The sequence below is a fragment of the Schistocerca americana genome, chromosome 6 (genome assembly GCF_021461395.2).
Source record: "Schistocerca americana isolate TAMUIC-IGC-003095 chromosome 6, iqSchAmer2.1, whole genome shotgun sequence".
Taxonomy (NCBI): Eukaryota; Metazoa; Arthropoda; class Insecta; order Orthoptera; family Acrididae; genus Schistocerca; species Schistocerca americana.
In genome coordinates this window covers 268,173,194-268,245,282 of record NC_060124.1, presented here as the reverse complement: position 1 = coordinate 268,245,282, position 72,089 = coordinate 268,173,194, and positions in this window count along the sequence as shown.

Below are 72,089 nucleotides of genomic sequence, written 5' to 3'. Positions count from 1 at the left end.
TGGTGGAATGTTCATCGCTGTTAGTAGTAGTTTATCCTGTAGTGAAATAGAAGTGGATAGTTCCTGTGAATTATTATGGGTGGAGGTTACACTAAACAACCGAACTAGGTTAATAATTGGCTCCTTTTACCGACCTCCCGACTCAGCAGCATTAGTGGCAGAACAACTGAGAGAAAATTTGGAATACATTTCACATAAATTTTCTCAGCATGTTATAGTCTTAGGTGGAGATTTCAATTTACCAGATATAGACTGGGACACTCAGATGTTTAGGACGGGTGGTAGGGACAGAGCATCGAGTGACATTATACTGAGTGCACTATCCGAAAATTACCTCGAGCAATTATACAGAGAACCGACTCGTGGAGATAACATATTGGACCTACTGATAACAAACAGACCCGAACTTTTCGAATCTGTATGTACGGAGCAGGGAATCAGTGATCATAAGGCCGTTGCAGCATCCCTGAATATGGAAGTTAATAGGAATATAAAAAAAGGGAGGAAGGTTTATCTGTTTAGCAAGAGTAATAGAAGGCAGATTTCAGACTACCTAACAGATCAAAACGAAAATTTCTGTTCCGACACTGACAATGTTGAGTGTTTATGGAAAAAGTTCAAGGCAATCGTAAAATGCGTTTTAGACAGGTACGTGCCGAGTAAAACTGTGAGGGACGGGAAAAACCCACCGTGGTACAACAACAAAGTTAGGAAACTACTGCGAAAGCAAAGAGAGCTCCACTCCAAGTTTAAACGCAGCCAAAACCTCTCAGACAAACAGAAGCTAAACGATGTCAAAGTTAGCGTAAGGAGGGCTATGCGTGAAGCGTTCATTGAATTCGAAAGTAAAATTCTATGTACCGACTTGACAGAAAATCCTAGGAAGTTCTGGTCTTACGTTAAATCAGTAAGTGGCTCGAAACAGCATATCCAGACACTACGGGACGATGATGGCATTGAAACAGAGGATGACTCGCGTAAAGCTGAAATACTAAACACCTTTTTCCAAAGCTGTTTCACAGAGGAAGACCGCACTGCAGTTCCTTCTCTAAATCCTCGCACAAACGAAAAAATGGCTGACATCGAAATAAGTGTCCAAGGAATAGAAAAGCAACTGGAATCACTCAATAGAGGAAAGTCCACTGGACCTGACGGGATACCAATTCGATTCTACACAGAGTACGCGAAAGAACTTGCCCCCCTTCTAACAGCCGTGTACCGCAAGTCTCTAGAGGAACGGAGGGTTCCAAATGATTGGAAAAGAGCACAGATAGTCCCAGTCTTCAAGAAGGGTCGTCGAGCAGATGCGCAAAACTATAGACCTATATCTCTTACGTCGATCTCTTGTAGAATTTTAGAACATGTTTTTTGCTCGCGTATCATGTCATTTCTGGAAACCCAGAATCTACTATGTAGGAATCAACATGGATTCCGGAAACAGCGATCGTGTGAGACCCAACTCGCTTTATTTGTTCATGAGACCCAGAAAATATTAGATACAGGCTCCCAGGTAGATGCTATTTTTCTTGACTTCCGGAAGGCGTTCGATACAGTTCCGCACTGTCGCCTGATAAACAAAGTAAGAGCCTACGGAATATCAGACCAGCTGTGTGGCTGGATTGAAGAGTTTTTAGCAAACAGAACACAGCATGTTGTTATCAATGGAGAGACGTCTACAGACGTTAAAGTAACCTCTGGCGTGCCACAGGGGAGTGTTATGGGACCATTGCTTTTCACAATATATATAAATGACTTAGTAGATAGTGTCGGAAGTTCCATGCGGCTTTTCGCGGATGATGCTGTAGTATACAGAGAAGTTGCTGCATTAGAAAATTGTAGCGAAATACAGGAAGATCTGCAGCGGATAGGCACTTGGTGCAGGGAGTGGCAACTGACCCTTAACATAGACAAATGTAATGTATTGCGAATACATAGAAAGAAGGATCCTTTATTGTATGATTATATGATAGCGGAACAAACACTGGTAGCAGTTACTTCTGTAAAATATCTGGGAGTATGCGTACGGAACGATTTGAAGTGGAATGATCATATAAAACTAATTGTTGGTAAGGCGGGTACCAGGTTGAGATTCATTGGGAGAGTGCTTAGAAAATGTAGTCCATCAACAAAGGAGGTGGCTTACAAAACACTCGTTCGACCTATACTTGAGTATTGCTCATCAGTGTGGGATCCGTACCAGGTCGGGTTGACGGAGGAGATAGAGAAGATCCAAAGAAGAGCGGCGCGTTTCGTCACTGGGTTATTTGGTAACCGTGATAGCGTTACGGAGATGTTTAATAAACTCAAGTGGCAGACTCTGCAAGAGAGGCGCTCTGCATCGCGGTGTAGCTTGCTCGCCAGGTTTCGAGAGGGTGCGTTTCTGGATGAGGTATCGAATATATTGCTTCCCCCTACTTATACTTCCCGAGGAGATCACGAATGTAAAATTAGAGAGATTAGAGCGCGCACGGAGGCTTTCAGACAGTCGTTCTTCCCGCGAACCATACGCGACTGGAACAGGAAAGGGAGGTAATGACAGTGGCACGTAAAGTGCCCTCCGCCACACACCGTTGGGTGGCTTGCGGAGTATCAATGTAGATGTAGATGTAGAAGATGTTTGAGGTACTCAAAAAAGTAGGAATAGACTATAAAGATAGAAAAACAAGAAGAGGTGCAGATACGGAAAGGTTTCCGACAAGGTTGCCCACTATCCCCTGTTATCTTTAACCTATACACTGAAGAGGCGCTGAAAAAAGTAAGGGAAAATTCACAGACAGGTGTAGTAATTCATGGCCAACGTATAGATATGACAAGATATGCCGATGATACAGCCGTCCTGGCTGAAAGTGAAGAAGATCTTGTAGTCCTACTGAATAGAATGGATAAAGTTATGGGGGAAGAATATAATATGAGAATTAACAAAGCAAAAACAAAAGCAATGGCATGAGACAAAAAAGATAAAGTGAAAGTCCAAGTTCATGTGGGCAATGACCTGCTTGAACAAGTTGATAAATTTGCTTATCTGCGCAGTAATATTACCAGGGATGGAAGGAGCAAGGCAGAAGTGAGAAGTAGAATTGCTCAAGCAAAGGCTGCTTTTAACAAGAAGAAAGACATCTTAACATCTAAGAGCATCAGCCTTGAAATCAGGACAATATTTTTGAAATCATATGTGTGGAGTGTGGCATGCTATGGGTGTGAAACACGGACTCTCGCGACAGAGGAAGACTAGAAGCTAAATTCTTTTGAAATGTGGTGCTATAGATGCATGCTCAAAATAAAATGTATCGCTAGGTCACAAACGAAGTGGTTCTGGAAAAAGCAGGTGAGAAGAGAAGCTGCTGGAGTTTCATTGTTAAAAGAAGTGTGCAATTTACAGGCCATCTGTTAAGACATAAAGGACTCCTGAACACAATCATAGAGGGATATGTCGAAGGAAGAAGACCAAGAGGAAGACCGCGACTGAGGTACATGGATCAAATGGTGAAAGATGTGGGATGTAACACCTATAAAGAAATGAAGAGAAAAGCTGAAAGACGCACAAAATGGATACAAGCTGCCATTGTAGCTGTTGATAACCAATACTTGGATTGACCACTACAGAAGAAGAGAAGACGTCTACTGGGTGATGACAGATAGCCTTTTCAGATGAATCCTTTTATGCTCCAACGGAAAAATCGCCGTTGGCCTGTACGTCGTGAAACACCTGAAAGCTAGCAACGAGGGAGAATTACGGTCTCGGGCATGTTGTAGTGGCATTTCGTAGGGTAATGTCTTCATTCTACAAGTCATAATGCATCAACACAGTTTAGCACCTATCCTTGTGCACCATATCCACCCCTATACGCAGTTTGTTTTCCCTCGGCAAGATGCCATCTACCAGCAGGACAACGCAACGTATCACACAGCTTGCCGTGTGAATGCATAGTTTGAAGAGCACTATGATGCGTTTACCATACTCACCTGGCCATCGAATTCCCCAGATTTAAACTCGTGGAGAATCTGTAGAGAGCCGGCCACGGTGTCCCATCGGTTCTAGGTGCTTCAGCCCGGAACCGCGCGACTGCTACGGTCACAGATTCGAATTCTGCCTCGGGCATGTACGTGTGTGAAGTCCTTAGGTTAGTTAGGTTTAAGTAGTTCTAAGTTCTAGGGGACTGATGACCTCCGATGTTGAGTCCCATAATGGTCAGAGCCATTTGAACCAATCTGTAGAGTCACCTCGATCGAGGTGTTTGCATCATCGAACCTCAGTCGAGAGACCTAACAGAGGAGGCCGCAGCACCAGAGTCGGCACGGCTCCACATCTGTGTCGGACACTTGCAGATCCTCACTGACTCTCATCCTACACGTCTCGCTCTGGTCTGTGCTGCATAAGGTGGTTAATGAGGGTTTTGACCGGTGGTCGTATTATTGTGACTGGACGATATAAAAACGTGAGGGCTGAAGGTATTCATATAGCATCTCCAGTGGACGCCTGATGCCTTTACCTCACATACCGGGTGTTTCTGGAGGTGATAGCATAGACCGAGTGAATCATTGTGTATAATAGGTGTTCAATTTTTACGGGTCATAGTGAGAGTGTTGTTGGAAAGTAAGTCGTATGGGGACCTCGACGGCCAAGAAACGTGACCATTTCTGCCGATCCATTTTCAGTAAAATGTTATGTCAAAGCGATGGTAATCTTCCTACTTAGGTAGACTTTTACAACCACCAGTACTGGAAGGTTACGTTGCAATGCTTGAGGTTCTGTTGCATAGCAGAATAGTAATTAAGTGGAGCAATAAAATTTTCTGAGAAGCAGCTGGGACGACAGTTAGTGGAACACTTCCACCCCGTAGCAACGGTGGCATATACAGTGTCAACACTCAGAGGAACTGAAGTACAGAAAATCAGGGAGCTTACTACCTCATAGTGAGCGAAGGAGAACGTGAGGAACCCCTAATTCAGCACTTAGACAATAGTTCGGATTAGACAAAACGCTCAGCTCTAATGGAGCTATGTGTAGTAATTTCATATAGGGATGACACAAGAATGACTTTCAGAATGCCAGCTTTGCACGAAGATGCTCAGAATGTAAATACTAGGCCAGTCAAATATGCTCACTGGTTGCCACCAGAAAGGGGTGGAGGGGAAGGGGGAGGGGGAATCACGTCAACGACTGATATGAAACTCTAGTCTTCCTTTCAATAACTCTACAATTTTTTAGATGCCTGGAGAATACAACGAAGTGTCTACAGCCACCACACTCCACTGGTACGAGTCCATAGCCTCAAGGCAGTACAGGCAACTTGAACTCTGTGAGCTGCTTCCCTGACGGTCACAACGGCGATCGACAGAAAATAAGGTTTGGGCTGATCTTCTGCGAATGAAGAACCGATCTGCCATCTGCGAGCTGTTCAACTTGGCGAGCACGGCACTTGGGACGCCATTCCTGGGCAGTACAACTACTGTCTTACTGGTTACTGTTGAGCCTTCCGCCTACGTGGCACTTAGACAACTGACAATAGGGGCATGCAGAATTCTGGGGCTGAGCATATGTAGAGCTTCACATATGCTGAGGCCCCGACAGACGTCCACAGCCATGCTGCACTGTAGCGACGCGCCAGATGCCGGACTCTCATAGTCCACGACAGGAACGTGGCGGTGACCTCAGCTGACGTCAGTGGTGTCTGCAGATTCCTCCCCAGAACCTGATATGCTACCCCGTACCTTGGTAAAATGTGGGCTCAGTACAGTCACTGCTAGGCAGCACTAGCAGGAATACAACTCCCGGAAATAAATGTCTCTTAACTGAAGGAGTAATCCATAGGAAGTGACGGGTAATATACAACATGTACAAGAGCCAAGAGGGTATAGTAAGAGTGGACGACCAAGAAGGAACTGCTCGGATTAAAAAGGGTGTGAGACAGGGGTGTAGTCTTTCGCCCCTACTGTTCAATCTGTTCATGGAAGAAGCAATGACGGAAGTAAAAGGAAGGTTCAGGAGTGGAATTGAAATTCAGTGTGATAGGATATGAATGACACCATTCTCTGGTGACATTACAATCCTGAGAGAAAGTGAAGAAAAAATACATGATCTGCTGAATGGAATTAGTTGTCAAATATGTACAGAATATGTACTTGGGGTAAATCGAAGAAAGGTGAAAGTAATGACAAATATGAGAAATATGAACAACGGGAAACGTAGCATCAGGATTGGTGGACAGGAAGTAGAATGAAATTAAGGAATTCTGCTACCTAGGATGCGAAACAACCAATAACGAAAGGACGAAGAAGGATATCAAAAGCAGACTAGCACTGGAAAAAAGGGCATTCCTGGCCAAGAGAAGTCTACCAGTATCAACACAGGCCGTAACTTGAGGGAGAAATTTCTGGGAATGTACGTTTTGAGCACAGCATTGTATGGTAGCGAAACATGGTCTGTGGGAATCGAAGCATTTGAGATGTGGGGCTGTAGACGAATATTGAAAATTAGGTGGACTGATAAGGTATGGAATAAGGAGATTCTTCGGAGAATCAGAGAGGAAAGGAATATGTGGGCCGGCCGGAGTGGCCGAGCGGTTCTAGGCGCTTCAGTCTGGAACCGCGCGACCGCTACGGTCGCAGGTTCGAATCCTGCCTCGGGCATGGATGTGTGTGATGTCCTTAGGTTAGTTAGGTTTAAGCAGTTCTAAGATCTAGGGGACTGATGACCTCAGTAGTTAAGTCCCATAGTGCTCAGAGCCATTTGAACCATTTTGGAATATGTGGAAAACACTGACAAGGAAGAGGGATAGGGCGACAGGACGTTAAGACATTAGGGAAACACTACTGGAGGGAGGTGTAGAATTCGTGGCGGCCCGCATAAAACCAGCCAGAAGACTAAATAAATAAATAAATAAATAAATAAAACAAAAAATAAGTATAAAATGTAATGAATGTCTCATTAACCAGTCGAAGTTCCACTTGACACCACCACCGCACATCCGTTTTTCTATCCAACACACTTAAGAGGAAACGTCTGCAGCTCGTTTTCAGGGAATCCCAGATAAAGGGACACTGTAAGACGGTGCACTAACAACAGGTCCAATCTACTGACTGTCCATCGTAATACGCCACCAACTTATACAGAAGCGTTCTTGTAAGCATGCCTCCGCAACGATATGATGGTTTTCATGAGATCACCAATGTGAGTTACGAGTATTAATGAAACTGTCAGGAATGAAATGGCTTCATTAGTAAATAGTTCTAACGGAATTGTTCTTACGGGGACCACACCGTGGTTCAGGTGGAAAAAAATCGATTTTCGGTTTTCATCATATTTCTATAGATTAAGTTATCATTTATGTACTTAGAAAAGGACTTTGCTGAAAAAATTTTTTCGAGCATTTAAAGAGTATTTTCCTACCACGTGTGTTTATGTGCCACGCGCACTTTTCTGGGACCCACTTTTCTGCATGTATTTTAGATTTTTGTATCCCTACAATGCACGTTAGGGATTTTTTTTATTCCCGAGTGTGTTGGCTATCCTTTGAATGCAACGGTCGGTATTCTTTTGTTTCTGCTGTTTGTAAACATCCCGCATTCAATTAGAAGGTGGAAAATTGTTGACCTGACAGGGTCGGTTAACTAAACTTGCAGATATACTATGGGCAGGCAATTAGGAGGAATAAAGAAAATCTGGTGGCAATGAAGAGAGATGTTTGGCCCATATTCTTCCATAAGTCCTCTACTGATGATAAGCCATGTCATGGATTGTGTCCATCAAGAGAAACTTCGTGGTGCAAATACAATAGGGCTCAGGCAACTGGAGAATCTTATTCTCACCAGCACTCTCTTACTGTTGCTATTATTACAGAAATTAAACCTATTTTCAGAGACTTGGCTTATCCTGACTTTCTAAGGAAATGTCTGCATGGGCAGACACAGAACCCAAATAAATCTTTCAAGAGCATAATTTGGAACCGCCTTCCTAAAACTGCATACAATGAAACTAGGAGTTTATGATGCTGTTCTCCATTCAGTTATGGTAATATTGGAAAGTGTTGGGTACTGAAAAAACCGTGAATTAATCCTGGTGAAAATCTGATTACTGGGCTGCAACATTGCGATAAAATGAGGATAGCTGATGCAGACAGGTCTGCACCTAATATGGCCAAGAAAGCAAGACAAACATCCAGGAAGGTGAAAAAGAAGCTGGAAGACCTGATAGAGGCCAAAGACGGGCCATCATATGCAGCAGGACAGTTTTAATTAACTGTAAGTAACAATTTTCAGTACATATGCCCCATTATATCAGAAACTGTCATAGATAAATGAATAGAATTTTCAGAGACTCTGCATAACATAAAAAGCCACCTCTGGAACTACATTCATTAATGTTCCCCTATTAGGAAGTTCCCAAAAAATATTTTCTGCAGAAAAAACTTAATATACTTTGTTAATACATTTATAAAAGTATTTCTTAAAAACTGTGAATTGGATACAGTATATTTTACTACAGTTGACTCTATTATCATCATATAACATACAGTAAAAATATTAAGGTCCTACATCAGATAGTTTTTTTCAGAAATTGGTCAAATACATGCCTAAATTAACATGCGTTGGATAGGCAGGGTGTGGTCCCCTTAAATGTAAACGTGAACTATGTTGACAGGTCCTGTTCGCCCATCAGTGCGAATCGACCCATTTCTCATTCCATGCCATTGCACTCAAGGAATGCGGACGGCGTTTGGGGCTGTGATGTCATCACATCAGTCTGCTGGCCGTCTTCAGTTTTCGTCACCTACAGCCTCTACTCCTTGCACTGACATCACGAGGATGAGTGCACCCTGTTCGACTCCATCCACAAGTATTACTCGGCTTTTTTACAGTTTGGTAATGACAAAACTCCACGATAAAAGATGACAGCCAAAAAAGTTGCAGGATAAAGATTTACTCAAATTCTTGACCAAGGTGTCGGTATATACAAATATACCTTCATCAGAAGTAAAAAATCCTGAACAGGAATACACTTTTATTAGCAAAACCTTAGAATCGGAAATGAGAAACACTAAAGCTTAAATAACAGTGAAATTACCAGAATAATACAGGCACAAAACCTTTTAGTTACTTACTAAAATAATATTATGCAATGGAGATTAATAAAACAATTGTGCAAAGGCGTCGTCAATAATTAAGACATCTTCTCCATTTGTACAACATGATTATAGGCACAGAGTCAATACGAACAGTTTAGCACCAGTACTTCGCCTATGAATTATCGAGATGAGAGTGTGAAAGCACTAGGGCAGATGGTTTCGCCGCAAGAGGGCACTTGTGCTATGTGCCAGACACTCCCGCATATTAAAATCCATGGATACCTACATAAGCGCAACAAAATTATTAAAAGTTGTGCTAATTCGAGCCTTCTGTCTTAATAAATAGAACATCAGACCATTTAATAACATTTATGTAAAATAAAAAACATGGAACCAATTTACCTGCCTCCTAGTGCCAAACAGATGAAGCTTGCGCTATGGAACACATCTAACGAGAGAGGGCACTAGTGTAATGCGCGAGAATCTCGCGTAACGTAGGCGGTGAAATACATACTAGCGAAAACAACCAAAATGCTACAGTAAAACGAAACAATCTGTCATTGTGAATAAAAACATACTAGTCAATTAACCACACATACACATCGAAAATCACAAACAGCAAACACGAAAAATACGTAAAATCCCAACAAGACAGGAAAAGAGCATTTCACCGGCATCAACAAGCAAGAAAACTAACTTCTAGTCAGCCAGACTATATTACATTAAGGCAAGGAGGGGTTTGTAACTATATAAGAAAATTTTGTTTCTAAGCTGCACCTGTTCATTAAGAACAAAACCATCTTTCAGAGACAGATGCTTGAAAATCTCTAATTCTTCGAGAAAGTCCAGTTTGTAACCCTTATTGACTTCATGAAACAATTCTACGTCGTCCAGTTTACGTGGCATATGCTGTAAGAGCCATAGATGTTTGGCAAACGTGGAATTATGTACGTTTTCCCCATTTTTACCTAGCATGTGTTCTTTTTACCTTACTCTCAATCTTTTACCATTAATCAAAGGTTTTGAATTCACTGTAAATAACAAGGATAGAAGCCATACATACGTAACGTACACCACAATCTTGTATGTGAAACACTGATGAGTTTAGAAATTCTGCGTATGCTTGATGAAGGACTACGTCCTAGTAACTGAATAATGTCTCCTACTTCATCCACGCTACGTCGCGCTGCTGGCGTCAGTACCCTTTCTTGTACTGTCGTCTTTGCCATCGATTTCGCTTTGGTCGGCGGCGAGTCAGTTGTCCATCGCGGATTCGGTTACTTAAGTCGCAACGTCGAGGGAGCAGAGGTCCCTCCTCCATTTCTCCCCACTTCTCCCCCGGGCTCCCCCTCCTCTGTCCTCCTCTCATCTCCTCAGCCATTGGCATCTTTGTTCTCCCCTCTCTCCCCCTCCTCACCCTTCTTCCCCTCTTGGCAGGTCCCCGGACTCGCACACGCTACGTGGACATTCGCGCGCCGGAGATCATCGCCATATCAGTGTCTCGTGTGTGCCGTCGTGTTTAGTGTTCAGTGTTCACCGTCGCACTCCATCGTTCACCTGTGCCATCGACATCTTCAGTGTTTGTGCGTCGTGTCAACAGTTTGTAGTGTGGATTATCGTCGAGTGTGAACGGCTCCGTGTTTGTCTTTATGTGTCTATTGTTTTATTGCCCACCGTTATGTAACTTATGTGTATTCTTTCTGTAGTTTCTTTGTCTATTCTGTGGCTGAAGAGCAGCGTAACATGCTGCTGACAGCCTGCCTCTTGTACGGGTTTAAAAATAACAATAAAGGGAAAAAAAGGGAGCAGAGGGCACTGTGTGGTTTGGCAGTTGCTGTTACACCACGGTCGGGAGGCCGGCCCTTACTTGGTGTATCTGCTCATTGCGCATTGTATTACTGGAGTGCTGTGGCTGGAGACGGCTTGGCTTTTCTCACCACGCGGCGCATGTTGAGAAGAAGAGCTTGCTGGAGCGTTGCCTGGCATTAACCGATCGCCTGGGCTAATGGTTAACTAGTGTTGTCTTCAGTGATGAGTCTGATATGTCAATGTTATGTCACACGTGCCATGAGAACGGGGCTTGGGGTTTCTATCTTAGTTTCGTAACACTTGAAGGACCTGCAGCCAGAAGGCCTATTTAAGGAAACCTGGTCAGCTCCTTATTTTTGAGTGATGTTACATCTAAAATTGTTGTAATCTTGGTCATTAAGCACTCCGTCTTCAGGCCACAAGTGGCCCATCGGGACCATCCGACCGCCGCGTCATCCTCAACTGAGGATGCGGATAGGAGGGGCATGTGGTCAGCACACCACTCTCCCGGTCTTTATGATGGTTTTCTTTGACCGGAGCCGCTGGTATTCGGTCGAGTAGCTCCTCAATTGGCATCACGATGCTGAGTCCACCCAGAAAAATGGCAACAGTGCGTGGCGGCCCGGATGGTCACCCATCCAAGTGCCGGGCATCCCGGACAGCGCTTAACTTCAGTGATCTGACTGGAATGGGTGTACCCACTGTGGTAAGGCCGTTGCCAATCTTGGTCATTAAGTACCAAAATTTGCAACTTAACAAAAGACGAAGTTGTCTCATAAAACTACAACACATTCGGCAAAAGTGTAGTTCTGATGGACTCTTGCCCATTTAAAGTAATACTCAGCTGTCGCCATTACCTTTCAAGGAACAATCTTATTTACGCATGTACTGCAGTGTTTAAGTGAATTCTTAAGTATTAAGTTTAATTTTTTTTTAATGTTATGTTTTATTATTCCGTGTAATGTGAATGTGCAATTGCATGTCTGCAGTTGTAGTTGATTTATGTTCCAGTTGTGCGGAGTGCAGTGTATTTCGTCCGGTACAGTAGGGCGTAGCACCGGGGCTTGACTACTTGGCCGTTGTCAATGGAACTGTGTTTCGTGAGACTGTGCTCCAGGTTCCTGGACTTCTGTTTTGATCTCGTCCTTAAGTTGAGTATTGCTGTTCTCTTGGTTACTGGTTCTGTCAGGTCGTTAAGCAATGTAGCTCGTACCTCTGTCGCCTTCACGGACGCTGCTTTCGCGCGACATATGAATTTAAACTTGTGAAACTGGGTCTCACTGTAATTAGTGCCCGATCAGATTGTGGAGGCACCGCCTTATTAATTCTGTTTTCCCTTATCAGCCGTTTGTATCTTGTATGCTGATTGTGAAGTTTAATTTTATAAGGGAGGGTTTCATGTGCGTATGTTCTCAGGGAATGATTAGATGCGGAGGAGTTGTTTTTTAATTGTTTCTTATTTAATAAGTGCTTACCTGTACTGGCATCAACTGGATTATTACTTAGTCATATGTTCGTGTACCCTGCGTCTTCATTGCCGAACGTTGAAGTCTTAGAAGTTGCCTGATTGTTATTTGTGTGCCTTATATTATGTCTTAATGCTATACATTTGTATGAATTTATATTGTAAAAGAGAAGTCATTGTACAAGATAGTCTTGCGGTTTCAGAGTTTTGCAACTATTGATTGTATTAACTATTTGTAGCAGTGAAATTTATCTGTTTTATTTTATTTAAATTGTCCAAGCTAATAAACATTGCTTCACAGAAGCTGTGTATGTTTGACTCTGCCGCTTCCTGTCGTATTATCGGACGCAAATAGCATGTTCCAATCCTCACTCTGTTCATTTGCATGTTTAGATGAAACAAGACAAATGTGTGCTGCAGTAGTCTCACCTAGTGCAGAAAAAAAGTAGTAAATAATGTTGAACGTGGTAATCTGTTGTTAGGGGATCGTCTACCTTATTTTCCACAACAAGCAGCAGTGTTCCCATTACAGAAGCCCTCGACATAATGCTGTATGGTATATTCATCATTGTAAATTCATGCAAAATGCCTAAACGATGCAGTCAACAGAACACGACAATGGATGACAAATTAAGTTATGTAAACTCAAGCACATTCCAGAACTTGATTCAAAAGAAACAAGACAATCGACAAACAAACCAACAACAAACAGAATAACATAATGGGAAATGAAAACCTCGTAAAATATCAACTTGTAGCTGACAAACCCGACAGTGGCTGTGTGTTCATTTTAGCAATTTTCTATTAGAAACTCAAAAGAATGAACTGTGTTCGTAGTGCATTACTGAAGTAATGTCATTTCCATGTGTTCGTAAAACACCTCTGACATTGTGAAACAGCTGTACAAACTAATATGCATGCTGTACAAATGTGTATATACAGTATCCAAATTAAAAAAAAGAATCGTGCCGGACAGTTTCTATCCACTAGACAGAGCTGTTTTGCGTACCTGTAACGCGAACATGTAAATGTCTATGTCAACGCCTTTTCATAGCTCTATAGACGGCTATAGTTTTCACCTACAACCGCTGATCTCATGCAGCTGAAAGTTGCCAAAAGTGCTAGTAGATGGTAGGTGTTTCCTTAAGGTCACTCGACTGTACGAGTGTCAGTAGTAGAGAATCGCTCTATTAGCACCAGACATGATGCGGCGATTTTCAAGTGTCTCGGTGTTTATGACATCATGCGTCTTGAACTATGTCTTGTACAGTGATATCTGTACAGGTAAATTGAGTGGGGTGTGTGGATACTGTCAGTGAGATATGTGGCGTGGAGAGTCAATAGCAAACAAGTCTGTCATGCATGATGTGATCGTTTTTCATCCATCTCAGTGTTTATGATGTTATATCTCCTGAGTTATGTTTTATACAAATGATATGCTGTTGTAGGTGCATTCAGCAGGTGCAGTTAGTAGAAAAGAAGTAATTAATTTAAATGACATGCACAATGCGGCAGTTTTTCATACATGTCAATGTTTATGAGATCATACCACCTGGACTACTCGTGGTATCATGATACAGTTTTGTACGTACATTTAGCGGCATATGTGGATACTGACTACAGAAATTTATTCCAAATGCGATTAGTAGCACGGAGGGAATACATTTAGACGCTATGCACCATGAGCCAGTTTTATACACATCTCACTGTTGTTGAATATCTCCTGAGCTATAATAAGTAGGTGGTTCTTACGTCCACAGCGACTGTTGATTGACTGTAAGGGACAAATGTACTAAGCTTGGTTGTAATAGCTTCAGTGGGTTAAAAGGAGATGTGCAACGTGGAACGAACACACACACACACACATATTTTAACACTTATGGATTCCTTCTGAAACATCTCGTATATATTCCATAACCCAGTATAAAATAAATTGCGTCGTGCAAGTGTTATCGATTTCCTGTACTGTCCTGTTCGCGTATAAAACAAGGAAAAAGAGGCTGCTCTCTCTCTCTCTCTCTCTCTCTCTCTCTCTCTCTCTCTGTATTTACGTCCTTACCTTACCCTCGTGATCCCACCACTGGATATGCAATGGTGGCAGCGTCACACAGTGTTGTTCAGAGACAGATGCTGGAAATCTCAGGAGTCGAACCTAAGTCCACTGCATGGCAATCAGCCACCCTGTCCTTTACCCAACAAGTTACTGTCGCAACCACCTAGTGGTGCTCCCCGACCATTTTTGATAAACTTTTTGTATGAGGGATTCTGACCTTTCAGCATTTTAGCAGCAAGTCTCTGAATTAGGTCCACGTCTGTCGTCGTGCCTACTTGATAAGGACTCCAAACACAATGTTCTAGAATTCAAATGTTTTCGATTTCATGACTCACTGTGTTTCCGCAGAATCCTTTCACATGAACTGTTTCTTTCACCTTCGCTAATAGTCTGGGTTAATGCATCTTAGTATCGACCCGGAATGTGTATAAAATGTGATTTGCTCAAGAGGTTAAGCAATAATGGAAATTTAATTTACTAACATTTACAGTGAGAATCGCCAGAGAAAAATTTTACAGCGTTTACGATCCAACCTGGTAATTCATTTGTGTACACAGAGTAAAAGAGAGCCCTGTTACTATATCTAAGGCCACACTCGACTCTACTCTTTTGTGTAGAAGACTCGCCATCCAATGTGATGTACTGGATATGATTTGTCAAATATTCATTGAGCCACTAACATATTTACGAAAGTACTTCGAATATCTTCTAAAGGTACTATCTGGAAAGCCTATCGGAAAACTACGAAGTCGGAATCCACAGTGACTGAAGAAAAAAGAAAAAAAGTGTTCGTGTTTGAGCTTAAATGCTGATACATTCCAAGTCTGCGGGTTGTGATGTAGTATTTAACCACCTGATCAATGTCCTCAGTACGTTTCAACTGTCAGTCGTGGTGGGAACACTGATATCTGTAGTTGTGAGTGCGTCATGTCGGAGCTCAGTGCTTTCGAACGTCGGCAGGTTGTTGGTGATAGTATGGTGGGCACTTTCGTAACCTAGTGTGCCGGAGTATTTGGTGTTTCCAGAGGCACTGTATCGAATAATTATACCTAAAACATGGAAAACAGAGAAACATCGTACGCTGTCACAACCCTGACGAAAAAGTGTGCTGAATGATCATGATAGACGGTCGCTGAGGAGGACTGGGACGAAAAATACCAGCACGAGAGCTGCGAGAGTCACTGCAGAACTGACTGTCGCATTCGCGAACCCTGGCAGCACCAGAACAACACGAAGGAAGCTCCACAAGGAGGGAACTGTAGGGCGAGCTGGAGCCCCAGAAACCACACATCTGTGATGCAGATGGCTGTGACAGGTAAACGGGGTACCGACGCTATAAAACCTGAACTATGAGCAATGGAAGTATCATTTGGTCGGATGAATCTCGCTTCACACAGCTTCCAGCTTCTGGCAAAGTTTACGACCGAAGAATGAAACGTGTCAGGGGTTCGGTGATGATTTCGACAAGTATATCGTGGTAGTGAATGGGCGCAATGCTTACACTTCAAGGTCGCATTACTGTCAAAGATCATGTAACCAATCTGGATGATCAGATCCACCCCATGTTACATTCTTTGTTCCCCAATGGTGAAGCTGTGTTTGAGGAGGACAGGGCCGTGTTCGAACAGCTCGCGCCGTCCATTACCAGTTTTGTGGGCACGATGACGAATTGTCACATGTCTCCCCTGGCCGCCGTAGCCTCCAGACCTCAACATTACTGAGCCTATGTGGACTACTTTGGAGAGAAGGGTGTCACCATTATCGTTACCTGAACATTCCGCTGTTTTACAGGAAGAATGGTGTAAGGTTCCCTTGAAACCCATACAGGACCTGCATTCATCAATTCCGAAGCAACCGGAAGCTGATTTGAACGTCAATGGTTTTCCTTCTCCATACTAGTCAGGGTAATGTGGTGTGTTTTTCGTTTTACCGCATTTTTGTCCACCTGCTGCTCCTCTTCTCCTCTATCTATGGTTTGAAAGATCAAACAGTGACGCACCTCTATGGGTGGAATTGTAAACAATTTGAGGACATGTACATATGGTTCTCGGGCGAGACGTTGGATGTCATAGTGAAAACGTCCGCCCCAGTAGCTGAGTGGTCAGCGTGACGGATTGCCGTCCTCTGGGCCCGGGTTCGATTCCCGGCTGGGTCGGAGATTTTCTCTGCTCAGGGACTGGGTGTTGTGTTCATCATCATTTCATCCCCATCCGGCGTGCAGGTCGCCCAATGTGGCGCCGAATGTAATAAGACCTGCGATATGGCGGCCGGATCTGCCCCGCGAGGGGCCTCCCGGCCAATGACGCCACACGCTCATTTCCATTTCCATAGTGAAAACGCCACACTATTTCATCAGCGCAACTGGCTGACATCTACAGGTGCAACGAACACACTCCTAAGGCAGTTTTTTTTTCTTTATTGTGATTTCATGTCAGTGGCACAATCCGCCGCTCTTCAGCCGAGTGACTAAAATAAGAATAAAATGTTACATACATAAAGTGATGAAAAAAGGGAACATGAAACGGAGTAATGGGAGAAAATGGAGGTAAAAATAGACTGACATGGAGACGTTCATGGGGGACAGTTAAAAAAGTCACCACAAAGTTAAAAAACACAGTTGGCGATTCTTAAAACACAGAAGTCACTGAATGGACATGTACTGAAAACACTACAGAGCAACACACTTAAAACCCACTTGGAGCACACACATCGAAGAATAAAACTGCCAGGTATGACCTGCCGAGGGAAAGGTCAGAGGGGATGGGAAAGCAGGGGAGAGCAAGGGGCAGCAGGGGACGCGGCGGGATGAAGAGAGTAGGGGTATCAGTGGGTACACTAAGAGGCAGGAGACACATCGGGCAGGAGATGAAGAGGGAAGACAAGGCAGGAGGGAGTGCAGAGACACTGAAAGGAGGCACAAGAGCGGGAGGGGGAGTAGGAGGGGGAAGCCGCTCAGGAGGAGGGAGGGGGAGGAGAGGGAGCCCTGAGGAGCAGGCAGGAAGATGGGGTTAGAGTTGGTAGGAAGGGTAGACGTCAGGGCGAAGCTCATCATCTGGGAGGGGTAGATGGTGGAAGCTGCGTTGGGAAAGGAGATGAAGGGTGTGGAGATGGAGAGATGGTGGGACACAACGGTAAAGGTGCGGCAACTGGGTGGGGGTGGGGAGGAAGGGAGACACCAGGGGGTGAGGGGGATCAAGGCGGCGGACCATATATAGTGTGCCGATGTGTTCAAGGAAAAGGAGAAGGTGGGGGAAGGGGATGAGGTCGTAGAGGATGCACATGGGGGACGGAAGGCGGATGCGGAAGGCGAGGCGGAGCGCATGGCGTTCGAGGATTTGGAGGGCTTTATAGAACCGGGAAGGGCCGGAAATCCAAGCTACGCTGGCATAACAGAAGATGGGGCGGATCAAGGATTTGTAGGTGTGAAGGATGGTGGAAGAATGCAGACCCCACGTCCGGCCGGACAGGAGTTTCAGGAGGCGGAGGCGGTTGTGAGCTTTGTGTTGGATGGTTCTAAGGCATAACTAGAGCCCCCTATTTATGCCTGTGTTAGGCAGGAAGCGCGCATGCGTGGAGGCGCCAAATTCGATGGCCAATAGCGACGATATCAACCGATAGCGGGAAGAACAGCAACGCCACCTACAGGATGAAAAACCAAAGACTTCGGCGCATGCGCGGAGGCTGCCACCGTTGCTCTGCGCTGCCATCGGCCGCCCCAGAGACCTCTGTCGGAAGCCGCAAGCAAAAATGCGCGTCCGCGTAAGGCGCGTGACTATCGTCCCGTTGTCAGCAGAATATTTATGTTGCTGGCGAATCGTTATCCGTCGTATGACCAATAGTACTCCTCTCTGCTCGATGCGACTTCAATATGGCTACTGCTGGATCCCAAGCTGCATTGAGCTGAAAGCCTGTGTGTCTGTTTACAAGATTCGTCGAGCTACGTATTTCCACTGCTTCCTTAATAACACTGTCCCAGTACGAACTCGTCGACGCGAGAATTTTGGTGTGTTGATAATTCGTAGAATGGCCTGTACTGAGACAATGCTCGGCCACTGCAGACTTCTCTGGTTGCTTCAGACGAGTGTAGCGTCGGTGTTCACTACATCTCTCTTCTACAGTGCGACAAGTTTGTCGGATGTACGACACACTGCAGCTACAAGGAATGTCGTAAACATTGGGTCTTGTTAAGCCAAGGCTGTCCTTAAATGAGCCCAAGAGAGCTCTGAGTTTTGCCAGCGGACGAAAGACACAGTTAACTTTATGCCTCTTCAGTAATCTTCCTATTTTTGAAGAGACACCACCGATGTATGGCAGGATGACCATTCCCCCTTGTTCTTCGCCTTCTTCCAGTTCTTCACATAGGGTAACCCGCTTCGGGTGTAAGGCACGGTGAATCTCCCGTTCGGGGTATCCATTTTGTTGGAAAGCGGAACGCAGATGGAGTAGCTCATTGGATAAGTTGTCTGAGTCTGATATGGCTAGTGCTTTGTGAACCAACGTCGTAAGTACGCCACTTCGTTGCGAAGGATGGTGACAGCTGGTGGCCTGTAAGTATAAGTCCGTGTGTGTTGGTTTACGGTACACTGCGTGACCTAATGTGCCATCTTCTTTTCTCCGTACCAACACGTCCAGGAATGGAAGTTCGCCGTTTTTCTCCATCTCCGTAGTGAATTTGATGTTGGGATGAAGCGAGTTAAGATGCTCAAGAAATACATTCAGCGATGCAGTGCCATGAGGCCCGATAACAAAGGTGTCGTCCACATATCGTAAAAAACACGTAGGTTTCAAATCCGACGACTGGAGTGCTCTGTCCTCGAAGTCTTCCATAAAAAGATTAGCCACAATGGGTGACAATCATATATACAACATGTCCGTCTGGAAAGCCTCAAGTAACACAATTTGAGGACATAATATGAAATGACGTAGCTTCAAATCCGAGAAGATTTAGTATAGGCATAGAGCCGCTTAGGGCTCCCACAATAGCAGATAGGGAAGCCAGTGTCGGAATGCCTCGACAGCTGGGTCTCCGGGTGCATTCACGTGGTAAACCGTCAATGGAGGAGCTTTTCGACTACTGGGTGGATGAGTGAGGAAGATATTATGATGGTGGATTGTCGAAGCGTGCGTGCTAATGTAACATGTACTACACTAAACTAAACTCCGTCCGAACAGGGCATGAAGGCCCAGCGGTACCGACCGGCCACCGTGTCATCCTCCGCCCACAGGCGTCACTTGATGCATGTATGGAGGGGCATGTGGTCAGCACACCGCTTTCCCGACCGTATGTCAGTTTACGAGACAGAAGCCGCTACTTCTCAATCAAGTAGCTCCTCAGTTTGCCTCACAAGGACAAGGACAAGGAAGGAGCCTCCCAGAAGATTGTACAAGTACAGTCGGGCGTCCCCTGGGCAACGGTAAATACCGGCAGATCCTTCCACACACTGAGCTACGTCTAAAACGACATGTATTCAGAATCTAAAACGAAGGAAAGGCCCTTTTCAGAGCCATGTTTGACAGTCATATCTCTCAACATCGAGGGCATATCATCTGGAAAAGAAGAACTTATATCCAACACATGTAAACTTCATTCCTGCGACGTCCTGTGCCTCCAGGAGACACATAGAGGGCCATCACAACGTTGTCCAAATATTCCTGGGATGACCTTGGTGAAGGAGTGCCCTCACGACCAATATGGAAGTGCTCTGTTTGTTCGGCCTAGAATCAAAGTATCCAACATTCAAGTTTACACCGTTAACAGCACGGAAATCATTTCTGTTACTATCGGAAGCATTACGGTGTCATCAATATATAAACCGCCAGGGGAAAGGTTTGCTTTCAGCCAACATGTCTGTCACCCACAGCTAATAATGGGAGACTTTAACTGTCACAATAGAGTGTGGGGCTATCAAGACACAAATGAGGATGGAGAACTACTGGAAAGCTGGGCAGAAGAACACGAGCTGAATCTCATCCATGATCAGAAACAGCCTGCGTCATTCAACAGTGCAAGATGGAAGAGAGGGCATAACCCAGACCTCATATTTGTTTCCAAAACCTTGTCCGGGTCATGCAACAAATTCGTTCTCAACCCTATCCCAAAGACCCAACACAGACCAATCATGCTAAAGCTTAGACCAGTAATACTGCCACAAAAAGTACCCTTCAAAAGACGTTTTAACTTCAAAAAGGCCAACTGGCAAAAATTTGCGGACATCTTAGACATGGAAATCGTAAATTTACCATCAAACACTGAAAACTACGGAAAGTTCGTCCAAGCTGTTAAAATATCAGCAAGACTCAGCATACCTAGAGGCTGCAAAACACTCTACATTCCTGGAGTTTCCAACGACATGAAACAAATCTATAACGAATACCTGGAGCAGTACAGCATGGACCCTTTCAGTGAAGAAACCATAAAACTTTGGGATCAGCTAATTGAAACTATAAGCAAAGACAGACAAGAGTCCTGGAAACATACGTTGGAGAGTCTTGACATGAAGCACAGTAGCAGAAGAGCTTGGAACCTAATAAAGAGATTGTCCAGCGACCCGGCAGCCCCCAAGGATCAGGTTTCCGTAACAGCTAACCAAATCGCACATCAGCTCCTTTTGAATGGTAAACCAACCAGGAACAGTACGAGTGCCATCTCATATAAGAGGCCACAAGTGACTGAAATACCACCTGAGCCATACTTCACTTCAATAGAATTGGAAGCTGCTATCAGTTCCTTGAAACCCAGGAAGGCCGCGGGTCCCGACGACGTCATTAATGAATTTATACAGAATCTAGGGCCCATAGCTAAGGAAAGGCTTTTAGAACTCTATAATCTCTGCTGGTCAAACAAGACGATACCTAAGCTATGGTTGAAGGACAAGGTAGTAGCTATCCCAAAGCCAGGTAAACCAAGAGATGATGCTAAGAACGATATCGCTGCTGTGCTGCCCTTTCAAGCTATATGAACGTCTTATCCTGAATAAAATAGCACCACAACTAGAAAAGCAAATCATTCCACAACAAGCAGGATTCAGACCAGGTAAATCTTGCACTGGCCAGGTCCTCTGCCTAACACAATACATAGAGGACGGTTTTGAGAAGGGAGAAAAAACAGGCGTGGTGTTTGTCGACTTATCAGCAGCTTACGACACGATAAACCACAAAATCCTCCTGGGAAAAATTTTCAAAATGATGGGAAACTACCACCTTACCGAAGTTGTGAGATCACTGATCTCCTACAGAAGATACTATGTGGAATTTCAAGAACAAAGAAGTCGCTGGAGGAACCAGAAGAACGGGCTCCCACAAGGTAGTGTTTTGTCCCCCCTACCTTTTAATCAGTATACAAATGACCAACCAGTTGGACCGACGACAAGAAGCTTTATCTATGCTGATGATGTAGCCATTGCATGCCAATCTAGATTAATCAAACAGATTGAGAGAAACCTAACATATGCCTTAGAAGAACTAACTGAATATTACAACGGGAACCAGCTTCGACCTAATCCAGCAAAGACGCAGACTTGTTTATTTCATCTAAACAACAGAGAATTACAATTGGAATGGAACTCAGTTAAACTTCAACACTGCCCAAACCCAGTTTATCTTGGAGTCACGTTAGATCGAACATTGTCTTACAAGAAACACGTAGAGAAAACTAGAGCGAAAGTCAACATACGGAACGGCATAATCCGTAAACTTACCAACTCGCACTGGGGAGCAAACCCTGAAATTCTACGTGCATCATCCCTGGCATTGTGCTTTGCTCCAGCTAAATATGCATGCCCCGTCTGGAGAAGATCGACACATGCTCAGAAGCTGGACGCAGCACTGAATACCTAATGTCGATTAATCACGGGATACCTGAAGCCTACAAACCGTGATCTCCTTTATATGTGTTCTGGAATAGTCCCCCACAGATCAGACGGCAAACGTTGGCGATGGCCGAACGAAGCAGGCAGTGCGAAGATAGAAGACATCCCCTGTACGCACATCAGCCAGCGGAGGCAAGACTTAAATCTAGGAAAGACTTCATAAAAGTTGAACGTCCACTAACCGAAAGTCAGTCTACAACTAGAGAATCAATGTGGAAACAGAAATTGGATAAAGGCAGTCTGAAAAGTTGGAACATTAAAGAAAAACTTCCTGCTGGATCACAATTGGAATGGAGGGTCTGGAAGAGCCTAAATAGACTTAGATGTCAAATGGGAAGATCACAGGATAACCTTATCAAGTAGGGATACGCCGAAGAAGAGCCCTGCCAATGTGGAGGAAAACAAACCATGACACACCTGCTGACCTGTCCATCTTTGCTGGCCCCATGCACTTTCCAAGACCTGTGGTTGGCCAACGACGCTGCAGTGAAGTGTGCCGAACACTGGAGAGAGATATGAGCCTTGCTTTAGACAATAATGACGACTTACAATATGTGAAGATCATGAATGTATATATGAATGAATAACTATCATTTACTTGTATTTGTAATCTAGTATATATAGCGTATTAATAAGTTACAGATGTAGCTCAGACACGATTAAATAAAATAAAGTTTGCCTCACAAGGGCTGGGTGCACCCTGCTTGCCAACAGCGCTCGGGAAACCGGATGGTAACCCATCCAAGTGCTATCCCAGCCCAACAGCGCTTAAATTCGGTGATCTGACGGGAACCGGTATTACAATATAACATGTTATTAGGAGTAAACTTATTGTAACTACTTTCTCAATGCACACGCATTTCACCTCAAAAATGGCTCTGAGCAGTATGGGACATAACATCTGAGGTCATCAGTCCCCTAGAACTTAGAACTACCGAAACCTAACAAACCTATGGACATCACACACATCCATGCCCGAGGCAGGATTCGAACCTGCGACCGTAGCAGTCTCACCGTTCCGGACTGAAGTGCCTAGAACCGCTCGCATTTCAGCTCCATACGCGCGAAATACCTATGTTTGGCTACTAAAAATCACCTCGTGCTCTCAGCAAAGGACTTCTTATTGCAATAAATTTGCAGTGGCTGCAACTAATATTCCAATACCATGGCAATGCTGAATGTATCTGCGGGATCAATTGTTTCCGTACCATGGTACGCATCTGAAAAGTGCTGACACTTGGCTCAGTTAATGGTGAATGGAAATTTAATGAATGAATTTTCAAGAAGCAGCAGATGATCCGTGTCTAAAGTGGAGATTTCGAAAATTTGGTTAATTATCATATAGGGTGATACAACTCAAACAGAGTATAAAGATTTCTATAACGTACATATTTTAATGGAAACGCATTTATAGATACTGTTACGTAAGTCTTTCAGGAAAGAAGACCTAAGCCGGGAAAAATCGACTGTATTTAAAGATAATGCCACTGGAAGCTCCACTGCGCAGTGTGAAACGACGCACGCTAAAGCAGACAAGGAGTTCGTGTTTGAACTCATTGTATATGGGCGTAAGATGAGATCGCGAAATGTGCTTGTCGCCTTGGCCATATGGGTGACACAACGTTAGCACGTTCGAAACCAACCGCGGGCTGTTAGGCAATTACTCCCACCCGCTACTCCTCGAGAGGAGGGAGGTTTAAAAACGGGCAACGTAACCGTGGGAGCTAACCATGGTGCGAAATCGCGAGTCCTAAAACTACAAGCCATTACCACAGTTAGTAATCCGCTTTAATACACTACTGGCCATTAAAATTGCTACACCACGAAGATGACGTGCTACAAACGCGAAATTTAAGCGACAGGAAGAAGATGCCGTGGTATGTAAATGATTAGCTTTTCAGCGTATTCACACAAGGTTGGCGCCGGAGGTGACACCTACAACGTGCTGACATGAGGAAAGTTTCCAACCGGTTTCTCATACACAAACAGCAGTTGACCGGCGTTGCCTGGTGAAACGTTGTTGTGATGCCTAGTGTAAGGAGGAGAAATGCGTACCATCACGTTTCCGACTTTGATAACGGTCGGATTGTAGCCTATCGCGATTGCGGTTTAGCGTATCGCGACATTGCTGCTCGCGTTGGTCGAGATCCAATGACTGTTAGCAAAATATGGAATCGGTGGGTACAGGAGGGTAATTCGGAACGCCGTGTTGGCCCTGTGTGCCTCGGTCGTATGCAGTCCTGATTGTGGCGCTCACCTGCACGGCGCCAAACACGCATACGACCATCATTGACACCAAGGCAGAAGCGACTCTCATAGCTGAAGACGACACGTCTCCATTCGTCCCTCCATTCACGCCTGTCGCGACACCACTGGAGGCGGGCTGCACGATGTTGGGGCGTGAGCGGAAGACGGCCTAACGGTGTGCGGGACCGTAGCCCAGCTTCATGGAGACGGTTGCGAATGGTCCTCGCCGATACTCCAGGAGCAACAGTGTCCCTAATTTGCTGGGAAGTGGCGGTGCGGTCCCCTACGGCACTGCGTAGGATCCTACGGTCTTGGCGTGCATCCGTGCGTCGCTGCGGTCCGGTCCCAGGTCGACGGGCACGTGCACCTTCCGCCGACCACTGGCGACAACATCGATGTACTGTGGAGACCTCACGCCCCACGTGTTGAGCAATTCGGCGGTACGTCCACCCGGCCTCCCGCATGCCCATTATACGCCCTCGCTCAAAGTCCGTCAACTGCACATACGGTTCACGTCCACGCTGTCGCGGCATGCTACCAGTGTTAAAGACTGCGATGGAGCTCCGTATGCCACGGCAAACTGGCTGACACTGACGGCGGCGGTGCACAAATGCTGCGCAGCTAGCGCCATTCGACGGCCAACACCGCGGTTCCTGGTGTGTCCGCTGTGCCGTGCGTGTGATCATTGCTGGTACAGCCCTCTCGCAGTGTCCGGAGCAAGTATGGTGGGTCTGACACACCGGTGTCAATGTGTTCTTTTTTTCCATTTCCAGGAGTGTAGTAGCCCGTCAACGAACGTTGTGGTTGTCAGGATTTGTTGGGGCGCCCATTCACAAAACCAGTTGTGGAAATCGGCGCCACAAAGTCCTTGATGCAGATGATGATACTTATGATATATGGTAATATGACGCTTCAGTATTGTGATTTTACTACCTATGAACATACCGGAATTCCGGTGTAATTTCCGGGCCCTTATGCGTGGGCTCAGGTGCATTGCCCTTAGTACAGTTATTTCACTAGCTTCTCCTGTAAACGTTTGCTTCGTTTCCTTTCGCCGGTCTGTACGCTGTCATCAGCCATAAATGCTTACACAACCTCGAGAAACAACGAACGAGAGCAAGCTTTCTCCGGAAACCACTCGGCACACAACAGAAGCCTCAGAATTTCTCTTACATTCTCCGTAAATCAGAATAATTTCAATTTTTTACTCTGTGGTTGCAACATTCTTCAACCACTTGCACTTCTGTTCTCCAAATGGTAGGTAGGTGTGCAGACAATAAACACTGCGAACCTATTGTAACGTTTAGAGCTGCTATATGTTCTACGTTTTCACCCATATGTGAGTTCTGGTGGCAGTGTACATACAGCCTGTTGATACGTCGTAGCTACATGGCCAAAGCGGCACGTCAGTACTCCCACGTCAGATATGTCGGAGGAATACAATCGGAGGAATACAACGTTGTGAATGGTGCCTCTAATTAGAAGATATGGACTACTGGCCTGTCCTACAATCGCAGTATGGAGGCACATTGGATACTCAAAGGTCTTTGAGTTGCATGTCATAAATTACAATTCTGTACCCATTTCTAGTTCTCCGATTATAGCGTCATCTGTCGCGAAACGAAGAAAATCCTTCAGACCAAACTATGTACATTTTGCCATGGAATGGTAATCTGCAATAAAAAGTGAATGTTCCTACTGAATATTTCAGTGTTGCACCCAGCCACCCACGCGTACGGTATGGTGGGGGTGAGTGGGGGGGGGGGGGGTCGAGTGTAGTATCATTGAATGTCTCCCTTCTTTAATCAACGTGTAGTTTTCTAGATATTTCAATGAGATCAGTTAAACTGAGCAGTATGACACCATATATGGTGTGACAGTTCGATTCCGGTGCGAGCAGCGGCCACTTTAATCTCGCCGGCCGGTGTGGCCGAGCGGTTCTAGGCTTTTCAGTCTGGAACCGCTCGACCTATACTGTCGTAGGTTGGAATCCTGCCTCGGGCATGGATGTGTGTGATGTCCTTAGGTTAGTTAGGTTTAGCAGTTCTAAGTTCTAGGGGACTGATGACCTCAGATGTTAAGTCCCATAGTGCTCAGAGCCATTTGAACCATTTTGAACTTTAATGTCCCGCCGAGTGGCACACTCCCGGATCGGTACCGCCGTTGCCGTTGACAGCGTGCGGGCAGAATCTTTCGGAGTGGAATGACAAAAACTTCTCATGGCTACAGACACGGCTGATGAAGAGTGGCTGCAGTCTTTTGTCCTGGTGATCCGCTGGTCTGGTCGGGGCACATGGTCGGTCAACCGGAGGTTACAAGCCACTGTTGGATCGAATGGGCATCGCGAATTTTATGAAGGGGCCCGCTGGAATTGCTGCATAGCTGCATTCACTGAATTGTGGACTTTGAGCGACGCTAAATAGCCAAATATAAAAATGGTGATGTTCGTTAGATTTCCGTTTACAGTCGTTAGCCTATGTGGATTCGCGTGGCCGTTGCAGCTTGTAAAAGCGCATTTACTGCTCACGCGATTGAGTGACTTGGTTGTAGTGAAGTACGTTACTGGTGCGCATCGTGATTATTGAATTGAGTCCACGTGGCTGTGAATGCGCTTGCTTGTCTTACCAAGAACCATATTTGCAACATTGAGTACTGTGTATCCTGTTATTCATTTGATTATTGTGGAAAAAGTTATCGTTTACATTTTGGAAGCAGAGCTGCGTATGAGTGATATTAACGTGTTAGCTATCAATTCAAAGTAGTAATCGGCTTCTCTGTTGTGTAAAGATTCCCTGTGGTCATTTTAATATTATTTGTTCCGAATTGTAGACCGGTTAGCTCAATACGTAAATTTAAATCTTCCTTGTTTATTGCTGGTGAGACCTGTGCTATTTTTACCTCCCTCCCGCCGGAGGTTCGAGCCCTCCCTCGGGCACGGGTGTGTGTGTTGTTGGTAGTATAAGTTAGTTTAAGTAGCGTTTATGTCTAGGGACCGGCGACCTCAGCAGTTTGGTCCCTTAGGAATTCACACACATTTGAACATTTCCGTCTGCATGTTAGTTAATGGGATTGGTTCCTTATGTAATGGCTGTGGGCGCTTTAAAATTGTTTATTCTAAATGCAAAAAGGTGAACCCAGTACATAACTTGAAAGTTTTTTGGTTGATTCCAAGTACGTTTGTCACTCTGTTTCATTAGCAGGTGTGTTAATATTAATAGGGGAATGAAAGTTTAAATTCGAATTTTCCCTGCTCATTGGTCTTAAAAGTTGTGTATATAAAAAAATTGTGTGATAACATCGTTTTATCGATTTCCTTGTAAGTCTAATGGGGGTTCACCTCTTCATTTTTCTGTTTAAATATTTGTGTGCAATAAAAGCTTGAAACTTTGCTCACTGGAATGTCATTACGCTTGCCTGTAAACCCTAGCATCACCCTTCCATTGCTACGTCACACCTTTTGTATGTGGTGTATGGAACTGCATTGAGTAGGGTTAAAGAAAAAAGAGTATTGCTCAATTTGGGTTGATATTTTTCTGGTGGAACTCACTTGGCTTTTCGGACACCAACCACTCTTGCTGCTGTGTTTCAGCACGACTGCGAGGGAGCTGAAACAAGAGCTCGACTACGAGTTGTGCATTAGCGGCGGTGAGGCTGTAGGGTGCGTGGCTGAGGGAGGCAGTCGATCGGCCCGTCACCCTACCGGACTTGGAGCAGGCCGTTTTGAGTGACACTGTCGCCAGGGTTCAGCGTGCGTCAGAGGAGCTTACCTGGATAGTATCCTTTTTTGAAAGTAGGAAATTCTTCAAACTCACAGGTTAGTAGACTTAGAGCACGTGTTGTGCACTACGCTAAGAGAGTTCAGGATGTGCGCTATCAACAGTTGCACGACGCAGTTAACGAAATAGTTGCGAGAACTCGGGCGCTAAGTAATCGTGATACTGATGCTGAGACAACTAGGGTAGCCTGTAGCAGCAGAGGAGGGGCTCGTGACGCTATTAGTAAGAAACCCCGTGCTCCCTTTCTCTGTTGTTTATTGAAGTACCCAACCCACTACAAGGAATGTTTCGACAAGGGGGAATATTGTCAGTAGTGTCTAGCGGCGACTGTACTATTTGTTAGAATTGCAGGCTCGTGGGGACATGTTTGGTTGAAGTCATGTGTAACTACAATAAAGGGCCAAAGAAACTGGTACACCCGTCTAATGTCGTGTAGCGCCCCCCGAGCACGCAGAATTGCCGCAACACAAAGTGGCCTGGACTCGACTAATGTCTCAAGCAGTGCTCGAGGGAATTGACACCACGAATTCTGCAGGGCTGTACATAAATCTGTAAGAGAACGAGGGGTTGGAGATCTCTTCTGAACAGCACGTTGCAAGGTATTCCAGATAAGCTCAATAAATTTCATGTCTGGGGAGTTTGGTTGCCAAGTTTTTAAACTCAAGAGAGTGTTCCTGGAGCGACTCTCTAGCAATTCTGGACTTGTGAGGGGTCGCATTGTCCTTCGAAATGCACAGTGGATATAAATGGATGCAGTTGATCAGACAGGATGTTTACGTAAGTGTCACCTGGCAGAGTCGTATCTAGACGCATCAGGTGTCCCATGTCAATCCAACTGGACACCTCCCACACCATTATAGGGCCTCCACCAGCTTGAACAGTCCCCTGCTGACATGCAGAGTCAGTCGATTCATGAGGTTGTCTCCATACTCGTACACGTCCAACCACTCGATTCAATTTGAAACGAGACTCGTCCGACCAGGCAACACGTTTCCAGTTATCAGCTCTCCAGTGTCGGTGTTGATGGGCCCAGGCAGGGCCCAAATCTTTGTGTCGTGCAGTCATCAAGGGTACACGTGTGGGCCTTCAGGCCCGAAAGCCCATATCGATACTGACACTTGTCGATGGCCCAGCACTGAAATCTGCAGCAGTCCGCAGCTCGTGGTCGTGCGGTAGCGATCTCGCTTCCTGTGCCCGGGTTCCCGGGTTCGATTCCCGGTGGGGTCAGGGATTTTCTCTGCATCGTGATGACTGGGTGTTGTGTGATGTCCTTAGGTTAGTTAGGTTTAAGTAGTTCTAAGTCCTAGGGGACTGATGACCATAGCTGTTAAGTCCCATAGTGCTCAGAGCCATTTGAACCAACCAAATCTGCAGCAATTTGCAAAATGGTCGCACTTCTGTCACGTTCAACGATTCTCTTCAGTCCTCGTTGGTCTCGTTCTTGCAGGATCTCTTTACGTCGCGGCGATGTTGGAGATTTGATGTTTTACCGGACTCCTGATATTCATGTTACACTCGTCAAACGGTCCTACGGGAAAATCCCCACTTTATCGCTACCCCGGAGATGCTGTGTCCAACCGCTTGTGCGCCGACTGTGACACCGCGTTCAGACTCACTTAAATCAACCTGCCATTGTAGCAGCATTAACCTATCTAACAACTGCGCCAGGCAATTGTTGTCTTAAATAGACGTCCCCGACAGCAGCGCCTTATTCTGCATGTTTACGTATCTCTGTATTTCAATATGCATGCCTATACCAGTTTCTTTGGCGCTTCAGTGTATAATAGATACTGTGTCCTATTGTTAAGGGCCGTTTTGAGCACACTTTGAAGACGCGATGTGCGCTATCCTGCCATACTCAGAGTTTAGAATAAAAATGTGTATAGATTATTTGTCTTCATGTGGCCGTCACCACTTCATTGACGAAAATTGCGTTGGGATGCAGGGACGTGACGAGTATTGGAAAGGCGTATGAAAAGCGTCAGGGTTGCCATTAGAAGCCTGTCTTTAGATTTTCAGTAACATGAAACAATCGATAACATCTTGGAAGAATGCGTCTTAGTGATACGTCTGGAGTCGCTCTTAGCAGAAAGCCGAGGACTTCCGGCAGCTGGACAGGTTAATTTCGGAGGTTGAGGCCGTGTACCGTGTTGACTTATGAGCGAGGAAAAATTACGGCGGCCGCCCGAGAGTGCGACGTCAGTGAGGAAATCAGGTTTTCCTGATTTGCGGTATTATAGGTTGAAGGGCACCTGGAGAGGAACTGTCCGCTACCTAGGAGCATCTGTGATATATGACGTAAGGGAACGGGGGCTTCGCCTCGACTTCCGAAGTTTTGTACAGAGGTCTTGGCCAACGCATGTTCAAGTGATCCGTTTGTGTATGCGATTTTAATGATTAACCAGTTTTTGAGCTTTTGGATTCGGGCAGTCTTTGGGTTTGATTAACGAGGGTTGGTAGTTCGCACACGCTGCCTTATGAAGTATCCCTAGCTTGCTGGCCCTGGAAATCTGTGTAGATTAGGAGATGCTGTTGTTGGGGGATGTTACGGTTGCGGTCCAGATTGAAAATTTCACATAGAGGATTAAGGTGAAGACGTCTCGGAACTTGCCAGTTTCTACTACTTTGCACAAAACTTTATCCGATATGTTGATCTGATTTCTGATTAGAGGAGAGGCAAGTTTTCTTTTGGCTTTGACAGGGTGCAATATTATAAGTTTTGTAAGCACCGGCTGGGAAGAGCTACCGAGAATCATTTTGGAGTGATTGCAGTGGAGGGAGTTAAGGACAATTAAGATTTTAGCAATCTACCCCTTACAGGCACGGGGATTTCATCAGTTGTGTAATGAGTGTGGCGATGTACTGACCGAAAGTGTAGTGAAAGGGAAGGAGTACAAGATTGAGGTTACTGACAACGTACCGGCACGACACCTGCCGTATTGTCTCTCTCTTCACCTCGTATTAACCAGCTCAAGCTGTGCATAGACTAAATATTGAGAGAGGGGGTTGTTAGGACGTCTACATCATCTTATACATCCCACGTATTTGTCGTGTCCAAGGGACATTACTGGATATGACCAGCAGTGGGTTATAGAGCTTTGAAGAAGAAAGTAGTTTTGCAGTCAGCACCGTTACATGATCTGCATACGTGTTTTGGCTGGTTTAAGAATCCCAACATTTTTACAACTCTCGACTGTAATCGGACTACTACCAGGTTCCGTTAACCGAAGAATCTAAACACGTGACAGCTTTCATTGTCGACTGGAATCTTTATGAGTACAACAGTGTGACGTCTGGGCTTTCCACAGGTATTGCAGTCCTGTCTAGTATTTTAGATAATATTTTTTCTGGGTTAAAGTTTAGCTGCTTTTATCATTATCTTATGTTTATTGTTGACAGTATTGGATCACTGTTTGTATACGCGACTATGTCGCAGTTGGTGGTACCATTATCTTGATGACCTAGTGATCCTTGGTGAGAATTTCGAAAAACATCTTCGACATATTAGAGACTTTTTAGTGTGACTCAGGAAGTCTTGTTCACTGCTAAATTGGCCAAAGTGAAGTTTGCCCGCTCTGAAATTTCCTAGTTACCAGCCAGGGGTTAAGGTAGATCAAAGCCGTACGGCGGCCATCCACTCGTTTCGTCCTCCAAAAAATGCGAAAGGGGTGGCATGTTAAATTGAGATGCTAAATCTCTTTAGGAAATTCGTACCTAACTTTGCCCAGTTAGCGGCTCCTATAAATGGACCTAGGAAGAAAGGGGAAAATTAGAGTGGGGTCCATCCGAACATGCTTTGGTGAGCGGTCTGGTGTTGGCAACGTCTGACTTCAACAAGGAGTGCAGACTGATGCCTCATAGCTGTCCTTTTGAAGGAAGAGGACGGTGGGTGCCGTGCTATTGTGTACACACCACACGCCCTCTCTCCGCTAGAAACGAATTATTGCGTGTATGAGATGGAGGCACTGGAAGTGTTATTTGCATTTGAAAAATTTAGAATCTATCGCGAACACTGTCCATTTGTGTTAGAAACGGATAACCGTGCCCTTTGCTAGGTGCTGGCAAGACTGAGGTATCGGGCGCATTGCTATACGGGCAGTGAGAATTTCGGCGTTCCAGTGCAAAGTAAGGCACATAAGAGACAGGGAGAATTTCGTTGCGGACAGTCTGAGCAGAATATTTGGAGATGACAAGATCGGTTCCCAGTTGAGGACGTACGTGAATCAGATGAATCGGATGGTTCAGATCATGTAATTTTATTTAACGACATTGCCAGACGATAGTATACTGAGCGGGAGTTGCCAGGATTGATGGAGAGAATTAGGAAATACGATTGAGCCATATGATCTGAAAGGGGACATTCTGTGTCGCACGGTAGGAGGGAGCGGACATAATATTGCCTTGCTCTAGGATATGGTATCTCTGGTTTTTTAGTACTTTCACGAATGTCAGGTGGGCCGTCATGGGTCTTCATCTGGGTGTTCTCCTTGGCGGAACCATTCTGTCCACTGCAAGGAAGTTTACGGTCTTTCAAGTAGTTACTGAGCTGTTTGTGTAAAATTGCTTAAAATATTTTGGAAAAGACTGTAACAACAGACAGTGGTCCATAGTTCTAGAGAGATGTGGTAGAACCTTTAAAATTATGAGCTGCTCAGGGAAACTCCATATGCTAGGCATTTATTCATAATAAACGCAAATGGTTTGCAAATAAAGTGTATCGTCCCTTCTACTGTGGTTCAAATGGCTCTAAGCACTATAGGACTTAACTTCTCAGGTCATCAGTCCCCTAGAACTTATAACTACTTAAGCCTAACTAACCTAAGGACATCACACATATCCATGCCCGAAGCAGGATTCGAACCTTCGATACTGTCTGCGCCAAATGAGGTCATTTGGAAACAATTAATGTATTTTTGGGTGTTTGCAAGAAAATGACGTAATTCGGGTGTTTCGCCACAAAGCAATAAATGCAATGGCTCAGGTGGCAATTTCACTTTCCCACTAAGGCAGCACAATCCGTGCGTTTCTCCGAAAAACTTCAATGCGCCACAATACTCGCAAACAACGTCCATCGGCACAATGCAAACGCAAGGATGCAAGCAGTAATCAAATGCTGCACTCGTATCTAAACGCTGCTAGATTCAAATCATCACGTGATAAATCTCTTCTTGTGCGTCGAAAATTATCTACATGTTGATCACTGTTGTTCGCTCGACGATTTCGCATTGCCAACCGAGCCGCTTCACGGGCTGCCTCACTTTTCTCTTGTGATTGAGAAGCACGAAGTCGAGCCATACTAACGCGGCGCTCTACATGGGCAATTTGTTGTTCTTCTTTAGTCCTTTCATTCGCAATGTTTTGTATCCTTCTTGCATTACTGCGTCGTCGAGAAATATTCGATCGTCTTGGTCGTGGCATTGTTAATGGTGATTAAAAGAAAATACAAATTATTTGTTTAAATTTTTAATTAATGATACATACTGATGCTTAAGCATAGCTGTCACTTGCGTTTTGTTATTCCATGTCAGATGCGTTTTTGGTATACCACGTTTTATAGTGACGTTTAGCTTACATTTGCGTTTTGTTGTTCCATGCCAGATGCGTTTTTTTATATCACGTTTTATAGCGGTCGAACGGAATAAAAAGTATCCTATCTCCGTCTACTGGTTCTAAGCTACCTCTCCACCAATTTCCAGCCAAATCGGTCCAGCCGTTCTTGAGTTATAAATAGTGTAACTAACACCACTTTCTTATATATATGTTCCATACCACTTCTTTATCTTGCTCTTAAAACACTGTATTCTGCTCTCATTAATAAGTCTCACTGCTTTGTATGAAATTGTCCACAAATTACTGCCTGGTTTCCATAGACATAGATACTCATTAATCTCATTTACGTTATAGTGAGCTATGAACAGGATAATTCTAACAGCTTCTTTTAATGTTGTAAATACAGCATTATTAGAGTGTAGTCGATAAAAACAAGAAAAAATTACTACCAAATCATTGCTTGTCCACTACTATAATCCGTCAAACGTCTAATGATCTTTAACAGCTTTGGAATGAAATTCTCAGACTGGAACGTTAGCACATGTTTCTAAATCCGTGCACGACATCTGCTGTTGCCGAATGTCCAGAGAGGAGAGCCTGAGAGCAGCACACCCGCGATGCCGTGTTCCACTCGCTGTGGAGGTGACCGCCATGAATTTGCTGGGAGAACCATTAGCTAATGGCGCGTGGTAATTCAGACTGTTCACAGCCGCCAGATGTGTGAAATATGTGTCGGCTATTGAGAGCCTTCGAATCATGACTCCCATTCCCATCTAGCAATACATGTCCCATGTCGTATCAGATGGATTGCACGTGTAGTTAACTCGACCATTCGTGATTTCAGGCAAAGTCTTAAATGTTCACTGCACTGCAGTAATTGATTGAGTAATGAGAAACATTTTAGATCCGCTGTGATGAGGTCGTTTTATTCATGCATCAAAACATCCGCTTCAGATTATACATTGTAGGTAAATTAAACCTAAAGCTTATAGGAATATTGTGAAATAGCCTGCTTTCTCTTGTTGGAGACAACTTTTAATGTTTGCTAATGTACACATGCGTACAAGTGAGAATTTTCTCAGATAAATTAAGTGTGACGCTCTCACTTGAAACGAATGAGAATACAATATTGACGATAATTTGTATTTTAGGTAATTTTCAAGTGTAATTAGAAAGGGGAATAAACTGGTTCAGAACAAAATAATAGTAATAATAATAACAACACTAACGCTGTGAGGGACGCACGTAGAAACCTTTCTGTGGTTGTGCGCTCCCTACAAACGCTACCAGCCTTAACAAAAATGGCTCCGAGCACTATGGGACTTAACATCTCAGGTCATCATTCCCCTAGAACTTAGAACTACTTAAACCTAACTAACCTAAGGACATCACACACATCCATGCCCGAGGCAGGATTCGAACCTGCGACCGTAGCGGTCGCGCGGTTCCAGACTGAAGCGCCTAGAACCAGCCTTAGCAACTCACAACTGTTGCAAAACTACCGTGTAATATCGAAGTGGGTATTTTAAAACACTGTTTTGCTATGAGACGTACAATTATCATTGCGCCGTTCATCTCTTATGTATTGTTCCTCCTCTACCTGTGAAAATGACGTTTCGTATTGACTCATGTAGACCGTATCGAAAGTTACAGAATCTGTTCCATGGGAATGCATACTTGCTCTGGTATCAGAGTCACTTGATTTTCAGCAACAGCCTGCCCTCGTCAACCACTTAGGCATCTGTTACACCCTCTTGTCTCCCACCTAGTAGCCCTCTACTTCTGTCCCTCACCTATGGTGTGCATGGGCTAATCAGAAAGGCTTTACCCCTACTTTTTATTAGCCGAAAAAAGGTACACGCAGTTAAGTACACACTGTTCTACTTACCTTATGCTATTTTTCCACCTATTTCCCCCCCCCCCCCCCCCCCCCCGTTCGGTTGAGACATTTGTCCCGTCACAGCAAATTTGAGATTTGAGATACCCCTGTGGCATAATTCGTCCGGATGACTGTGAAACCACTATCGGACTGCTGCCTTGGCTTCATCGTTGAACACGAATCACTGTCCTGCCAAGAGCATCTTCAGCGGAGCGAAAATGTGGAAATCGCTACGGGCATCGTCAGGACTACATGGTGTGTGGTCAAGACGTACCCGGTGAAACGACTGGAGCTGGTTGGCGGTTTGGGTACCACTTGTGGCCTCGCATTGTTATGAAGGATAACCATGCTGTTCACATCTAGAATCCTTCGCTACTCTTTCCTTATGGCAGCTTGCAGGCGTAACTGTGTGGAACAGTAATTGTCGGCATTCTCGGCTGCACCCAGTGGCATGAAATCCAGCAGGAGCGGTCCGCGGTGATTCCAGGAGGCCGTTAACGTCACTTGAGCAATAGATGGCGCTGAACTGAGTGCCTTTTTTATGTCACAGGTGAAACGGAATGTTTGCACATCATGCTCTGCTGGTGAAATGCTTTGTGTTTGGTCATCGCCAATAACAATGCGATCCAGGAAATTCTCACGCGCTTCGGCAAACCGTTGCGGATGATTCAGTGAAGCCTTTCATCAGTCATCCAACTTCTTAGGTATGCACCGATATGAAACCTTCCGGTACCCTAAGTACGCGAGAATGATGCTGTAAAAATTCTCTTACGAAATGCAAGAGGGAAATTTTGTCCTCAGTCAGAGATTAACGTGGTTACCCCGAACGCTGAAGGTCATGTAGGTTTTCACGGCCTTTTGCGAACTCACACCATCAACACCTCCACCTCCTCTTCCTTATCACTCTCCACCTCCTCCTCCTCCTCCTCCTCTTCTTCTTCTTCTTCTCGCACATTTCAAAGCGAGACTTTTTTCCCACGTGCGTCGGTTGCATTTCAGTGTGTATTCGACGAACGTTTGTGACTTGCTCTATAGAAAACGAATAAACTCCGTCACTCTCAAACTGTGGACGTGTGAAGCACAACCGTCGTCTTCAACAACTGACAACAGCTACCCGTAGATAAGACCGAACCAAGAAAGGCCAACCGGTGGGAATTGATATGTTGACTTTACATTTGTAATCGTAATTTGGCTAAGAGAATAGGAATGAAGACTTTCTGATTCAGCCTCTTAGTGTCACATATTTATCTTTCGGAACTTACATGTTGATGTTGTATGTAAATTGACCACTACGTCGAGATGTTTGCAGAAAGTTGTACCTTGTTTCAATTGTATCACTTGATTTCTGATCAGCAGCACCATGTAATGTTGTCGAAACGATAAGGAATGAATAAACCGATGCCGCGCGGGATTAGCCGAGCGGTCCAAGGCGCTGCAGTCGTGGACTGTGTGGCTAGTCCCGGCGGAGGTTCGAGTCCTCCCTCGGGTATGGGTGTGTGTGTTTGTCCTTAGGATAATTTAGGTTAAGTAGTGTGTAAGCTTAGGGACTGATGACCTTAGCAGTCCCATAAGATTTCACAGACATTTGAAAGTTTTTTGAATAAACCGGCAGAAAGCGTGACAGCTACCTCACTTGGAAAAGAGTTTTGAAACATGCCCTTAGAAAAATTTACGAATTACTGTGCTGGTAAGCCTCTTACGTTATTTGATTTTCAAACAGCTCGTTACTTATTCTCATCATCACTAAACAGACACACAATATTTTTAGCGCAATGTAATCTGAATTTCAATAATAAAAAAAATGGCTTTGAGCACTATGGGACTTAACATCTATGGTCATCAGTCCCCTAGAACTTAGAACTACTTAAACCTAACTAACCTAAGGACATCACACAACACCCAGTCATCACGAGGCAGAGAAAATCCCTGACCCCGCCTTTCAATAATCACTAGAAAAGAATGTCCCTGAGTAACAATAACCTATACCTTTCATGAATCACTTACCTCACAAAAATCTTCGTTACTCGAACTACTGCAATACACCGAGCGCCAATACTGCCAGCTAAATAAAAGATTCTAACTACTGAAGGCACCAACTACTGATAGGCATAGTTAGCAAATGAAAGATTTTGATACAGAACAAACAACGTATTTACCTTAATAACGTTCAAAAGTCGTAATATATATATCAGTTCATGACATCCAGTCCTACAAATTTAGTTTTTCTGACGTCCAGATCATCCGCTCACAAAACTCTGCCATCTCTCTTCCCACATCCACCACTGATGGCGGCTCACCTCCAACTGCGCAACGCTACGCGCTATTCGCATCCAAACGCCTAACACTACAATAGCAAATATTCCAACAATTCAAACCAGCCACAGACTGCTCACAGCACAGCCAGTCATTTTCATACAGAGCGCGACGTGGCGTTACCAAACCTAAACAGCCTACTTACAGCTTGAAAATGAAGTGGGAATCGAAATAAAAGCTGAAGAGTATGGCTTTAGGTGGCAACTTCCATCCTCTAAAGAAAGCAGAAACTCATTAGAGGGCAACGAGAAAATGGTACCAGTAAGTAAAACGCTTTTTTTTCTAATTCTTCGTTCACTGTGTGAAAAGGCGTCATTAGCTACAAAATTGCACGTTTTTATATAGTACAGTAAATGCCACGTAATAATGCTACAGCTCACACATAAAAAACGTAAAGCGTAAATGCAATGATATACGAAAAAACGCATTTGGAAACAGGTATTATTTCCCGAAGCAGTCATACAAGAAATAAATAAAAGAAGATCGTGATTATTCTGTTGTTTTATAATAAAGCAACACATTTTTTTTTTTTGCCTGTGTTTCCTGGTATTGTAAGTCCAATCTGGGTCTCGTCCTAAGACCGTGTATAGTTTTCTGATGAAGTCAGCAATGTTTTTCTGTAATGTGATAAACGGACTGGTAAGAATGCACAAGCCTTTAAATATTTCCATACAATGAGTTCGACCACTGTATTTAGTTATTGTCCTTATAGTTGTTTCCTGCAGTTTGCAATTGTATCCATGTTTTATGGATCTTATTATCCTCAAGAATATGCTATTTATTCAGCCCAAACTACTTCTCTTTGAAATAAGAATGGCACAGTGACGGAAGAAATATTGCTACAGGAAAAAGTACAACATCTTAGTGCGTTTATACCGCTGCAAGCAATTAATAGTCGTACCGAAGCTGGCCCCGCCGCGAACAGGCGCCGTTAATCTAAGACATCGCAGCTGCCGCCGGCTGCGCAATGTTGTACCTCAAAGCAGACGTATATCATTAGCTGAACTTTAATTACCGAGTGTCGGGTAGCGCGGGGAAATTGTGCGCTGCTGGTTGCAGAGACCGCAGGCGCTGCTGAATAATAACGCCGCCAGCGCCGCGCAGCGGCGTGGGAGGCAACCACCATCCCAGCTGCTGCCCGGGGAAGCCCCGTACCCTGGTCCACACCCACATACTATGCCGACGTAATTATCAGAATTGCGTTCCACACCGCTGAGCGCCCACGACGGTTCGGCTGCAAGGCGAGTGCCGCACCCAGCTCCTGACGTTTTTCTGTTGTAGCCGACACGATTATTCGCTGGAGAGAGAGATATGTACACTACGCAGATATTCTCGGGGAAAGTAAAGAAGAATCGAAAGAAATACTGATAACGGTCTAGTAATATCTTAGAAGAGAATTTGCGTTCAAGTTAAAGAAACCAATGTACTGTCGGGGGGAGACTAGAGGATGAGAACAACGATATAGTAAGCAATAGCTTTGGGAATATAGTATAGATCTAAGTAAATCGTATTAACTGGCAGGCGCATGTAAAACAGAGCTTCCGATAGAGTATAACACCCGAAGAACATGTCCTTCAATAAAATAGCTGCAGGTACGAGGGGCGTTCAATCAGTAATGCAACTCTTTTCTTGGTTAATTTCGTTTGATAAAAATGAGGAATTTATTGTGGGACATCATAGAATATTCCCTCTTCAGCCCCTACAGTTTCACGAATTTCCGGTAAGTGTCGGCGCTGTACGTAGCTTTCAAAATGGCGCCTGCAGCGGAGGTGCGTTGTCAGCAGAGAGCCGTCATTGCGCATTGAGTTTCTTTTGGCGGAAAACCAGAGCATGATAGATATTCACAGGTGCTTACAGAATCTCTGCAGAGGTCTGGCAGTGAACAAAAGCACGGCGAGTCTGCAACGTGGAGCTTACGTGCAACCCGGTGACAAGTGAAATAATAACAAGTACAGAGGACTTGCAAGATACAACTAGACTTGTGGAATAATCGGGTCTACTGCCGGATGTTTGTGTCGCTCTGGCACAAGATTTGGGCCACGTAACTTGTTGCCTTCTTCAGGTGCGATCTGAGGCTGCCGTATTGGAGAATTTTGTCCAATATTTATGCCCAGAGGGCGCTGGGTGCTCTCTCTGCCGTCCGCGACTGTCTGGCGCTGTCTGTAACATGTTGTCTCTTCCCCGGTGCTCCCTCGGACGTCCGCGCCCAACTTGGTCGCCGTCTATGGCAGCTGTCTGGGGCCCGTCTTGTGTCGGGCGTTCCGTTCGCGGTCCGCGCCCACCTGGTGCTGCTCCTGAGGTTTTGGCCCTTCCCTGGTGCTCCCACGAACGTCCGCGCCCGGCTCGTCCACCATCTGTGGTCGTGGCAGCTGTCTAGGGCCGGACTCGCGTTTGGCGAGTTTTAGGTAGCACCTGAAGAAGGCCAGGGATTACGTGGCCGAAATATTGTGGCAGAGCGACACAAACATCCAGCAGTAGACCCGATTATTGCACATGTCAAGATCTCGTCGGGAGAGCCTGAAGAATTGCATCAAGATACAAGTAATTTATTACTGAGCAACGGTTTAACCCAAAGGGCACAGTATTTACCAAAAACTTTCTACAAGTGTCTCTTATTCACAAGCCGGAAAAACACATTACATTGAATTAGGTGCAAACAAAAACTTCTTATAACTTCTATACTAACTGTAAGCACTTCAATAATAAAAGGTAAAATCAGTTTCATTTAACAAGGGCACTTGAATAATAAAGGTGAAATAAGTTTCTTTTAAATAGGCAAGCGCAATAGGACAATTCACATAATTTCCAATTTCCGCTACCCATCCAGTATTTCTCTTTAACATGTATATAAGTTCAACTCCAGCTGCACGTAAGGTATAATTCAGAACACTAGTCTCCTTCCTTTATGGTTTTGAAGGTAAATATATAAGCAGTATAGCAAACGGAACAGACGCCTTGACGTCCCAGTGCAGAGGAAACTTAACTTAATGCAAGATCCCCACTCACTGCAACCCGAAGAACTCCGTGGCCGCCGTATCGGTTGCCATTCTGCCTGCGGCCAAAATAACCTCCCGTTCCCTCTGGTACTGGTCGGCTAAGGCGTCGTGTTCCGGACATCGATTTAGACATGGACTAGGTGCCCGCTGCAGTGCTGCAACCGAAGAGCACAAACACACAGCCGCAGCCAAAAGAAACAATGTTAACAGCCCCAGAATATAGTAAGATAAAATTCCGCAAAGATAGATCACATCAAGAGAAAGACATATTAAAAATGGTTAAAGGAAATAACTGTAGACCTCAAATTTCAAAATATGTAAAATTGCCCCAGCACAAACAGACTAGTTTTAAAAGGGCAACGATAAGACAAAGCGTAATATTATTATACCAGTACGTCGCAGTTCCAATACAATATTGACACTCATAAGAAAAGGTAGAAGCTATGATAACACGGGTAGGCCCGAGTGCAAAACTAGAAAGCTTGAATGTCTACTTCCCCAATAAACAGCTGCGTGGTGCATAGTTCAACTCCACAAGCCAAAATGAATAACACATTGCTCAGCGTCCTGTGTAGAAGACCATGGCCAGTCAAGCCTCAAGAACTTGCAATAACAGGTCCGCTTCCGCACTCCGAGGCACATTGTTGTTGTTGTTGTGGTCTTCAGTCTTGAGACTGGTTTGATGCAGCTCTCCACGCTACCCTATCCTGTGCAAGCTTCTTCATCTCCCAGTACCTACTGCAACCTACATCCTTCTGAATCTGGTTAGTGTATTCATCTCTTGGTCTCCTTCTACGATTTTTACCCTCCACGCTGCCCTCCAATGCTAAATTTGTGATGCCTCAGAACATGTCCTAGGAACCGGTCCCTTCTTCTTGTCAAGTTGTACCACAAACTCCTCTTCTCCCCAATTCTATTCAATACCTCCTTATTAGTTATGTGACCTACCCATCTAAACTTCAGCATTCTTCTGTAGCACCACATTTCGAAAGCTTCTATTCTCTTCTTGTCCAAACTATTTATCGTCCATGTTTCACTTCCATACATGGCTACACTTCATACAAATACTTTCAGAAACGACTTGATGACACTTAAATATATACTCGATGTCAACAAATTTCTCTTCTTCAGAAACGCTTTCCTTGCCATTGCCAGTCTACATTTAAATACTCTCTACTTCGACCATCATCAGTTATTTTGCTCCCCAAATAGCAAAACTCCTTTACTACTTTAAGTGTCTCATTTCCTAATCTAATTCCCTCAGCATCACCAGACTTAATTCGACTACATTCCATTATCATCGTTTTGCTTTTGTCGATGTTCATCTTATATCCTCCTTTCGAGACACTGTCCATTCCGTTCAACTGCTCTTGCAAGTCCTTTGCTGTCTCTGACAGAATTACAATGTCATCGACGAACCTCGAAGTTTTTATTTCTTCTCCATGGATTTTAATACGACATACTCGGTCAAATCCAGCTAACTCCACGCAAACACACGTTTCACCCTATGAGCAGCGACACGTACCGTCCGTTCCGAAGCCAAAACCCAGTCTGCCCGCCAGCCTACCAGCACCACCACCGGCCAACGAGACAAAGGTAAGCAACGTCAGAGGGAAACAATCGATCCAGGTGAATCGAACGGAGAAAGCGACTGTCGCCAGCGCCTCCCCACGTATCAGAGTCCTTGGACGCAGCGTCAGCCCTCGTCACAATGTCGCGCAAGCTTGTCAGACTTCCCGCTTGGCCGGCGGGTCGCACACAGCTGTTGGAACGTACGAACCCTCTCGTTCGAGGTGATCGACAGATTGCAACTAAACACCACACTGCTCAAATGACCGTCTCTGTTGATAATTCTGGGATCTTCTTTCACCGGTCGCGAACTCGAAGATGTGTGCCCGCTAGGTTTCTCTCCGCTTAACATAAGACCATTAAGAGCAACGAAGTTCACTGGGTTGGCCGCCATAATTTTTGTCGATCGTCGTCATTACTGATGAAACATAGGTTCATCACTTCGAAGCGGAAACAAAATGGCAACCCATGGAATAGCGCCACACCACCTCTGCTCCGAAGAAAGTGTTAAAAGCCGAACCCTTAGCCGGTGAACTCATTACGATGGTCTTCAGGGACTCTGAAAGCGTAATTGTGGTTCATGTCCTTCACCATGGTGCAACGATCAGCTCTGAAGTGTATGTGTTACTCTCAGGAAACTGAGGAAACGATTTCAACGTGATTGTGGTGTGCATACTGTAAGACGTTCGGTACACACACCATCAGATTATTTGACTTGTCGCTCTAACGAAGTAGACGAGTGTCAGCAATGTGTCTCGTGGTCTTATCGTGGCGAGTTTATCTTCTGCCGTTAGGGCAGGCGATAGAAATGGCACTTGCACACTTAGAGTAGCAGATTGACGAAGACCAACTTTAAACAGAACTTGATTAATTTTCACACACATTTATTAAAATAAAAAAAAATCATAGACATCACGTAACTTGATTCTGGATGCTGTTTACAAATGACGATATGAAGTTCCTCTGGTCTTGGTACGTTAATCTTATTCTCACATATCTGATAGTTGACAAAGTGTCTATTCATTTATCTTCATGGCTATGTACAGGAATATGGTAATATTATTAGGCGTAGACTGAAACTTGACTATAGACTGGTACAAACAAATGCAGACTGAAGCAGACGGATGTAGACTGGCTATTCGGAGGTCTGTACATTCGTTATAATACCTCGAGCGTTCAGGTATCACTGCGCGAGGAGAAAAGGTTCTACGTTAGCAGCAACCTCATTGGCTGCGTTACATATTAATACGGGGAACGGCGGAAGCAGAATTTGGTCCGTCTCAGGCAGCGCCATCTCGTAGTGCGGAGACGGATGAGCGCTGCGCCTGCGCTGTTGTGCTTAGCGGGGCGCGCTCTAGTGGGAAAGTTGTGTACGCGCAGACTACGCGGAACTGTGTACACAACATCCCTCCCTTCCGGGGGAAGAAAAAAAGCTTCTGAAGTTTGCTTGAAAAGCCTATTTTTGCTGCTTCCTTGCTTTCCGGCGTGCGTATGTCTGTGGGTGCACACATGTTGCTCCCCGTGGCATTCGCCCGCGGTCCGCTAGGAAAACCCACTCAAAACCTACGGAACAGGGAAACAGAGAAGCAAAAATTTTGTTACATAATTGCATGTCAACATCGGTACATTGGTCATAGCTTAAATCTATTTCTTCTTCGACGTCCATCTTCTTTGGGGATGTCGGCTGTGGACGGCTGGTGTAGTTGGCTGCCCATGAAGGTGCTGCGTCGGCGTGGGCGTCGGCGGCTGCTTTGGCTGCTGCTGCTGCGGCGGCGGCGGCGTCGGCTGCCGGTGACTGCGTCTGGAATCCTGCGAGCTGCTCGGGGTTGACATCTGCTTCTGAGTCTGCAAAATGAAAAAGCCTAGGAGTTCTGCCTATATGTGACTGATGTCTTTGCTGCCGTAATTCATTAGTATGGCGAATAACTATGCCGCTTTGCGTTCTTATTCTATACATGACATTTCCAATGAATTCTACAATGGTTCCTTGTGTTGAAGTACGCTTTCTTCGACTGTAGACAGTTACGAGGACTTTGTCGGTTAGGTTGGATCGTCGTCCTTTCGACGTTCGTTGATCATTTTCTGGATGCATTGTGGGTTTTAGGATAAACATCAAAGTCCTGTGTTGTCGCCCATGCAGTTTTACTGCTGGTGACTGTGCCTCGAGCGGAGTAGCTCGGTATTGTGACACAAAAATTAATAAGGAAGTCTCTTTGTTTTACTGTTGCACCAACTTTGTCATGTGTGCCTTGAACGTTCGTACGAATCGTTCGGCGAGTCCATTAGCCTCAGGGTGAAATGGTGCCGTCCTGTAATGTGCAATTCCGTTCATCTGACAGAATGACTGGAATTCTTGCGAGGTAAATTGTGTGCCGTTATCGGTCACTATGGTTTGAGGCAATCCTTCAATTGAAAAGATCTTTGACAACGCTTGAATTGTTGTCGCTGAAGAAGTTGTACGCATTTGTAGTACAAAAGGGAATTTTGAAAATGTATCAATGACAATTAACCAAGAAGTTCCAAGAAAGGGACCTGCATAGTCAATATGCAACCTTGACCAAGGTTCTGTTGCCTGTGGCCACGGAAAATATTGTCTTGGCGGAGCTGATTGATGCGTCTGACATAATTTACATTTAGAAAGCATTGTTTCAATATCTTTATCAATGTTCTTCCAGTAGCAATGTTCTCTGGCCATGCGTTTCGTGCGTACTATGCCCAAATGACATTGGTGTAACATTTTTAACACTTTATTCCTAGGAGCTTTGGGTATAACTACTCTTGTTTTTCCCGTTTCACTGTGAACTAATATGACGCCTTTGTGCACTGTGAGAGCATGTCTCATGTTCCAATAAGATTTCACTTCTGGCTGAGCTAACATGTTCTTATCGGTTGGTCATTCCGTAAGACTATACTGCTTTATCTTTTATAACACTGGATCTGTGGGCACTAACTGAGCTATAAAGGTGGCATTGACGGGGAAATTTTCCACGACGTCCTCACTGATTACGTCTATCTGAAAACATAAGTCCTCTGATTTGTCAAAATGTTCATCTTAACCCGCCGGTAGACGTGAAAGTACATCGACGTTGGCATGATTTGCCGTCGATCTATATAAGATCTCGTAATTGTAATTAGACAGTAGCAATGCCCAAAGTCGTAAACGCTGTGCTGTCTTAGGGGATACACTATTATGTGGTCCGAATATTGTCACCAATGGCTTATGGTCTGTGAGCAGAATAAATTTTCGTCCGTATATTTCTTCTTCCGTGTGTTTTTGTTTTTAGGAAGCTTTAACTGTCGAGTGCTAGTAATAGTTTTCCATAGATTTCGTGTTTGTTTTGAATACAGTCAGTCCCTTTGGTCAGCCACAGTGCCAGTAGTGCTAGTGTTTGTTTTCAATACAGTCCAGAGACAGGTAGTGCTATTTTCATTGTTTTCTACAAGAAGTGGCTAGCAATCACAGTTTAGTCAACAATCAGTCGCTTTTAGAGAATTAGCAGTCTAGTTAAAAGTTGATTAACTCTCTACAGTAAATCGATTCCTTAGGATGGATAGGATGTGTGACTGCTGTGTACGTACGCAGGAGGAGCTGGCCACTGTTCGCGAACAGCTGTGCGTGTTGATGGCCGCGGTCAGCCGTCTTCAGGCTGCTGCCTCGGAGTGTAGCGGCAGTGGGGAGTCTGGTGCGTCGCATGGTACATCCCAGGTGTTACATGCTTCACCCACTGTCCGTGCTGTCGAGTCATCTTCGCGGGTACCGGGCGCGGTTGGGCCACCCTCTCCCCAAGGGGAGTGGCGGGTTCAGCGGCGTTCGCGGCGCACGAGGCGGAAGGTAAATGTGGAGGCTGGCCGTGTGGCATCGCCCGCTCTGCCTGTGAGTGGACATGTGGCTGCTCCTTCAGCAAGGTCCGAGCAGGCACACGGGGGGGAGGGGTTTGTTAGTTATTGGGAGCTCCAACGTTAGGCAGGTGATGGAGCCTCTTAGGGAGATAGCGGAAAGGTCGGGGAAGAAGGCCAGTGTTCACTCTGTCTGCTTGCCGGGGGGTCTCATCCGAGATTTGGAGGAGGCCCTGCCGGCGGCGATAGAGAGCACTGGGTGCACCCGACTGCAAATTGTTGCTCATGTCGGCACCAACGACTCTTGCCGTCTGGGTTCAGAGGTCATCCTCAGTTCGTACAGGTGGTTGGCAGAACTGGTGAAGGCGGAAAGCCTCGCTCGCGGGGTGGAATCAGAGCTAACTATTTGTAGTATCGTTCCCAGAACCGATCGCGGTCCTCTGGTTTGGATCCGAGTAGATTTCCCCACCATGTAATAGTTCTGGGTGGAGATTTTAATTTGCCGGATATAGACTGGGAGGCTCAAACGTTCATAACGGGTGGCAAGGACAAAGAATCCAGTGAAATTTTTTTAAGTGCTTTATCTGAAAACTGCCTTGAGCAGTTAAACAGAGAACCGACTCGTGGCGATAACATATTAGACCTTATGGTGACAAGCAGACCCGAACTATTTGAAATAGTTAACGCAGAACACGGAATCAGCGATCATAAAGCGGTTACGGCATCGATGATTTCAGCCGTAAATACAAATATTAAAAAAGGTAGGAAGATTTTTCTGTTTAGCAAAAGTGACAAAAAGCAGATTACAGAGTACCTGACGGCTCAACACAAAAATTTTGTTTCACGTACAGATAGTGTTGAGGATCAGTGGACAAAGTTCAAAACCATCGTACAATATGCGTTAGATGAGTATGTGCCAAGCAAGATTGTAAGAGATGGAAAAGAGCCACCGTGGTACAACAGCCGAGTTAGAAAACAGCTGCGGAAGCAAAGGGAACTTCACAGCAAACATAAACTTAGCCAAAGCCTTGCAGACAAACAAAACTTACGGGAAGCGAAATGTAGTGTGAGGAGGGCTATGCGAGAGGCGTTCAATGAATTCGAAAGTAAAGTTCTATGTACTGACTTGGCAGAAAATCCTAAGAAATTTTGGTCTTATGTCAAAGCAGTAGGTGGATTAAAACAAAATGTCCAGACACTCTGTGACCAAAATGGTACTGAAACAGAGGATGACAGACTACGGGCCGAAATACTAAATGTCTTTTTCCAAAGCTGTTTCACAGAGGAAGACTGCACTGTAGTTCCTTCTCTAGCTTGTCGTACAAATGACAAAATGGTAGATATAGAAATAGACGGCAGAGGGATAGAGAAACAAATAAAATCGCTCAAAAGAGGAAAAGCCGCTGGACCTGATGGGATACCAGTTCGATTTTACACAGAGTACGCGAAGGAACTTGCCCCCCTTCTTGCAGCGGTGTACCGTAGGTCTATAGAAGAGTGTAGCATTCCAAAGGATTGGAAAAGGGCACAGGTCATCCCCGTTTTCAAGAAGGGACGTCGAACAGATGTGCAGAACTATAGACCTATATCGATCAGTTGTAGAATTTTGGAACACGTATTATGTTCGAGTATAATGACTTTTCTGGAGACTAGAAATCTACTCTGTTGGAATCAGCATTGGTTTCGAAAAAGACGGTAGTGTGAAACCCAGCTCGCGCTATTCGTCCACGAGACTCAGAGGGCCATAGACACGGGTTCACAGGTAAATGTGCTCCCTGCCGCCGTTGGATAAGCAGCTGCAGCAGCAAGTCGTATACTCCTAGCTCACTCATTTGTTGCATAGTTTAATTCTTATTTTCTTTGCGTGTTTTTGGTACTTGCATTGTTTAATTCATAAATTTCGGGCGTATTATAGTATTTGAGAGTTGTAGCATCGCGTTTTAGTACGCGAATAGTGTAAATTCGCGTAGTCGTTTGTCTTCTGTTTTTGTTTTGAACGGCCAGTGTCGGTTGGTCACAGTCAGTGTGCTCCCTGCCGCCGTTGGATAAGCAGCTGCAGCAGCAAGTCGTATACTCCTAGCTCACTCTTTTCTAACATAGTTTAATTCTTCATTTCTTTGTGTGTTTTTGGTACTTGCATTGTTTAATTCGTAAATTTCGGGCGTATTATAGTATTTGAGAGTTGTAGCATCGCGTTTTAGTACCTGAATAGTGTAAATTCGCGTAGTCTCCTTCCGCCGACGAGCAGTGTCAGCAGTGCGCAAGTAGCAGGATTACTGCATTTACTAGGCAATCTTGTATTTTAATAACCATTTAAATTTTGTCGATTTGTTTGCGCTCTCTGTAGATTAGTTCAGACGTTCTTTTGCAAAAAAGTTTTTAGCATGGATAGGGACTGCAACTGCTGTGTTCGGATGCAGGCTGAGTTGGCATCCCTTCGCTCCCAGCTTCAGGCAGTGTTGGCTTCGGTCACACAGCTTGAGGCTGTTGCCAATGGGCATCACTGTGAGGGTCCGGATGGGGGTTTGTCGGGGACGGCCAGCTCGTCATACGCATCCCCCGATCGGACTACGACTGTGGTTGCCCGGGATACTGCCCGCATTGAGGCTGATCCCTCACCTGTGGTAGAGTGGGAGGTCGTCTCAAGGTGTGGCAGGGGGCGAAAGACATTCCGGAGGGCAGAACGGAAGGCCTCTCCAGTTTGTCTGACGAAACGATTTCAGGCTCTGTCTCAGGCTGATACTGATCTTCGGCCTGACATGGCGGCTTGTCCTGTTCCAGAGGTTGCCCCTCAGTCTGCAAGATCCGGGCGGTCGCAGAGGGTGGGCTTACTGGTAGTTGGGAGCTCCAACGTCAGGCGCGTAATGGGGCCCCTTAGGGAAATGGCAGTAAGAGAGGGGAAGAAAACAATGTGCACTCCGTGTGCATACCGGTGTGAGTCATTCCAGATGTGGAAAGGGTCCTTCCGGATGCCATGAAGGGTACAGGGTGCAACCATCTGCAGGTGGTCGCTCATGTCGGCACCAATGATGTGTGTCGCTATGGATCGGAGGAAATCCTCTCTGGCTTCCGGCGGCTATCTGATTTGGTGAAGACTGCCAGTCTCGCTAGCGGGATGAAAGCAGAGCTCACCATCTGCAGCATCGTCGACAGGACCTTTGGTACAGAGCCGAGTGGATTATCCGAATCAGAGGCTGACACGTTTCTGCGACCGTGTGGGCTGCAGATTCCTCGACTTGCGCCGTAGGGTGGTGGGGTTTCGGGTTCCGCTGGATAGGTCAGGAGTCCACTACACGCAACAAGCGGCTACACGGGTAGCAGGGGTTGTGTGGGGTGGGCTGGGCGGTTTTTTAGGTTAGATGGCCTTGGGCAGGTACAGAAAGGGCAACAGCCTCAACGGGTGCGGGGCAAAGTCAGGACATGCGGGGACCAAGCAGCAATCGGACTTGTAATTGTCAACTGTCGAAGCTGCGTTGGTAAAGTACCAGAACTTCAAGCGCTGATAGAAAGCACCGAAGCTGAAATTGTTATAGGTACAGAAAGCTGGCTTAAGCCAGAGATAAATTCTGCCGAAATTTTTACAAAGGTACAGACGGTGTTTAGAAAGGATAGATTGCATGCAACCGGTGGTGGAGTGTTCGTCGCTGTTAGTAGTCGTTTATCCTGTAGTGAAGTAGAAGTGGATAGTTCCTGTGAATTATTATGGGTTGAGGCTACACTCAACAACCGAGCTAGGTTAATAATTGGCTCCTTTTACCGACCTCCCGACTCAGCAGCATTAGTGGCAGAACAACTGAGAGAAAATTTGGAATACATTTCACATAAATTTTCTCAGCATGTTATAGTCTTAGGTGGAGATTTCAATTTACCAGATATAGACTGGGACACTCAGATGTTTAGGACGGGTGGTAGGGACAGAGCTTTGAGTGACAATATACTGAGTGCACATCCGAAAATTACCTCGAGCAATTAAACAGAGAACCGACTCGTGGAGATAACATCTTGGACCTACTGAAAACAAACAGACCCGAACTTTTCGACTCTGTATGTACAGAACAGGGAATCAGTGATCATAAGGCCGTTGCAGCATCCCTGAATATGGAAGTTAATAGGAATATAAAAAAAGGGAGGAAGGTTTATCTGTTTAGCAAGAGTAATAGGAGGCAGATTTCAGACTACCTAACAGATGAAAACGAAAATTTCTGTTCCGACACTGACAATGTTGAGTGTTTATGGAAAAAGTTCAAGGCAATCGTCAAATGCCTTTTAGACAGGTACGTGCCGAGTAAAACTGTGAGGGACGGGAAAAACACACCGTGGTACAACAACAAAGTTAGGAAACTACTGCGAAAGCAAAGAGAGCTTCACTCCAAGTTTAAACGCAGCCAAAACCTCTCAGACAAACAGAAGCTAAACGATGTGAAAGTTAGCGTAAGGAGGGCTATGCGTGAAGCGTTCAGTGAATTCGAAAGTAAAATTCTATGTACCGACTTGACAGAAAATCCTAGGAAGTTCTGGTCTTACGTTAAATCAGTAAGTGGCTCGAAACAGCATATCCAGACACTCCGGGATGATGATGGCATTGAAACAGAGGATGACACGCGTAAAGCTGAAATACTAAACACCTTTTTCCAAAGCTGTTTCACAGAGGAAGACCGCACTGCAATTCCTTCTCTAAATCCTCGCACAAACGAACAAATGGCTGACATCGAAATAAGTGTCCAAGGAATAGAAAAGCAACTGGAATCACTCAATAGAGGAAAGTCCACTGGACCTGACGGGATACCAGTTCGATTCTACACAGAGTACGCGAAAGAACTTGCCCCCCTTCTAACAGCCGTGTACAGCAAATCTCTAGAGGAATGGAGGGTTCCAAATGATCGGAAAAGAGCACAGGTAGTCCCAGTCTTCAAAATGGATCGTCGAGCAGTTGCGCAAAACTATCGACCTATATCTCTGACGTCGATCTGTTGTAGAATTTTAGAACATGTTTTTTGCTCGAGTATCATGTCGTTTTTGGAAACCCAGAATCTACTATGTAGGAATCAACATGGATTCCGGAAACAGCGATCGTGTGAGATCCAACTCGCTTTATTTGTTCATGAGACCCAGAAAATATTAGATACAGGCTCGCTGGTAGAAGCTATTTTTCTTGACTTCCGGAAGGCGTTCGATACAGTTCCGCACTGTCGCCTGATAAACAAAGTAAGAGCCTACGGAATATCAGACCAGCTGTGTGGCTGGATTGAAGAGTTTTTAGCAAACAGAACACAGCATGTTGTTATCAATGGAGAGACGTCTACAGACGTTAAAGTAACCTCTGGCGTGCCACAGGGGAGTGTTATGGGACCATTACTTTTCACAATATAGATAAATGACCTAGTAGATAGTGTCGGAAGTTCCATGCGGCTTTTCGCGGATGATGCTGTAGTATACAGAGAAGTTGCAGCATTAGAAAATTGTAGCGAAATGCAGGAAGATCCGCAGCGGATAGGCACTTGGTGCAGGGAGTGGCAACTGTCCCTTAACATAGACAAATGTAATGTATTGCGAATACATGGAAAGAAGGATCCTTTATTGTATGATTATATGATAGCGGAACAAACACTGGTAGCAGTTACTGCTGTAAAATATCTGGGAGTATGCGTGCGGAACGATTTGAAGTGGAATGATCATATAAAATTAATTGTTGGTAAGGCGGGTACCAGGTTCAGATTCATTGGGAGAGTGCTTAGAAAATGTAGTCCATCAACAAAGGAGGTGGCTTACAAAACTCTCGTTCGACCTATACTTGAGTATTGCTCATCAGTGTGGGATCCGTACCAGATCGGTTTGACGGAGGAGATAGAGAAGATCCAAAGAAGAGCGGCGCGTTTCGTCACAGGGTTATTTGGTAACCGTGATAGCGTTACGGAGATGTTTAATAAACTCAAGTGGCAGACTCTGCAAGAGAGGCGCTATGCATCGCGGTGTAGATTGCACGCCAGGTTTCGGGAGGGTGCGTTTCCGGATGAGGTATCGAATATATTGCTTCCCCTACTTATACCTCCCGAGGAGATCACAAATGTAAAATTAGAGAGATTAGAGCGCGCACGGAGGCTTTCAGACAGTCGTTATTCCCGCGAACCATACGCGACTGGAACAGGAAAGGGAGGTAATGACAGTGGCACGTAAAATGCCCTCCGCCACACACCTTTGGGTGGCTTGCGGAGTATAAATGTAGATGTAGATGTAGATGTGGATGCAGATGCCATGTTTCTTGACTTACGCAAAGCGTTCGATACATTTCCCCACAGTCGTTTAATGAACAATGTAAGAGCATATGGACTATCAGTCCAATTGTGTGATTGGTTTGAAGAGTTCCTAGATAACAGAACGCAGCATGTCATTCTCAATGGAGAGAAGTCTTCCAAAGTGAGAGTGATTTCACGTGTGCCGCTGGGGAGTGTCATAGGACCGTTGCTATTCACAGTATACATAAATGACCTTGTGGATGACATCGGAAGTTCACTGAGGCTTTTTGCCGATGATGCTGTGGTGTGTCGAGAGGTTGTAACAATGGAAAATTGTACTGAAATACAGGAGGATCTGCAGTGAATTGACGCATGGTGCAGGGAATAGCAATTGAATCTCTACGTAGACAAGTGTAATGTGCGGCGAATACATAGAAAGATAGATCCCTTATCATTTAGCTACAAAATAGCAGGTCAGCAACTGGAAGCAGTTAATTCGATAAATTATCTGAGAGTACGCATTAGGAGTGATTTAAAATGGAATGTTCATATAAAGTTGATCGTCGGTAAAGCAGATGCCAGACTGAGATTCATTGGAAGAATCCTAAGGAAATGCAATCAGAAAACAAAGGAAGTAGGTTGCAGTACGCTTGTTCGCCCACTGCTTGAATACCGCTCAGCAGTGTGGGATCCCTACCAGATAGGGGTGATAGAAGAGAGAGAGAAGATCCAACGGAGTGCAGCGCGTTTCGTTACAGGATCATTTAGTAATCGCGAAAGCGTTACGGAGATGATAGATAAACTCCAGTGGAAGACTCTGCAGGAGAGACGCTCAGTAGCTCGGTGCGGGCTTTTGTTAAAGTTTCGAGAACATACCTTCACCGAAGAGTCAAGCAGTATATTGCTTTCTCCTACGTATATCTCGCGAAGAGACATGAGGATAAAATCAGAGAGATTAGAGCCCACACAGAAGCATACCGACAATCCTTCTTTCCACGAACAATACGAGACTGGAATAGAAGGGAAAACCGATAGAGGTACTCAGGGTACCCTCCGCCACACACCGTCAGGTGACTTGCGGAGTATGGATGTAGATGTAGATATGTAGTCATGAAACTTCTGCACGACAAAGATAATTGTTAGTGCCTCTTTTTCTGCTTGGCTATAGTTTCGTTGACTTGAGTTTAAAGTTTTCGACGTGTATGCAATCGGTCGTTCAATTCCTTGATGTGTATGGGACATGACTGCACCGATCCCGTAATCTGACGAGTCCGCCGCAATAGTGATCAACTTTTGCTGGTCATATGTCGTAAGACATTTTGCGTCTACTAAACTTTGTTTCTGTTTGTCGAATGCGCGCTGGCATTCTTTGGACCTATTCCAGGCGACTCCTTTGCGAAGCAATCTGTGCAACTGATCGGAAATTTCAGCTGCTTTCGGTATGAATTGCCGGTAATAATTAATTTGGCCTAATAAAGCTCTTAGTTGCCTTAAGTCTTTCGGAGCTGGCAATTTCTGTATTGCTTCTATGTGCTGTGGTGTCGGACTGATTCCTTTATTTGACAGTAGATGTCCTAAATACTGAATTTTCTTGACAAAAAATATACATTTGTCCTTGTTGCACCTGAGATTGGCCTTTCTGAGAACCTTGAACAGTTCTTCCTGGTTAATTAGTAAATTTTGTGGAGTTTTTCCCGAGACGATTATGTCATCGAGATAGTTAACTGCGTTGGGACAGTTTCTAATTAATTGTTCCAAGAAACGTTGAAACAGGTTTGGTGCACTAGCGATACCAAATGGTAAGCGCTTGTATCTGTAAAATCCAAATGGAGTATTTATGACCATAAACTTTTGTGTATCTTTGTCTAAAGTGACCTGCAGATATTCTTCCTTTAAATCCAGTTCGGCGAAATAAACACCCCCTGCTAATTTATACATCAGTTCTTCCGGTTTCGGAATCGGGTATGTATCTATAATGCACTGTGATTTGATAGTATTCTTGAAATCTCCACAGATACGTAATGATCCATTTGGCTTTTCTATTACAAAGATTGGTGTTGCCCAGGCGCTACATGTGACTGGTTCGATAATACCATTGCCTTCTAAACGATCAAGTTCTTGTTTTACGCGTTCTTTCATTGCGTAAGGGACAGTTCTAGCTTTGTAAAACTTCGGCACTGCAATCGGTGTCAGCGTAATATGTGCCTGGTAATCAGTTACACTGCCAGCCGCGGAGGAAAAAATATCTTCGTACTTCTGAAACGCCGGCCGGTGTGGCCGAGCGGTTCTAGGCGCTACAGTCTGGAACCGCGCGACCGCTGCGGTCGCAGGTTCGAATCTTGCCTTGGGCATGGATGTGTGTGATGTCCTTAGGTTAGTTAGGTTTAAGTAGTTCTAAGTTCTAGGGGACTGATGACCTCAGAAGTTGAGTCCTACAGTGCTCAGAGCCATTTGAACCGTTTTGAACTTCTGCAACATTGTTTGTAATTTTCCTTTCGGAACTTCATGTGTGACATGTTTCGCTTCATGGATTGTGAAGCCTAATTCTTTAAAGAGAGCGAGACCCAGCAAGTTTGATGCCTTATGGGTGTTAACTACTGCTAAAGTAGCTGTCTTGGTAAACTGTTTGCAAGTTACTTCCGTCGTCAGTGCACCTTTGACTGGAATTTGTTCATTACTGTATCTGTACAGTGAGCTGTCAAAATGCTGCAATTTAGGAGAACTTAGCCGTTTATGCGTGTGCAGATTTGTGATAGAGATCGACGATCCTGTTTCAGTCTGGAATTTGACAGGTCTTTTGTTCACTAGTAATGTGACATACAAAGATTTGTTCCTATTTTGTACAATAGCATTAACTTTATGTTTAACTTTTGAAACCTGAATATAGTATTACCTATTCATATCGTCAGACGCACTATGGGTATACTTCTTAAATTAAGCACTTTCTTATTGCTAAACCTATTTCTAGACTGTACACTTTTCTTATTACACACTTCTGATTTGTGCCCTTTTCGTTTTCAAAAGTCACAATGTGCGTTACGATAGTAACAATTGTCTCTGTGACGATTGATTTCACATTTAAGACATGATATCTGTTGTGACTTGGCAAGACAGCCAAGTCACTATGAGAGGAAGCCGAAAGGCACGCACTTAAGCTCACGCAGGCTGGCGCGAGGTCTGGAACAGTTAAGGGAATTAATAGTAGCAAATAAAGTACGTAGTTGATGTAATACTTAACTTTAATCCACAATTGGAGAACATCGCTCTTGTTTAGATATTATTACAATCTCAATATAACTGGTAATGGCGCCTTGCTAGGTCGTAGCAAATGACGTAGCTGAAGGCTATGCTAACTATCGTCGCGGCAAATGAGAGCGTATTTGTCAGTGATCCATTCCTAGCAAAGTCGGCTGTACAACTGGGGCGAGTGCTAGGAAGTCTCTCTAGACCTGCCGTGTGGTGGCGCTCGGTCTGCAATCACTGACAGTGGCGACACGCGGGTCCGACGTATACTAGTGAACCGCGGCCGATTTAAAGGCTACCACCTAGCAAGTGTGGTGTCTGGCGGTGACACCACAATTTCAACTTTAGTCGTTTAGTTTGGGTGTGTGATCCGTTCTTACATCGCGTGAGCCTAGCCTTGCTGTCCTGTTTACGGTCTTGAGTACGCGGGCCGCGTTGCCCCGTTGCGCGTGCCTGTGTCGCGAACACGTCACAGCCGTCGTCGTGTGCCACACTCACAGAAGCTTGGCTTTGTTCGTGTGCTCGAATGATTGGTAAACAATCTTGCAAGAACGCATTGAGTAAACTAAGGAGCTCTTTCCTTAATTTCTCGTCTGGTGAATGCATTATGAGCATATCAAGTATTAAAGAATCTGCATAGGACTTTTTACACTTTTCGTTTTCACAAATAAATTTGCAGTTCCTAGTTAATCCTTGCAACTGTGTAATGCATTCCGTGTATGTCTGCTGTGCCTTTTTCTTGCATAAGTACAATTTATGCCTTGCAGCAGCGACATGCGTTTGCTTGTCGAAGTATTTTTCGAGCAAGTCTTTAATAGCTGGGAATGACAAATTTGTCAGTTCACAAGTCGGACTCAATTTTAAGAGAAGGTTGTAGATAGCTGCGCCGAAATTTGCCAAAAAATGAGATCTTTATTCTACATCACCTGATGTCTGGTGTGTGAGGAAGTGCTGTTCCAGGCGTGCTGCATAGTCCGGCAACGCTTCTTCCTTGCTGTTGTAAACTGCGAATGGTGGTGGCGGAAGTTTAATTTGTAGCGTAGACGCTACGGCAGGCTGCGACTCCAAACGTTCCACTCTTGTAAGCAACGCTTGTAGCGTCTGTTGTATTTGTGCCACGAGATTTACGATCTGCGCCGTGATGTCCATGCTTATCTCAAAATTCCAAGTGCGAAGAGATTACTGGAATAATGATATTTTAGCTGCAAGAGAGCGGGTTAACAGCAAGTACGTATCTTCCCGAAGTCCACTGTAATTTATTTTATTTCAGGCCACAGGTGGTCATCCGTAATTGTGCTGAAATCATCTGTTTCCTTAGTACCTCGTCGCCAATGTGGTGTGTGTACTGTAAGACCTTCGGTACACACACCATCAGATTATTTGACATGTCGCTCTAACGAAGTAGGCGAGTGTGAGGAATATGTCTCGTGGTCGTATCGTGGCGTGTTTATCTTCTGCCGTTAGGTCAGACGATAGAAATGCCACTTGCACGCTTAGAGTAGCAGATTGACGAAGACCAACTTTGAACAGAACTTGATTAATTTTCACACACATTTATTAAAATAATAAAAATCATAGACATTACGTAACTTGATTCTGAATGCTGTTTACAAATGACGATATGAAGTTCCTCTGGTCTTGGTACGTTAATCTTATTCTCACATATCTGATACTTGACAAAGTGTCTATTCATTTATCTTCATGGCTATGTACAGGAATATGGTAATCTTATTAGGCGTAGACTGAAACTTGACTATAGACTGGTACAGACAAATGCAGACTGATGCAGACTGATGTAGACTGGCTAATCGGAGGTCTGTACATTCGTTATAATACCTCGCGCGTTCAGGTATCACTGCGCGAGGAGAAAAGGTTCTACGTTAGCAGCAACCTCATTGGCTGCCTTACGTATTAATACGCGGATCGGCGGAAGCAGAATTTGGTCCGTCTCATGCAGCGCCATTTCGTAGTGCGGAGACGGACGAGCGCTGCGCCTGCGCTGTTGTGCTTAGCGGGGCGCGCTCTAGTGGGAAAGTTGTGTACGCGCTGACTACGCGGAACTATGTACACAACAGTGTTCGTCAACATAAAAACGCAAACGAACTTGTCCTTGTCCATGACAATGCAAGTTCTCATTGACGTCTGCAGGCCCGACAGGAGCACACAAAATCTCATTGTGTTGCTCTTCCTCGTCAACACTATACACCGGATCTCTCAACTTCCGACTTCCAGCTGTTGGGCCCGAGGAAGGATGCAGTCCGGGGGAAGCAGTACGTGGATGATGGGGAAGTTACTGACGGAGAAGGACGTTGGCTCCAACATGGACCGGTAGAATGACACCGAAAGGGCATACAGACCTTCCCAGCAAGGTAGCGTAACGTTATCGAACTGAAGGAAGAACTGAAGGGTTTTGTACCCAGAACAGTTGGGAATAACATTATGTTTCGGAATCCTGAATAAAACCAACACTCTTTAAGAAAGAAATGTGTTGCACTGCTCATTGAACGCTCCTTGTAGAAATACCGAAACTGAACAGGTGACGTGTTCCCTGGAGCTGTTGATATGGAACGCGACGTTGCATACCAACGAATCGTGTAAATTGAGCCATACTGAGAAGACAAAAATCGATGGATCTGTATAGAACCTGATTAAAAAATGGAAATAAAGGTTTACCAAAAGATCGAAGTAATTACAAATTAATCAGTCACTTGTTATGATAGCCTTGAGATGTTAACCAGCTGCAAGGAGAAACAGGATGGAGCAGCCGTAAAAGCAGCAGAGCAAATTTTGGAAGTTAGTACATTATCGTGAAGAATATTGTCGATGAGAAGGGATGCGAAGGTGCAAGGATAAGTAAGATGTAACCAAACCAAGCGAATTTCGCCTTAGCTGAAGAAGATATGAAGAAAAACGAATAAAACGTGTGTAGATTAAGATGACATTAAAATGAGATTGGACTTCGGATTTGCCTAGAGTTCAAGGCAAGTGACTGTCCAACATATCATGGAGGGCCGTTCCATCCACCACTAAACGGATCTAATGAAGTGCAATATTAAGCGATGAATGATCTTGTAGTCCAATCTATTTCTGTTCGACACTTACTCATGCCATTTGTTTTACATTACATTCAAACTATATTGTATTCAATTAGTATTCCTAAGTGAGCTGAACGTACTGTGTGCATGTAGATACCAGATATCTGAACATTTACCACAGAAGCATCACCAAGATCCTCTATGCTTTTAGAAGCAGTTATTTTATGCCGGCCGGGGTGGCTGAGCTGTTCTAGGCGCTACAGTCTGGAACCGCGCGATCGCTAAGGTCGGAGGTTCGAATCCTGCCTCGGGCATGGGTGTGTGTGATGTCCTTAGGTTAGTTAGCTTACTTAGGTTTAAGTAGTCCATGAACCATGGACCTTGCCGTTGGTGGGGAGGCTTGCGAGCCTCAACGATACGGATAGCCATACCGTGGGTGCAACAACAACGGAGGGATATCTGTTGAGAGGCCAGACAAACGTGTGGTTCCTGAAGAGGGGCAGCAGCCTTTTCAGTAGTTGTAGGGTCAATAGTCTGGCTGATTGACTGATCTGGAATTGTAACACTAACCAAAATGGCCTTGCTGTTCTGGTACAGCGAACGGCTGAAAGCAAGGGGAAACTACAGCCGTAATTTTTCCCGAGAACATGCAGCTTTACTGTATAATTAAATGATGATGGCGTCCTCTTGGGTAAAATATTCCGGAGGTAAAATAGTCCTCCATTCGTATCTCCGTGCGGGGACTACTCAAGAGGACGTCGTTCTCAGGAGAAAGAAAACTGGCGTTCTACGGATCGGAGCGTGGAATGTCAGATCCCTTAATCGGGCAGGTAGGTTAGAAAATTTAAAAAGGGAAATGGATAGGTTGAAGTTAGATATAGTGGAAATTACTGAAGTTCGGTGGCAGGAGGAACAAGATTTTTGGTCAGGTGAATACAGGGTTATAAATACAAAATCAAATAGGGGTAATGCAGGAGTAGGTTTAATAATGAACAAAAAAATAGGAGTGCGGGTAACCTACTACGAACAGCATAGTGGACGCATTATTGTGGCTAAGATAGACACGAAGCCCACGGCTACTACACAAGTGCCCGCAGCTAGTGGTCGTGCGGTAGCGTTCACGCTTCCCGCGCCCGGGTTCCCGGGTTCGATCCCCGGCGGGGACAGGGATTTTCTCTGCTTTGTGATGACTGGGTGTTGTGTGATGTCCTTGGGTTAGTCATATTTAAGTAGTTCTAAGTTCTAGGGGACTGATGACCACAGATGTTAAGTCCCATAGTGCTCAGAGCCATTTGAACTATTTTTTTACTACAGTAGTACAGGTTCATATGCCGACTAGCTCTGCAGATGACGAAGAAATTGATGAAATGTATGATGAGATAAAAGAAATTATTCAGGTAGTGGAAGGAGACGAAAATTTAATTGTCGTGGGTGATTGGAAAAGGAAGAGAGGGAAACTTAGTAGATGAATATGGATTGGGGCTAAGAAATGAAAGAGGAAGCCGCCTGGTAGAATTTTGCACAGAGCATAACTTAATCATAGCTAACACGTGGTTCAAGAATCAAGAAAAAAGGTTGTACACATGGAAGGACCCTGGAGATACTAAAAGGTATCAAATAGATTATATAATGGTAAGAAAGAGATTTAGGAACAGATGTGGACTCCGACCACAATCTATCGGTTATGAACTGTAGATTAAAACTGATGAAACTGCAAAAATGTGGGAATTTAAGGAGATGGTACCTGGAATAACTGACTAAACCAGAGGTTGTACAGAGCTTCAGGGAGAGCATAAGTGAACAAGGGGGAGGAATGGGGGAAAGAAATGCAGTAGAAGAAGAATGGGTAGCTCTGAGGGATGAAATAGTGAAGGTAGCAGAGGATCAAATAGGTAAAAAGACGAGGGCTAGTAGAAACCCTTTGGTAATAGAAGAAATACTGAATTTAATTGATGAAAGGAGAAATTATAAACATGCAGTAAATGAAGCAGGCAATATGGAATACAAACGTCTCAAAAATGATATTGTCAGGAAGTGCAAAATGGCTAAGCAAGGATAGCTAGAGGACAAATGTAAGGATGTAGAGGCTTCTCTCACTAGGGGTATGATAGATACTGCCTACAGGAAAATTAAAGAGACCTCTGGAGAAAGGAGAACCACTTTCATGAACATCAAGAGCTTTGATGGAAACCCAGTTCTAAGCAAAGAAGGGAAAGCAGAAAGGTGGAAGGAGAATATAGAGGGTCTGTAGAAGTGCGATGTACTTGAGGACAATATTATGGAAAAGGAAGAGGATGTAGATGAAGATGAAATGGGAGATATGATACTGCGTGTAGAGTTTGACAGAGCACTGAAAGACCTAAGTCGAAACAAGGCCCCTGGAGTAGACATCATTCCATTAGAACAACTGACAGCCTTGGGAGAGCCAGACAAAACTCTATCATCTGGTGAGCAAGATGTATGAGACAGGAGAACTACCCTCAGACTTCAAGAAAAGTATAATAATCTCAATCCCAAAGAAAGCAGGTGTTGACAGATGTGAAAGTTACAGAACTATCAGTTTAATAAGTCTCAGCTGCAAAAAACTAACGCGAATTCTTAATAGACGAATGGAAAAACTGATAGAATACGACCTCGGGGAAGATCAGTTTGGATTCCGTAAAAATATTGGAACACGTGAGGCAATACTGACCCTACGACTTATCTTAGAAGAAAGATTAAGGAAAGGCAAACCTACGTTTCTAGAATTTGTAGACATAGAGAAAGATTTTGACAATGTTGATTGGAATACTCTCAAATTCTGAAGGTGGCAGGGGTAAAATACAGGGAGCGAAAGGCTATTTTCAATTTGTACAGAAAGCAGATAACAGTTATAAAAGTCGAGGGGTATGAAAAGGAAGCAGTCGTTGGGAAGGGAGTGAGATAGGCTTGCAGCCTATCCCCGATGTTATTCAATCTGTATATTGTACAAGCAATAAAGGAAACAAAAGAAAAGTTCGGAGTAGATGTTAAAATCAATGGAGAAGAAATAAAAACTTTGAGGTTCGCCGATGTCATTGTAAATCTGTCACAGACAGCAAAGGACTTGGAAGAGCAGTTGAACGGAATGGACAGTGTCTTGAACGGAGGATATAAGATGAATATCAACAAAAGCAAAATGAGGATAATGGAATGTAGTCGAATTAAGTCGGGTGATGCTGGGGGAATTAGATTAGGAAATGAGACACTTAAAGTAGTAAAGGAGTTTTGCTATTTGGGGAGCAAAATAACTGATGGTGGCCGAAGTAGAGAGGATATAAAATGTAGACTGGCAATGGCAAGGAAAGCGTTTCTGAAGAAGAAAAGTTTGTTAACATCGAGTATAAATTTAAGTGTCAGCAACTCGTTTCTGAAAGTATTTGTATGGAGTGTAGCTATGTATGGAAGTGAAGCATGGACGAATTTGTTAACATCGAGTATAGATTTAAGTGTCAGGAATTCGTTCCTGAAAGTATTTGTATGGAGTGTAGCCATGTATGGAAGTGAAACATGGACGATAAATAGTTTGGACAAGAAGAGAATATAAGCTTTCGAAATGTGGTGCTAGAGAAGAACGCTGAAGATTAATGGGTAGATCACGTAACTAATGAGGAGTATTGAATATAATTGGGGAGAAGAGGAGCTTGCGGCACAACTTGACTAGAAGAAGCGATCGGTTGGTAGGACATGTTCTGAGACATCGAGGGATCACCAATTTAGTATTGGAGGGCAGCGTGGAGGGTAAAAATCGTAGAGGGAGACCAAGAGATGAATATACTAAGCAGATTCAGAAGGATGTAGGCTGCAGTAGGTACTGGGAGAAGAAGGAGCTTGCACAGGATAGAGTAGCACGGAGAGCTGCATCAAACCAGTCTTAGGACTGAAGACCACAACAACAGCAACAACAAGTTCTAGGGGACTGATGACCTCAAATGTTAAGTCCAATAGTTCTCAGAGCTATTTGAACCATTTGAATTGGTAAAATTTCGGCGGTAATTTGGAGTGCAGACAAGCTCTTGTGTTGGAAGTGGAGTTCCATCTCATACATTAGGTGTTCTCCATGCCTCCGAGGTGTCAACGCTTGGAGATTATCGAGGGAAGTTTTGACGCGGGATATAGAGTACTCGTTGTCCTGGATGTAGCCTATATTACTGCCCAAATACTCTGAACACTTTGGGCGAACATGTCACCACAAGCGATAGCGTGGGCGGTCAGTAAGAGTCTCCTGCAACAACCCGACGTTGGGGGATGGAGGAGGACAGACCACTCATGAGCTGCCCACATGCTTATGTGAGGGCAGCAGCTATTTAGTGCCCTAGGTATCTGCTGCCCAGACTCACTCTGTATAACAGGGTTATTTCGATCCTGACTGCCTCGCCGTGTCTCAGCAAATGATCTCGTCAGGTCCAGCATGCATAAGTATGCGAATTAATTTAAGATATTTTTGTTGGATGGAAGTTTTAACCTCTCTAATGATTACATAAGATTCATTTCTGTATCGACACCTGGATTGTACTAACATGGAATCGGAGAAAATCTTACTAGTTCTTGACTGAGTAACTAGTACTCTTAATAAAAATGAAACCAACGGGCTGCCGCTAGACGTGTCATTAAGCATAAAATATTTTCTTTCAGAAGATATTTAAGAACTCACAGGCTCCCCTATTTTATCCAGATGAAAGCCGTTGGAAGGCGCTATCGAGATTAAGTAGGTGTTCCATCTAGCATCTCCGCAGATTCGTTAATAATTGAAACACAGGAGGATCGTGCTGAAGAGATGATTTCTGTGGCGGAATAATACATAGCATGTCCCGTAGGGATAGAATACTCAGCTGTGTCTATCTTACTGCGTTGGTTGGTTGTTTGGTTGATGTGGGGAAGGAGACCAAACAGCGAGGTCATTGGTCCCATATCGGATCGGGGACCGTAGGCTTTGACACATTGCCATTGTATTCTGTAGATTAAATCTTTGCAGAGCACAAATCTTTGCTGGTGGTCGGAAGATTTCTTTAACAGGAAGTTTCCCCAGAATTTTGCCTAATCTGGACGAAATGTTGCCGACATTTGGAAGGGACGTCCTGACCTTTAACAGCTGCTTCTCCTCTTGTGAGTGGTCACATTGCTTTCCCCTTGAAGCTGTGCTGACCTGATGCAGAGAATACGTGCCGGCCGAAGTGGCCGAGCGGTTCTAGGCGCTACAGTCTGGATCCGCGCGACCGCTACGGTCGCAGGTTCGAATCCTGCCTCGGGCATTGATGTGTGTGATGTCCTTAGGTTAGTTAGGTTTAAGTAGTTCTAAGTTGTAGGGGACTGATGACCACAGCAGGTAAGTCCCATGGTGCTCAGAGCCATTTGAATCATTTGAACCAAAAGAGAAAGGTTTTCTGCAAACATCAACTAAATATTTGCTAGTCGAATCTGGTTCTCCTTCCTATAAAACGAAGTTGTCAAATATTTTACGAACATTCTAAACAGGAGCTTGAGAATGCCACTGACAGCTTTAAAGTGCAAGTAATAACCACAAAGAACTCACAAAATCAAACCTATTAGAAACGTCACTAGGCATAGTATAGTAATATGAGTGGTGATAATTAACTAAGGAATATTCTTTGTATACTGAGCAGAGCTGCCAGGTTGTTTAGTATTTTATACACCTTCAGCGAATTTAGTCGCATATAATGAAACAATAAGCAACCAGTTGCAAAAAAGAAATTTAATTTCTTTACCGGTTTCGGGCACTTAGTGTCCTTCTTCAGAGGGCTATCCCTATCGCATTATTTGAGAGTGTCAATAATAAAGTGCTAGAGGCATAACCTTCTGAAGAAGCACACTAAGTGCCCGAAACCGGTAAACAAATTTCTTGTATGCAACTGGTCGCTTATTATTTCATTATAACAGGGTGTTACACATTTGTGCAAGCGTGTACTCTTAGTTCACATGGGATCTGAACTTTCTAGATTCCTCGGAGGCTACCGCATAGTGGATTGGCGTCTCTCCTCCGAGTTTAGTTTAAATTAAATTGCTGTTTGACACCTCTATTTACATCGGATGTTAAAAATTGCGGCCCTCGGGAATCCTTACTCCTTCCTAACGCAATAACAAACGCTCGTCGAATTTCAGCTGCCAAAACTCCCTAATTCACAACGAAATAACGAGTTCTGTTTGAGTTTACGGGGATTATTTGGTTGCCCATTATCGTTTAACAGAAACATCATAAAACATAAATATGACATTGATGTACAGGTTGAAGGAGCTAAGACAGGCCACTCAAAATATACCCAGATTGAGTAAATACATTCAGGTACTGCTTTTTCCACGTTATAAAAGGTAATTTCTTGACGTTCGCAAATAATTTTAAACGTTCATAGTCGTCGAATTACGACAACGACTTCTTTTCTCCTTCCTGATGGAACTATATATTTTTTCTTCGGCATTTGAAAGGAGCTTCTAACTTATTTCATTCTCTATCGGACTTGTTCAAAGTGTATCAAGATAACAGCCCCAAAATACCACTGTCCCGCCGTCAGGCGAAGAGGTTCCACAAAAGTCCGCCCTGTTATACCAAATGTGAACAAACTTTTAACTCACATACGTATCGTATGTTTATTACCGCAGCTGTCATACGGAGTGCTCAAAATTTTCACTTTCATCTTTGCTACACGCTACAAAATGTTTCTGGAGAAACAATACTGACTCTGAATTTCATCTGGAGTTAACGGCACCACAGGCCCTTGTATTCCTTCGGGAGTCGTCGGCGTTTCCTAATAGACCTCATGTTTAAATTTTCACCTCAGTTAAATCTACACAACAGCTAAAGCCTGCAAGTGCACAGACCATTCTGTGTTTTCTGAGTGAATACTCTCCACATGCTTTCTTAAGAGGATCTGTCATTTCATGCGCGGAATGGGAGGGAGGTTGGCAGCCCTGCATCCAGGAGGACGCGCGTGTACGAAGCTTTCACTGAGTTAAGCGATTAATATTGAAATAAGAGCTAATTTAGTTAATATTAGATTTTAGACTAGTGCATTTACTTCTTATCTAATCTATCTATTGAAGGTTTCGCTTTTCTAAACGTAATTACATCGAAACGGAAGTATTTCCTAAAGGCCGGCAGTTGCGAGTTTGTTTAAATACTGCGTAAATTTCGTATGAGCGTAGATACTTGTTTTTGACTAGACTTAGCGCTTCAAAGTTAAATTAATTCGTGTCTCTCATCCATAATTTGTGTCCTTAATTAAAAGTTTCTGAAGTAAGTTTATAAGTACGTTTACATTATTGTTTAGTTACGTATTAGTACAGGTTACGAAACTATTTTGTTGTTGAAGTTATTGCCGCGCGGGATTAGCCGAGCGGTCTGAGGCGTTGCAGTCATGGACTGTGCGGCTGGTCCCGGCGGAGGTTCGAGTTCTCCCCTAGGGCATGGGTGTGTGTGTTTGTCCTTAGGATAATTTATGTTAATTAGTGTGTAAGCTTAGGGTCTGATGACCTTAGCAGTTAAGTCCCATAAGATTTCACACACATTTGAACATTTTTTGAAGTTATTTTCTGCTTTTTTGTTACGTTTTACTATCAAACCATGTGTGACATGTGTGGTGGTTGCCGTAGAAATTTGAAAGAGGGGGTGTTCAGTATAGACTGTAGATTGTGGCTTCATTGGGGCGGGTGCAGTCGAGAGGAAACGAGGGTAGGTAATGAGGCTTTTCCAAGGCAGTGTAGGTTGTGTAGAAAGGACAGAAAAATCGCGGAACAGGAGGCAAAGATTTGTGCCCTTAAGGCTGATTAGAAATAACGTATTTGGAATTATGTAATGGGATACTTAGTAAATCACAGTTGGGATTTCAGAAATGCTGTTCCACTGAGACAGCAATATACAATTTCACTGTCCTCATATTAGAGTCTTTAAATAGTAATATGTCACCAGTAGGAATATTGCGTGACTTATCCAAAGCATTTGATTGTGTGAACCATCACATTATGTTAGAGAAATTAAAATTCTATGGTATAAATGGAACAGCATATGAGTGGTTTAAGTCATATCTACAGAACAGAAACCAAAAGGTCTCTTTATATACTTCAAGTGATACAAAGGAGTTTGCCACTTCATCCAACTGGGGTGAAATTACATTAGGTGTTCCACAAGGTTCGATCATGGGTCCCCTCCTGTTCTTGATACATGTGAATAAGCTCCCTTCTTATGTGAAACGAGATGCTGAACTTACACTGTTTGCTGATGATAAAAGCATAATTATTAATCCAGTAAAAAAAAGGCCGATAGAAAATTATACAAATAAGGTCTTTCGAAAAGTTATTAATTGGTTTTCTGCGAATGGGCTTGCTCTGAACTTTGAAAGAACGCAGTACATCCAATTTTCTGCTGTAAAAAGGATAAATCATTCAATAAACATAACACATCAAAAGACGTCAGTAGCCAGGGTAGAGCATACTAAGTATTGGGTGTACATATACATGAGATTCTTAATTGGAAAAGTCATATTTTGGATCCCCTAAAGCGACTAGGCTCAGCAACTTTTGCAATCAGAATAATTGTCAATTTTGAGGATGTGGAAATTAGGAAGCTAACATACTTTGCATACTTCCAGTCTCTGACGTGATACGGAATAATATTCTAGGGCGACTCAACACTTAGGCGAAAGGTATTCACTGCTCAAAAGAAAGTAGTTAGAATAATGTGTGGGGTTCATAGTCGCACATCTTGTAGGCAGGCAGCAGTAATAGTTTCAAAAATAAATTGAAATCATACCTTCTTTTATACCGTAGATGAATTCTTGAATGTGAGTAAGTAAATCTGGAGATATAATATATGCATTTTGTGCCATTTAAGGAAATGGGATAGATAATAGCAGTATTTATGTATAACACTATAATGCAAAAAAACTTGTTTCCTGTGCGTATTTCTTGTGCATTTGACACGTTCCACATCTTAACGGTTTTCCGTGCTATTGATCAATGGAACACGTAATTAACTAACTAACTAACTTCAGTCATGTTGGTACTGCAGTGACTGTCTTAAAAAAATGGTTCAAATGGCTCTGAGCACTATGGGGCTTAAGATCTGTGGTCATCAGTCCCCTAGAATTTAGAACTACTTAAACCTAACTAACCTAAGGACATCACCCACATCCATGCCCGAGGCAGGATTCGAACCTGCGACCGTAGCGATCACGCGGTTCCAGACTGAAGCGTCTAGAACCGCACGGCCACAGCGGCCGGCTGACTGTCTTATGTCCATAGGAATGTCTTCCGAGAACTGCGACAGCTGCATATTCTTGAGAACTCGTGATACTTGAGTGTATTCTGAGTCCCATTAACAAAACAGCGACCAATGATGTGGGTCTTGAAAAACGCGCTCCAAACGTTGTTACAGTCCAAGAGCGTTGTTTTCATCCTCGTCTTTGAGTCAGTGTGGATTTTCAAGTGACGATTAGTGCACATTGCGAAGACTAACTTGCTTGATTCTTGCTTCAACAAAATTTTACATAGATTTGCGGCATCACTTTGCACTTTTCGTAGTTAGCGTTCGGAGAACCGTAACTAGTTTTGCAAGTCTTTGTCACGAAGCCGAAGTGCAGCGAAATGTGAAGAGGTTGAAATGCGAGGGTGTGTAGTGCTCGCAGACAATCGTTTGGATGATCACTCTTGTAATGATCCCTCTTGTACTTTGGAGAAACCAAACAAATGTGAGCTCTTATCTCTTTTACGTCATTACGATAACTGTTACCACGTAGAGCACATCTCTATGAGACTTTTTTGGAATCAGCTGTGTTCTTTTCTTGTACCTATTACGACGTTTTGGATCTTCTGTCAGCCAGAAAAGAAAATTATTTTTACTTAATTGATCTGTTTTTACCTCAAATCCTTTGAAGATGTTCCACGGCTGAAACTGGTAGATATTGAGGTTAAAATACAATGAGCTGATGGTTAACAAGCGTTTCTTCGATACTTATACAACTAGTGGCAGTTGGAACGGAATATGAAGCTCTGGACGGGATTGTTGTGGAAGTGTACTTTGTAAAAGTTTTCCTCAACATAAAGATTAACATATATCCCTTGTCTTCGTTGATCCATTATGGACCGTGGGACGACGGCTGACATGAACCTCTTGATTCAATAATTTACCAGCAGCCGTAGGTATTGTAGAAATTTATTTTATTTTATGAACTTCTATGTGCTACTAGTTTCGGCATTACATTGATGCCATCTTCAGGCCCCCCTCGTCATAGTCGTAAAATCGCTATACACGGAAGGAGCCATATAAGTTGATCCGTGAATCAATTGTATTGCGACAGCTCTTGGTGGAGGCCCTAAAATCGTAACTGTGAGAGGTGTTTCTAGAACAACTAAATGGTGCAATCTGGTACCGCGAGAATCTAAGTCTCGCCTCTGAGGCAGAGAAACGTAGTGACAGCGTAGGAGCCTAACTACTAACGGGTTTCTCATCGGCGGTTAAGCCGTCACATGTGTACTTTCGTGTGCCGCTAGCACAATTCTTGGGGAAACTACCATTGTTCTGGACTTCTTCCGTTGTTTGTCCTATACGTAGTCGCTCTTACAGGAAGCTTTCCTCTTATCACGAGCTGCGCGGCTCTGCTTCCTTCCGACCTATTATTTGTCGGTGTGTGGAGGTTTCCCGGCAGTCTAAAGACTTTAACCCGTCCAGCAGCTAGATCTACTACATTGTTACAGGATCGTGGTAAAATGTAGCATCACCTACAGCTTCACCTGTACCTGTTCGCCCATTATTCGCGACGCCATACACGTTTAAGAAGTTATGTCAGATATTGTTGCATATGGATGAGCCGCCCTGGGTGGCCGAGCGGTTCAAGTCGCTACAGTCTGGACCGCGCGACCGCTACGATCGCAGATTCGAATCCTGCCTCGGGCATGGGTGTGTGTGATGTCCTTAGGTTAGTTAGGTTTAAGGAGTTCTAAGTTCAAGGGGACTGATAACCTCAGACGTTAAGTCCCATAGTGCTCAGAGCCATTTGAACCATGTGGATGAAACGCTGCAGTAAGTTGTGAGTTCTTTCAAACACCTCCGTTGTTGTTGTGGTCTTCAGTCCTGAGACTGGTTTGATGCAGCTCTCCATGCTACTCTATCCTCTGCAAGCTTCTTCACCTCGCAGTACCTACTGCAACCTACATCCTCCTGAATCTGCTTGGTGTATTCATCTCTTGGTCTCCCTCTACGGTTTTTACCCTCCACGCTGCCCTCCAATACTAAATTGGTGATCCCTTGATGCCTCAGAACATGTCCTACCAACCGATCCGTTCTTCTAGTCAAGTTGTTATTTATTTATTTTTATTTATTTATTTATTGTTGCGTGGGACCAAATTAAGGAGAAGTCTCCATGGTCATGGCACGAGTCAATACATGAAATTATAACACGATATTAGAAACATATAAAATGAACTATAAAACAACATATTCAGGTGACAAGTCGTAAGTTTAAATAAAGAAAATCAACAATGTAACACTGGAATTTGCTTAATTTTTTAGCTCTTCCAGGAGCTCATCGACAGACTAGAAGGAGTGAGCCATGAGGGAACTCTTCAGTTTAGACTTAAAAGAGTTTGGGCTACTGCTAAGATTTTTGAGTTCTTGTGGTAGCTTATTGAAAATGGATGCAGCAGAATACTGCACTCCTTTCTGCACAAGAGTCAAGGAAGTGCATTCCACATGCAGATTGGATTCCTGCCTAGTATTAACTGAGTGAAAGCTTCTAACTCTTGGGAATAGGCTAATGCTGCTAACAAAACGACATGAAAGAAAATATATATTGTGAGGGCAATGTCAGAATTCCCAGACTATTGAATAGGGGTCGACAAGAGGTTCTCGAACTTACACCACATATAGCTCGCACAGCCCGTTTTTGAGGCAAAAATACCCTTTTTGAATCAGAAGAATTACCCCAGAAAATAATACCATACGACATAAGCGTATGAAAATATGCGAAGTAGACTACTTTTCGTGTTGAAGTGTCACTTATTTCTGATACTGTTCTAATGGTAAATAAAGCAGTATTTAGTTTCTGAACAAGATCCTGAACATGGGCTTTCCACAACAGCTTACTATCTACCCGAACGCCTAGGAACTTGAACTGTTACTTCTCGCTTATAATATGCCCATTCTGTCTGATCAAAATATCGGTTCTTGTTGAATTGTGAGTTAGAAACTGTAAAAACTGAGTGTTACTGTGATTTAGCATCAAACTATTCTCCACAAGCCACGAACTTATTTAATGAACTACATTTTTTGATACTGTTTCAATATTACACACAAGATCCTTCACTACCAAGCTGGTGTCATCAGCAAACAGAAATATTTTTGAATCACCTGTAATACTAGAAGATATATCATTTATATATATAAGAAACAGCTGTGGTCCCAGCACCGACCCTTGGGGAACGCCCCAGTTAACAGTGCCCCATTAGGACTGAACATCACTACCACTCTCAATATTGCGGAGAATTACCTTTTGCTTTCTGTTCTTAAAGTAAGAGGCGAACAAATTGTAAGCTACTCCCCTTACGCCATAATGGTCCAACTTCTGCAGTAGTATTTTGTGGTTAACACAGTCAAAAGCCTTCGTTAAATCAAAGAAAACACCTAGCGTTCGCAACCTTCTATTTAATCCGTCCAAAACCTCACAGAGAAAAAAGAATATAGCATTTTCAGTCGTTAAACCATTTCTAAAACCAAAATGAACATTTGACAGCAAATTATGCGGATTTAAATGCTCCAGTAACCTTGTATATACAACCTTCTCGATAACTTTAGCAAACACCGATGGCATAGAAATAGGTCTAAAATTGTCAACATTATCAATCTCTCCCTTTTTATAAAGTGGCTTCACTACCGAATACTTTAATCGGTCAGGAAACTGATCACTCCTAAAGGAAAAGTTACAGATATGGCTAAATACTGGGATAACATACATAGAACAATACTTCAGTATTCTTCTAGATACCCCGTCATATCCATGACAGGTCTTGGTCTTTAGTGATTTAATTAATAACTCAATCTCTCTCTTGTCACTATCATGGAGGAGCATTTGAGGCAACAGTGTCGGAACACTTTTTTCTAAGAGCGCTATATGATTCCCTGTTGGGAC